Source organism: Nannospalax galili, unplaced genomic scaffold (genome assembly GCF_000622305.1).
Source record: "Nannospalax galili isolate Female #2095 unplaced genomic scaffold, S.galili_v1.0 scaffold803, whole genome shotgun sequence".
Lineage (NCBI taxonomy): Eukaryota > Metazoa > Chordata > Mammalia > Rodentia > Spalacidae > Nannospalax > Nannospalax galili.
The window spans coordinates 152,773-212,070 of NW_008349354.1; the positions used below are offsets into that span (position 1 = coordinate 152,773).

Genomic DNA, 59,298 nt, shown 5'->3' on the forward strand with positions numbered 1-59,298 from the left:
TTGGAATTTGAGACTTGCTTTTAGAAGCCTAGCATATTTACAATTTTGAAAATATTCCATGTCCACTTGAAGAGAACACTTTATTCCATAGTTAGAGATATCACTTGATAGATTATAATTAATTTTTATTTATTAATCTTTATTTGGTTCTTTTACATTTCTACTGATTTTTATATGCTTATTCAATCATTACTGATAAAGAATGTTAAATCTTCCCTCGCAAACATGGATGTCAATTTTTAGTTTTGTTAGATATGCTCTTGCATATTTTTAGTATGATATATTGTCCTTGATTGATAGAAATTTATAAATTTCATATAATTTTGATAGATGGATTGATTTTTTTTCTTCAATAGAAAATATCTCTTTGTCTCTAATGGTAGTTTTGCTTTTCCCTGACTCCATTTTCTTTGGCTGTTGTTTATGTATTTTCCATTCTTTAACTTTCCCCTTCCGTGTCTACCTGAAGTTGTGCATTACATAGTGATGCTTTCTAGTATAAAATCAGGATCAGTCGAATGACGGTAAAGCTTATGGTGTGGAATGTGAGGCATGGTTGAGAATTCATAACGACAGAAGGTAAACCAAACTGGAGAGCGTATGAAGATTTGGGGGAAACGGGAATGATGATAGATTGTAGTGGACTACAATGTGGGCAGCACTGAATGCCAGCACAAGGAGTCTGAATTCTATAGTTGTAAGTTAATACTGGGGCATCTTAAGGGAGGAAGCATTTATTCTGACTTACAGAAGCAACTTGAAGGAGGACAACTGTATTCTAGCTTCCAGTGTGAGGGGATCATTCCACCATGGTGGGTAAGACAGGGCCGCGGCAGGAAGGCACAATGGCAGGAACGGGAGTCTGGAAGGTCACGTTGCATCCACACTTAGGAATCAGAGAGTGACAAACGCCTGTCAGTCCAGGACCCCAACCTATAACAAGGTGCCGCCTACATCAGAATGTGTCTTCTCACCTCATTAACCTAATGTAGAAAATGCCTCCCAGACATGCCCAGAGATTTGTTTCCATGATGATTCTAAATCACATCAAATTGGCAATCGAGATTAATCATTGCACTGAAATATTCACATAACAGAAAACAGTTTCAATTCATTTTCATAACCACTTAAATTCCAGCTGAATTTAAGTCAGAGAGGTGTTCAGGGTAAAACATTTCCAGTGGCTGATACTATTTTAAACAATCTGTACGGGTGTATGCATGTGTGTGTGCATGCCTATGGAGGCCAGAGGTTTGTTTATTGAGACAGGGTCTCTCATTAAACCTAGAGTTCATCAATTTAGCCAGGATGGCTGACCAATGAGCTCCAGGGTTTCACCTGTCTCCACCTCCCCAGTTTTTACATGGATTCACAGGGTCCAAACTCGAATTCTATTCTTATTCAGCAGGTGTTTTATCCACTCTGTTACCCCCACACGCAAGTTTTATATTTTCTAAACAGTACTGCCCACTGCCGTTACTCTTAAATTTCTTCACAAGAGACATGCTTAGTTTGGAATATTGTCACACATAGGTTATATAACAATGTTTCAATCAACCATGGGTGACACAGGAGGACAAAAACAGCAGTAGTCCCATAAGATCATAACGAAGCTGAAAATTCCTACTGTTTAGTAACCTTGGAGGCATCCTAAGGTTGGACCATGATGCATCACTCTGGTATTTGGAGGACACCGGTGCAAGCAAACTCACCGCACTACTGCTTGCATGAAAGATGAACACAATCATGCAAAGAACATAACACTCAATATAAGTGATTCTGTGACTGGTTTATATATTCATTATATGACAGTTTGTGACTGTAAGGTGTACTCCTTCTACTTGTAAAATCAAAAGTTTACCATGAAACAATCTGTTCTCTTATTCTGGCGGCAGCCTCACACATATTGTATTTGCCCATTCTCTTGGTGGGCCATGTTGCAGGATTGGTCTCCCAAGGGTGTCCAACCTTTGACATTGTTACATGACACTGTCATTTATAAGTGGCATCTACAAGTGGGTGGGGCAATATTCAAAGCTATCCTGGGATGTGTGAGGCTCATGGGTCCCTGGTTTGACACACCTGGCCCCACACCATCTAGCTTTGTGTACATAACCCTGTGATGTTTAATCTATGAAGAAGCCACCCAGTGAGGAGTATCTCAGAAGTGTCCTCATCATGAAGTAATGCCTGAGTGCACAGACACAGTTGCCATCCTGAATTGCTTGGGTTCCTATTGTGGCATCAGTTACATGCTTTTTTATGTGAAGAAAATGTTTTTCTGATTATAAAGGTAGTTCCTGTTCACTGGTAGGGACACAAGAAATATCTGTGACTTGACTAAAGGTTATTCTGTTATTATCATTCAGTTTTTTACTCATGTGCGTGCACATGTGTGTGTAAATTGAAATCCTGACCAACATTACAGTCTACTTAAAAAATAGCAATATATGTATATATATTCACATATAAATATGCATATATGCATACATACAGTTTAAGGATATTTTGACAAAACTAGCAGCCATTTTTCAGATAGTAAACACTCAAATATTAGATGATATAATTTGTGGACTTAGAATATTTAAAGATGACTTTTGAGTCAAATGGATTTTTACAAGTCAGATAATGTTTACATTCAAGATTGGCCCATCAAATCAGGCATCGAGTGGGAAACTAATTGCTTGTACTTGATTGTCTCTCTGCCCTTCCCAAGTGAGAACACTGAGGGTTCCAGAGAAAGCCAGGAAACAAACAGCTGGGAAGGCTCACCTGGTAGAAGGTGTCCTAGATAGTACTCTGTGGCTGTGATAAACGCCCAAAGAGCAACTTGGGGAGTAAACGGTTTATCTCAACTTCAACTCACAAGTCACAGTCTACCACTGGGGAAGTCAGGGCAGGAACCTGTGTGTGTGTGGTGTATATCTGCTATGTGTATGTGTGCATATGTGTGAAGGGGGTACGTGTGTATGTGATGTGTCTAGTGAAGGTATATGTGTGGTGTCTGTGATGCCTGTATGTGTCTTACGTGTTTGTGTGGTGTGTGTTTGTGTGGTGCATGTGTGTGTATGGTGTAGGTATATGTGTGGTGTATGTGTGATGAGTATGTGGTGTGTGTGTGTGTGTGTGTGGTGTATGTGTGTGGTGTGTATATGTGGTATGTGTTTGTGTGTGTGTATGTGTGTGTGTGGTGTAGGTATATGTGTGGTGTATGTGTGTATAGTCTGTGTGATGAGTATGTATGTGGTGTGTGTGGTGTGTATGTGTGTGTGTGTGTGTGTGTGTGTGTGTGTGGTTGTTTCACATGAGTGTGTGAGTGCACACACCTGGGCATGCTCATGTGGTCAGCGCAAGCTGTCTGATAGCTTCCTCTATGGTTCCCACTCTGTCTTGGCAGTTTGAGACAAGCTTCTCACTGAATTAGAAGCTCACCATTGATGCTAACCAGCATCCTGAGCTCTGTCCATCTCCTCCCCCAGTGCTGGAGTCACAGGCACCCACAGTCCTGCCCAGCTTTTTATGCAGGTGCTGATGATTCTAACTCAAATTCTCATGCTTGCAGAACAAGTATTTTTACTCACTGAGTCATTGTTTCAGCCCCTGAGATCTCTCTTATGTAGTAAAAGTCACAAGGACAAAAGGGGTATGAACTGCATATTGTTTTAGCTGCAGGTAACATGGGCTAAGAGCACCTGGGTTCAAATGCAGATGTCGCCACGTTGTGAATTCTTAACCATGCCTCACATTTCGCATCACAACTTTCTCTTCACTCCCCGATCCTGCTTTCCTACTAGAAAATATAGCTAATGCTTATCTTCAAGGAAACATGGAAGGGGAAAGAAAAACATGGAAAACACACACACAGGCACCGAAAAAGAGTGACATCATCAGAGAAAAGCAGAAAAAACCAAGAGAGATGCCCCGGGGATCCGGGACACAGTCCTCTAGCCTTTTCTTGTTTGTGAAAATGGAATATCCGGAATGCATTGATGGAAAGAGCAAACGAAAAGCTCCGTGTGAAGCCTCAGCCACTGTCAGATCACACAGGTGTGTTCCGTGTTACTGTCTCACACAACCCACACCACTTGGAGATGCAGAATGAAGTGGTTCTGGAGGAGGAAAAGAATGGTGTGGAAGTATATAAGTAAGCAGGGCACATTAGCATATGACTGGAGCTGATTCCTCTTCACAGGGCACTGATGAGCACACATTTGGGGGCTGGTTTTCCTTCAATAGCCTGAGCCCCATGACTAATCATAATAATTGCATTTGCATCTTTCAGTAATCTCAACCTTCCAAAAACATTTACAGACAGTGCTTTTAATGATGTGCACAGCACAGTAGACAGGTATTACCAAATCTGCTTTAGAGATATGAGACCTGCCAGGGGCTCATCCTGCTTTCAGGTATTTAGCACCCATGTCACCTCACAGATAACGCTAAACTTGAACTGCTGAGGTTTACCACCAAAAAAAAAAAAAAAATGTTTAAAATTTATGCCTCATAAAAGTGAGGGGAAATCTGAAGAGTCAAGGAAAATATCAGATGCATATAAGTGAGCCATAATCTATAGATAATGCAATAAAATGAATGTGAAGAAGTCTTCTTTAATGAAATGGAAATAGTTAAAACACACAAGAAAGGATCAAGTTCAAAATTACCCTCAGGACTGGGAACCTCGTGGTTCTGCCCTCATCGGCCACCAGGGGGCGCCATTGTCCACCCTATCCCGAATTGTTCCTTACATCTGCTGAGCAAAAACTGCTTTACAGAATTGTTGGTCTTGTGACTTTTTTTCTTCCATCAGTGATTGATTTTGCTTTGAGGAGAAGGCTCTTCAAATTCTACACTATGCTTAAACCATTTAATGTCCTGTTGCTTCAGAGCTCACTCTTCATTTTACTTGTCCCTGTAGTTCACATTTTTTTAAACGTGGTTTTTGATTTTGTGTGTGTATGTGTGTGAGTATGTGTGTGCATATGCGCATGCATGTGTGTGGAGGCCAGAGATTGGTGCTGGGTATCTCTCTGTATCTCTCTTCACCTTATTTTTTGAGACAGGGTCTCTCACTGAGCCGAGCACCCAATATTGGCTAGACTGATCAGGGCACTCTGTGGGCATTTGCTTTCCCCAACCCCAGACCCCCAGTGCTGGAGGCACAAATGTACACCACCACATGCCACATAAAAGTGAGATGGTAGGAAATAAGGATCTCTAAGCCTGGCTTATTTCAATTATTGGCATAATGTCTTCCATCCATATAGTTGCAAATGATAGGATTCCCTTCCCCTTTTTAAAGGCAAGTAATGTTGCATTGTGTACCTAGATACCATATTTTTTTATTTACTTATCTTTTGGTAGAAAGTTAGGTGGATTCCGTTTCTTGCCTATTGTGAATGGCAAATGTTGCAACGAAAACAGAAACGTGGGTATTTCTGATATGTATTTCAATATCTTTGGATATGAACCCATGTATGATTTTCCTGGGAGGACATAAACAAATGTGTATCTACCTCAGCGAGAGCACCAGTGGCAGATCAAAGAAAGCACTCCACCCAGTCTGGACTGGTAAACCAGTGAGATTATTGAGGTTACTTATGGGAGCATGGGTGAGGGGCTACCTATAGGAGCATGCATGAGTGAGAGGCAGCTGCATGACTGAACGACCCATCGCAGCACGTGCTGTGACTCACAGAGCTGCTCCACACAGGAGTCTCTCCTCCTTAGCAGTTGTTACTGTCGATCTAGCCTTGGGGAGGAGCCTTGTGAATCTGGCAATCATCTGAGCTTCCTGAGCCTAGTAAGTTTCATGGACTTTCTTGGTCTTATCATTTTTCTTAGCTTCCAGAGTCTTAGGAGCTTCTCTCCTCCCTCTGGGAAGGAGTATTTCAATTTACAAGAAATAGCTTCACAACTCACTTGCAGGATTGGATCATATTCTAGTTCTTTCTTTAAACTTGTGAGGCATCTCCTTATGGCTTTGCCCAATGGCTATGTTAATTTACATTCTATCCAACAGTGCACAAGTGTTCCTTTTTCTCCACATCCTCACTAGCACTTACCTTCTGATTTTTTAATAACACCCACTCTAAGAGGTGTGAAGAAAGAACTCTTACATTTTAAAAAGAAGGGGCTGGAGAGATGGCTCATGGGTTAAAGAGCACAGACTGCTCTCACAGAGAACCTGAGTTCAGTTCCCTGAACCCACATGGCAGCTAACAACTATCCATAACTCCAGTTCCAGAGGATCCGATGCCCTCTTCTGACCTCCACGGGCATCGCCCAACATGGTGAACCTACCCACATGCATACAATATATTCATACACATAAAAATAATTTTAAAATTAAATATTTTAAAAGTGGGGGTACTGGAGAGATGGCTCAGTGGTTTAGAGCACTGGCCGCTCTTACAGAGGACCCAGGTTTGATTCCCAGCACCCACATGGCAGCTAACAACTGTCCTAACTCCAGTTCCGGGGGATCTGGTGCCCTCTTTTGATTTCCATGGGCATTGCATGACACAAAAGGGGTGCACTTACATATATTCAGACAATACACTTATACACATAAAATATTAATAACAAACAAAAACTACAATGACTGTCCTCTTTTCCTTCCTGTTGTGATAAAATACTGTGACAAAAACAACTGCAAGGGAAAAAGGGTTTTTGGATTACAATTCCAAGTTACCCATCCATTGTTGCATGAATGTCAAGGCAAGAACTTGAAGCAGCTAGTCACATCCACAGCCAAAAGCAGAGAAAGGGCCCGGTGTGGTGCCGTGTGCTTCTGAATATTGATTCAGGAGGCAGAGGCAGGCAGATCTCTGTGAGTTTGAGACCATCCTGGTCTACATAATGAGTTCCAGGCCAGTGGCAGCTACAAGGAGATCCTGTATCAAACCAAACCAAACCAAACCAAGACAAAACAAAACAAAGAGCAACAAGGAAAAAGAACAGAGGAAGAACGCATGCGCGCCTATGCTCAGCTTGCTTTCTCCACTCCGATAAGACTGACACCCAAGGGACCCCTGTTTTTAGGCTGGATCTTCCCACATCAATTCACATAATCAAGACAACCCTCCATAAACGTGTCCAAGGCCAACCTGATCTAGACAATCCCCTAACAAGACTGATTCTAGATTATGACAAGCTGGCAATTAAAACTGACCATTATGGTGAAAACCCGTGAAATTCCCACCAGTATGACTAAAATTTAAAAGTGGATAGCGCCAATTATAGGTAAGGGCTGTGCAAGCACCCGAAGTCGTGTACATTGTTGATGGAAATGTAAAATGCTATTACCGCTTCGGGAAAGGACGTGGTGAGGTTTCGAGTGCGGTTCGTTTGAGAGGCAGGGTCTCCTTTGTGAAACCCAGGCTGGCCTCCCACCTTTGAGTCTTTACCTTCAGCCTCCCAAGTGCTGAGAATACAGACATGTGCCGCCACATTCAGCATATTACTAAAATATATTTTATTTATTATGTTTAAAAATATTTTATTATTTTATGTGTATGAGTATATTTCCTGCATTCACATAAGTGCATGTGTCATACAATATGAGAGGAGGTCAGAAGAGGGTGTCGGATCCCCTGGAACTGAAGTCATGGACAGCTTTTAGTAGCCATGTGGTTGTTGGGAACCGAACCCTGGGCCTCTGCAAGAGTAGCCAGTGCTCTTAAGCGCTGAGCCATCTCTCTAGCCATTCAGCATATTAAAAAAAAATATCATATACTTACCCTATGATCTAGCACAAAAACATCAACAGAAGAATGTTCCTGACATGTTAACTCATAATAGTCATAAACTGAAACTAGTCTAAATGTCCACGAACTGGAGAGTTGATTCATGAGTTGTGACATATCTGCACCATGCAATGGTGGCTACTGCTTCTAGACCATAGAATCCTAGCCTAAATTATCTCTTAAGGAATGTGGTCATGAATAAATACGGATAAATGCATGTGTTGTCTTGAGGCAGGCAACCGGACACAAAAGAGTACTTACAGTGTGATTATATTTCTTTTGTATAGGAGGAAATCAAATCTATAATTTTAAACAAGACTTAACAGTGGTTTCCTGGAGACAGATTATTTGGAAGATTCCTGTGTGGCGTTTTCTGATGAAATGTTTTATTTCTCAATAGGACTCCCTGGGTTACAGAGGTGTATGTATTTATCATAGCTCAAGGAATAAAACACTTAAGATATGTCCCCATTTTATTCTTTGCAAACTTTATGTATTCATCTATTTTGTGTATGTGTGTGCTCAATACATGGAGGTGCATGCTCTCCTCCATGCCTGTTACTCTCCTCTTATTTCTTGAGACAGAGTCTCTCACTGAATGTGGAGCTTGCAGTATCAGCTAAACTGGCTGGCCAGGGAGGCCCCTCCCCCATCTGCTTGTCTCCACCCCCTCATTGCTGAGGTTATAGACACACGCCATTCCACTGCCCCTGGCTTTTACGTACGTGCCCAGGTTCCCATGCATGCATGGCAAGCACTTTACCCGCCGAGCCCTCTCCCCTGAGCCTTCTGCTTTTCACTGAAACAGGAAAAGAATACTGGACAACTTCGAGCTCTTGTCGAAGACAGGCTGCAAAATGTTCAGAGGGGAAGAATATTCGTGTCTACCATTGACAAGAAAATTCATCAGGAACTAAGACGAATTGGTGAACAGATAGGTGGATAGACATGGGTAAAACAAATAAAGTAAATGTGTGCTGTGGAATCTAGCAGCTGGGTATGTGAGTGCTCTTAGGGTTTTCTGGATGTTTGAAACTGTTCACAATAAAATGATAAAATAGGAAAAATGACGAACAACAGTGAGGAGACATTTCTGCTGGGCCTTGTCCCCAGCTTGGTGAAGATGACTTCGATGTACGATCCTGCTCACCACCTGTGCAGAAGGAGCAAGACAGGCCTAACGCAGCTGTGGCAAAGGTCTGGAAACATTCATCTACGATGAGCCCTCAGTTACTGGTGAAAGCTATCCACGCACCTCCTGAAAATCGAGATCAACAGGGAAGAGGCTGCCAGCTAACCTGAGTGGCAAAGGGGAAAGGGAGATGCCCTGAAACCCGAACTTCGCTCCTCATGGCCACGATTCACAAGGACCCTAACAAAACATATTGTTGGGTGAGGTTCAACACACATCAATATAACTTACTTAGAAATGCATGAAATCCTTGCTATAACATCTAACTCTGCAGCAGGCTGTGTTATCATTTAGCCCATGATTTCCCTGCTGAGTTCATTTGAAGGTAATCCATTTTCGTTAACTGAATTCAAGTTAAGACTCACAGACATGTCACTCGTTGGATTAATTAGGGCAAACCAGTTGGTTGGGTGGAGGTTCTTCACTGGGGTCAACGTTGGCTTTTTTATTTATTTCATGTGTATGTGTAATTTCATGTGTGTGCCTGAGTGTATGTATGTGCACCATGTGCAGGTGCCTGCAGAGGCCAGAAGGGGTGTCAGATCCCATAGAACTGGAACTACTGGTGGTTGTGAGCTGTCTAATATGGGTGCTGGGAACTGAACCTGGGTTCTCTTCAAGAGTAGCAAGTGCTCGTAACTGCTGAGTCATCTCAGCATAGAAAGTCAGCTTCTTATTAGAACTACCTGGAGTTTTGAAGACACTGTCCATGCAGCCTGCCTTAGGACGAGTGTCTCAACATGGAGGACTGAATAGAAGAGAGGTTTGGGTCTCTGTACTAAAATTACTTCTTGGTGATTTTAATGTTTGTCACACAACTGGGTCTTTAAAATTTCTAAAAAAAAAAAAAAAAAAAAAAAAAAAAAAAAAAAATCTATCTATTGATAAATAGATGAACAAAATGTGACCTGTCCATCCAGTGGACATTATTTAGCCATAAAAAAGAAAAAATTAATTAATTTAAAAAAATTAGAGGAATGGCTAGGCATGGTGGTGCATGCCTTTGATCCCAGCTCTAAGGAGGCAGAGGCAGGCAGATCTCTGTGAATATGAGGCCAGCTTGGTCTCCATAGTGAGATCCAGGCCAGCTGGGGCTACAGGGAGACCCTGTCTCAAAAAGACCAGAAAAAAAAATAGCAATCTTCAAACAAAATATAACTTTACTTTTCAAATGTGGTTTAGACAAACTTTCTGTTTATTCCAGTTCTAAGGATTCTTATCAAAGTGTGATAGATTAATACATTCATATTAAAATCTAACAAAGTTCAGGGACTAGAGAAGTGGTAAAGTCATTAACAGCACAAACATGCTGTTCTTGCAGAGGACTTGGATTTGATTGTCTGCACCCAAGTGGGGCAGCTCACAATAGCACTAGGGGATCCCACCCCTCTGGCCTCCATGGGCACCCACAGTCAAGTGCATATACTCCCATGCACACATAATTACAATTTTAAAAATTAAAAAAAAAAACTTCGGTTTTAAATTCTCAGGAATGATAAGCTCTCATTGGTAGAAGTTATTCTAATCTTATAATTACTTCTGAAATTCTGACATTGTGTATATCCAGCCAGTGTTCCCAGCTTACCCTGTAGGCCTGCTAAGTGTGTGCTGAGGGCAGATGCCGATTGCTTTTGGAAACAGCTTCATGTATGACATCTGAGAAGCAGCACTGAAGGAGTCATTATGGTATAAAAACAAATCAGAATGCTGTGAGCATTCCTCTGCTCATTCAGCCATGGGAGGAGTCACGGCCTTTACCAAAGGTCTCAGCAACCTGGTCAGAGACTGCAAGGTGATCTGTTTTATACTCTCTCTCCCCTGCCCAGCTCCCAGGTGTCAGCACCGAGATGATTAAGAAGTCAAAGTATGGGAGGACCCAGAGGGAGCCTGTGCCTGGCCCAGAGGGTTACACACTGTGGATTTGATTGAGAACAATTGCTGATTGTTCTTTGTTTGTTGAGCGGGTCTAGTGCCAGAGCTGAGCTGCCCGGCTCTAAAGAACTTCCAGAGTCTAGTGCGTAGGTAAGCATGGGGCACCAGCAACTAGCTGCTCTTCTTCCTCACTGCCTGGGTCAGGTGTAGGGAAAGGCAAAGAATGTACATACAAGATGGTTAGAAATGTCACAAACTTACCAGGCAGGTATACTGCAAGATTTGGATTTTAGAATTTTACATTATTAGAGAAAGGGACAGAAAATGGCTAGAAGTCAGGCTAGGAGCAACCAAAACACAAACTCAGAAAGAAAGTAGAGTTTATATGACAACAGATTTTCAATTTGTTTCCATCTCGGGTGGTGGGGGATGGGGGTGGGGGTCGTGAGCAGAAAGTACACGTACTGTTGTAGTGTTCCCAGAGCTTTGGTGCAACAGTTCTAGCTGTTGTAGTTTCCTACAGTCAGGAGTGGCAGAGGCTCAGGAAGGTGAACCAGGAAGGCAGAAGTTTCTGAGGAGGTAAACATTCCCCTATGTGATGACCGTGAGATGTTATATGAGTATTGGTTTCCTAGTGTAGTCATACAGAGAGGGACACTTTTAGCAACACACACACACACACACAGACTTGTCACGAACAGTATATCTGAGTGTGGAAGGAGATTGTGGGAGAATTTTACTTTCTTTTTTTGTATATTTCCAGATCGTACATGTCTTTATAACCTGGGGAAAGATGAATTGTGGGTGTCTGTGTGGATCCATTGGCCTTGGAGCCAGAGTTTACTGGGTATTCTCACTCTGGAGAGGGAAGGGAAATTACTGTCCTGAACATTTCCTTATTGACATGGCTGCCAGAATAGGGAGCATTCTGATAATACTTTGCCTTCAGAGCCCTTGCAAGGCGAGAAGGGGAGATTTTTATCTTAAGAGAATCCAGTGCTTTTCTGTGGTTAAAACAGCCATCAAACTGAAGGCTGAGTCCTCTCTCCTCCCACGCTGATGAATTCTAGCTAGTGTTCTCCCCCTGGAAATGTTGTTATTTAGGTCATGATTTTAGTTCTGCAATGATGCCAGGCAGATGTAGGTCATGACAATGTGCTTCAGTGTGCTGGCTTGTTCCATTTGGCTCTACAGGTCCATTATCTACCCTGAACCACTTATCTATTTTCAATTTTAATTTTAGTATTTTTAAATTAATAAACATTTTTAATATTCATTTTTATTTTTAATTATGTGTATATTTGTATGTCTGTGTGGGCATGTGCACATGAATACAGGTGCCTATGGAGGCCAGAAAAGGGTGTCAGATTCCCTGGAGTTGGAGTTACAGGTGGTTGTGAGCTTCTTGATGTGGGTTCCTGGGAACCTTACCTGAGTTCTCTGCAAGAGCAGAAAGCACTTAACTGCTGAGCCATTTCTCCAGCAGACCCTTTACCTTCTTTCAGTCTTCAACCACTAGGCCAGATCAGCAGTGTGTTTTCACCTGAGACGGATATCCTTGTCCTGTTTCTCATTTTAACGTGGAAGAAACTGGTGCATGGTAATGGAATTTTCCCTGAGTTGTGGTTCTCCCCAATTCTGCCCTAGGACTGCGTGTGCATGGTGGTGCCAAGAGGGTGGATGATGACACTCTGTGTATTGACTCAGACTGCAGGAGCCATTCTGCCCGTGTGCAGGTTTATACCCACCCTCCCATTTGACCTGCCAATCCTCAGTCTTATTGCCAAGGACAAGAGCAGCAATTTATTGGAGACTCTCAATATACTTTTTATTCTAAATTATATAAGACAGAGGCCAAAGCTGTAGCTCAGCAATAAAGCATTTGCCTAGCATGCATGAAGCCCTGGATTCTGTCCTCAGCATCACATATACCCAACCCCAAATTGTGTGCATGTATTTAGGAAATACAAATAATATGAAAGAATATAAAATTTCCCTTTGACAGCCAAGCATGGTGATGCATACCATTAGTCCCAGGACTTGGGAGGCAGAGACAGGGGGATGGATCTCTGTGAGATCAAGCAAGTCCAGCCTGGTCTACAAAGCAAGTTCCGGTCCAGCTGGGACTACAGGGGGACCCTGTGGCAAAAAGACCAAAAACAAACAAACAATAAAAAAACCAAACCAAACCAAACAAAAACAAAACAGAACAAAACGAAACAAAACAAGTCTTCCCATGGCACTTATCTCTTTCCTCAAGGAACGTGCTCTTTCTCATTTCTCTGGGAGTAACTGCCAAGATCAAAACAGTCATCAAAACTGCTGCTATGGACCAGTGACTGCTATATATAACCTCCTGCTCTTCTAGTTCTTTCCAGTTTAATATTTCATAAACACATGAGCATAGTTTCAGGGCCTGGATTACATTAGCTCATAAGGATGGTAATGACAATTCAGGGGCAGGGGAGAGGAAAAATAACTGATCATTGGTAGTGGCAGAGGCAATGGCCTATTTTTGGGATAGGCCTTACCCAGGTCCAGGTGTCTCTATTTAGCATTCACTCATCTTCCATCTCTCATCTTTCTTTTACCATAGGTGGGCCTCTTTCTTATTGCCTAGAAACAAATCTGGAAATAAGAAGGAAAAGTGGGAGCTAGAAAGATGGCTCAGCAGTTAGGAGAGTATATTGCTCCTACAGAGGCCCTAAGTTGGGTTCCCAGTGCCCAGGTCAGATAGCTCACAACCACCTGTAACTCCAGCTCTGAGGATCCGATGCACTCTTCTGGCCTCTGTGGGCACCTGTACTCATATACACATACCCACACATATACACATGTGCATAATTAAAATAAAAAATTAAAGGAAAATGGTTTTTCACTTTTTTTTCTTTAGTTTTTAGCTTTTTTTTGAGAAAGGGCCTCACTCTATTGCTGAGTCTGATTAGGATTGCTCAATTTTCTGTCTCCTGAGCACTGGGACTGCAGGCATGTACCACCATACCTGGCAAAAAAAAAAAAGAAGGTTTTGAAAACTCTTTTCTAGCATTTTATATCTTAGAGGCAAGTCGGTCTTGTTTTTGGTCTAGTTGCTTTTTCACAGTGGATCTTCAGGGTCAAATCCTAATTTTATATCCTTGATCTAAGATCCATCCCCTGTCACTGTCCTGGCAAAATGCCTAGTACATCAGATCTTCTCAACCTGGTGTCTTGTCTTGGCTCTCAGAAGTCTTCTGGCCTTGTAGCCCAGTCTGAGTTCTAAAACCTAATTTGCCTGTGAGAAACCTCCACAGCCTAGGGCTCCGTGGTGCAGGATCAGCTTCCTCCTGGTATCTGATACATCCTGGTATTTAGCACTCCTTCCCCATCATGAACAGGCCCAGTTAGCTAGCTATGTCTTTGACATGGCCAGTCACAGAGTAGGAGGGAACTGTGTGACAAAGATATATGTTGTCAGGTACCTTTGCGCTCCAGTTGGTATCATGGGCAGGTATGCTAAAGGACCGTAGCCCAGAACACAGGCATGAGGGCTGGGAAAGAAATTAAGGGCACTAGCAACCTCTTGACTCTCTCTGTGCACATTCTCTACTACCTTGGGGTACCAGCCACAGAGGGAGTACCGGCCAACCACCATGTTTCTGGTGGTATTTTCTTCTCCATCTATCAACCTGAATACTGTGGTTCATATACACTACTGAACCACAACTGAGGAATGGTACCCTAGGACTAGTGAGACGGGAAGCAACTTTAGAGAGCTCCCTTTGTAAGTATGAATGTCTTACAGTGAATAAAACAAGGAAATGTGCCCTATACTCTCCAAGGCTGCTTTGATTTCTGGCAAGTTGCCCTTAAAGTCCGGCCTCTGGCTTGTAGCATTAGATATTTCACACACTTGCTGCAGAGCTCTCAACTGTTTTAGAAGCAGAGGTAGATGTGTGGAAATGAAGGAAGCTCAGGGCTTCCGTGGAAACCAGGAAGAGACCCCAGGTCTGACAGTCACAGCACGATATTGAGCATGCCAGTCTGTATGCTCACATGCTCATCTCTGCATGATGGCCTGCCAAACTTTCCAAGGTACTTTCTAGTCTTAACATTTGATAAGTCTGTGTGTTCTTCCCCCATTGAAACAAGCAAAACAAGGAACTTTCATTTTTCACGCAAGCCACGCTGTGGTATATTAAGAGCAGGTAATGGTTTGCTTATATGCTTCATCAAGATATGCATCTGATCACACTGTCCAGGTGCGTCTCTGTAATAGCCTCCTGCATTTTAAATGAATACCTGGATGACAAGGGCCTAGAGAGAGCCCTTCTGTTCCTTTTACCTAAGTTAGCAGAGTCAAACACACAGTAGCTCCTCAATAATGTAATGAATGAAAAGCTTGAGACATCCAACTTTTGTTCACTTCATCTCGCATGGATCACAGAATGCATTGCGAAAGCTTCCGAGATTGGAAATGCATGTTATAGAAGAAATAAAAATCTGTGCTGAACCAAATGAATGTGAGCCTGGATGGAGCCTGTGCCAACCCACTAAGTGATCAGCAGTATATGCTCAAATGCTCTGACAGAAGATACTGATTGTATGATTGCTGCTCCACTGTTCACACAGTTTCTGAAGCATCAAGAAGCATGCAGACATGTCTTAGTCATTCAACAGAGTCCCACATAACTCAGAAGCTTCATAGCCTCATCATGGAAAGAGTAGGTAACCAAAACATGCTACTTAGAAACTAAGAAGTTAATGAAAGTTTCTTCTATGTAAAATGCACGGTGGAGTTCAATAATCTCTGAGGTCCTTCTTGAATACTTTTTAGTCACTCATGAACCTAATGTTCTTAGAAATAACCATTGCTTAGATTTTCCAATTCTTAGTGAAGAAGTAGTTTTAAGTTTCTTCTGGGTGCATCCTAGATATTTCAAAAACTCCAAAAGAAAACAAAACATGTATGGTGGGGGGAGGGAGTAGAGTATGCGGTGGCAGGAAGGCAAAGTTACATTGTAGATTACTTTACTGTTTTCTGTTTCCTATGTACAAATTGACTCCAGCTAATTCCGGGTTGAAAAGACAGTTAGTAAAATATACATTATAGAATTCAAAGTACAGTCGAATTCCTAAGATAGCTTTTCAACCATGAGCGCAGTATATGAAGAATGTTCACTTTGTTGAACTGTATTTATCTGAAGCCACTTTATTGAAGAAGGGACTTAGTTGACATACATAGTAAAAAATCAAAGGCAAAAAATGAAGATGCCATGTAATGAATCAACAACAATGGTTACCCATCTCTGCTTTGTGAAGATACATATTCAAATCTAGCAGGAAAATGTGTTATTCTATGGGGTATCAAATTTCTCTCCTTTGAGTTTCTCAAATATTCTCTCATTTGAGCATGCTTAATGTGTCCCACAACTTTTGAGAAAGGCAAACATGAATGTTTCTGTTTTCTAAGGCAACTAATAGAAACTTAAAAGGTTAGTTTGCCTATGGTCGCATAACTAGTTTTGGCAGGATCCATAGTTAAGATCCTTAAACAAAAATGGGGCTTCTGAAAATTATCTGTAGTTTTTACTGAAGGCCTTTAGGAAATAAATAGCTATCTAGGCCTGCCTTACATGTACTTCTTTCTGAAAAGAACAGTAATTACTACAAATTGTATCCCTGTGTATCAGTTACTTTTCTGTTGCTGTGATAAAACATTGACTGGGAACAACTTGAATGAAGAAAAGCTTTATCTCCCCTTATCCAAGGCACAATTCATCACTGATGGAAGTCAAGGCAGAAACTCAAGGCAGGAAGCTGGAGGCAAGAGTTGAAGCAGAGACCATGGAGGAACATTGCTCACTGGCTTGATATCCTTGACCTGTGCTCAACTTCCTTTTGAACTCACAGAGATCCGCCTGCCTCTGCCTCCCGAGTGCTGGGATTAAAGGCGTGTGCCACCATGCCTGGCTAACTTCCTTTTTTATACAACCATGACAACCTGACCAAGAGTGGCACTACCCACAGTGGGCTGAGCCCTCCCACATCACTCATCAGCAAAGGTCACACAGACATGCCTGTGGACCAATCTAATGGAGGAAATTCCTCAGTTGAGGTTCCCTTCTGCCAGGCATCTTTCATTTGTGTCAAGTTGACAAAAACCAACCAGCACATCCTAAAATTTTGTTGCTTTTTCCAAGATTAATTTATTTTTATTGTTTGATCGTCTGCATGTCTGTATGTGCACTGCATGCGTGCAGTGCCTGTGGAGGCCAGAAGAGGGTGTTGGATCCCTGGAACTGGAGTTGAAGGCAGTTGTAAACCACCATATTGGTGCTGGACATTGAACTTAGGAGCAGCAAGTTCTCCTAACCACTAAGCCATCAGTCTAGCCCTGTGATTTTGGTTTTTAAAAAACTGAAAATTACAATTGTCAAAACATTTGAAATTCTTAACAATTTACCAAGAAGTTTTAAGTAGACATTGAATGAATATGGTGAGAGAGACCTACAAAGTTTCATACGAAGGGTGATTCAGCCATGGGATGAGAGCAAAGTTTCTGAAGGAGAAATGAGCTCCACAGTTTTGGGGACTAAGGAGGAAGCCAGTTTGTTAAGGATGACCTGTTAAGGCACTGAGTTGAAAGGAACAAAAACTCAGAGCAGATGACCTGGGGCATCAGCCATATAGGCAAAAAAGAGGTCTCAAAACCACCAGGAAACTCTCCCTGATGGCTAGCTTTCACAATGCTAGAAGGTTCTGTGCAGGCGGCTTGGGGAAGAAAGTCACCAATGGTGGCAAGAATGTTGAGTGCTGAAGATAAATCATGTGGGGTGGAAAAGAGAAGATAGAAGTTTGGGAGCTAATTTGGTATTGCAACTGAAGTCCCAGAAGCTGGCATAGCAGGTGTTCTTAAAGAATGATAACATTTCATGTTTGAAAAGTGTGGCTTGTAAAAAATAGAACTTCTCAGGCACCACACAAGACTTCCTGTTTGCAGATCTTTAGGGGAAAGGTTTGGGATACTCTTTAATAGAAGCCACAGGGTTTTATGGTTCATCAAATTTGGAAAACAGAAAATTAAAGCATGAAAATATGTTAGTTAAGTAGTATATTAATCTATGTGAACGTAAACCAATTAAAACCTACATAGATCTCAAGAGGATATATTAGAAATTTAAGGTAGGGCCAGGGGAGGATTTATGGGTTAAATAGAATTCCTTTGATTATACTTTTAGGAAAAATATTTATTGCAGTTCCATACTTTAAGGGAGACATGAATACCCTTGCTGAAAAAAACTCTAGAGTAAGCGAATGATCATAAGACATAATAAAACATTAAGTTACATAAATTAATTTTTAAAAAGTCCCCAAACGGGCCACTTTATCAAAAGCCTTTAAATTTGAAAACAGGTATTATTTTATTCACAGATTCTAAAATGAACAATTTTTTCACATTTTGATAGCTCTGAAATTAGAGTGGTTTATAGCTGATGGCCAACAAATTTATTTAATGGTACATAAAATACATGTAATGGGGTTTCTTCATACAGTGTCTTGGACTCAAGGAATTGCTTAGGAAAGCATAAGATAGTGACAGTTTCCTCCATTTTTTTACATGTAAAAAATGGCACAGGTCTGCCTCTACCTGGGTGCCAGTCAGGCCTCCCCAGGGTGCAATCCAGCCCATCTCATGTGTGTAACATGTCCTGATCCTCAAAGCTGAGGGGATGTGTCCCTTCTTTGGAGAGTTTTTATTGTCTGTAGCACATATTTTCTGTTTCTCCATATAAGCATTTTTGATGCTCTTCTGAGACTAATTAATTAAATTTTATGCTATCTTATCACCTTTTAAACATCACTGGAGATTTCACTGGTGTAGCTTTCCTTAGATATTAATAATGACAAAACCAGTTGACATGTCAAGGTGGATGGGGTGGGGGAAATGTCATGGGGACCCACATCAAGATAAAGAGCTACAGGCTATCAATGGATGCTGAGGGACAGAGAATCACTTTTCTTCAGGGACCAGCTTCCTGAGAGATTATCTAATCCCAAGTGGGCAGCCCTAAGCACAGGTATAAATGGACTCAGCGTAATAATAATAATAATAATGTTGCTTGAGTCACTGAGTTTGTGGTAATTTCTTACAGCAGCCAAAGGAAGCTACTATACCACCTGACCATCTGCAAGAATTACACACCAGCTTATCCTAGGTCCACTTCCTGATTCCTGCAGCTGGATGTAACCTCTTCCTCTCTTGGGCCTCTCTTAGAGCATTTACCTCATTTGATGGCATAGGATAAGCATTAGGTTCAGATTTTCACATCCCCTTTTTAGATATTAGCAATAGGAACTCAATTCTAACTCGTTTAAGCAAAATGAATTAAAGGCTGGTGATATAGTTCAGTGGGTAAAGCGCTTACCAAACAAGTGTGAGGATCTGAGTTCGAATCCCCAGAACCCAGGTAAATCCAAACGTGGTCAAAAAGATCTGGTAATGTTAGTTGACTCTGTAGTGAGACGGGAGATAGAGCCAGGAAAATTCATAGGCCAGCAAGCCTGGCAAGTGCAGTGCAGCTCCAAACTGTCATCTGATCTCTTTATACGTGCTGTGGAACACACACACACACACACACACACACAATGATAATAAAATATAATTTACTGAGTCATGCAAATTGAGGTCAGAATGCAGCTTCAGGAAAACTTGGACCTAAGGGCTCAGTGTACTCAACTTTGGGCTTCACCTCTTGGCTCTGCTGTTTGTTGCCTTGGCTTATTTCCCAGAAGACGTTCTGTGTCAAGGTTAGCCACAGTCAGCTCCAAGCTTACAGTCTACCAGTTTAGCAATTGTATTGAAATACTGACTTTCCTAATTATTTCAACAATGATTTCAAGATTATACTGTTCTGTCCTGTTCTGGAGCATGCCCCCACAAATTCTTCTGGCTAGTGGAATGGAATTGGCTCCACTAGGCCAGGCTTGAGTCAGAGTTATCAGACTAACTCGCTTCAATTTGCTTATTACTTTCCTTGCTTTACATTAAAAAATATCCCACACCCCAGGAAAATACTCAGTAGGAAATAAGACAGCTGGTACCTTAGGAATCCACTCTGCAGATGAGGGAAGTTGCTAGATCTCGCCTTACTGAACTCCCTTAGGCTGAAAAAAATGAAAGTGGGCGGCTCTTTTAGAATTTTGCAACGGCTAGGAAAAGGCCAAAGGAATGCCAGGCAGGCACAGCAGCAGGCACACTCCCTGAATTGGAGGTCCTATGAAGGTAGGCACTAAATAGTAATCATTTCCAGTTTTTTAAAAAAACTTTGCTATTCGCATAGAAATGCCTCAAAAGAATTTGTGTTGTTTCTTCCAGTTTATAAATATTTAGGGAAAAACAGAATGAAGATACTCATGGTGGTTTACACAGAATCATCTTCAGCATTGAAGTGTAGTGGAATCTCAATTTTACCTGAGATTATTCAACTGTAATATCCCTTAAAATGGAATAGGTGGAACATTTTAATTAAGTGTACTTTCAAAATCACTAGAGTGCTAGGGTTCATAAGGTTCTTTTATCTCATAGTTACAATAAAACCCGAGTCGTGTTTTCTTTACATAATCATTAATATGTATTAGAAAACTGAACCTTAAAATATTCTCCCGAGATTTGATTCTACACAAGAAAATATTCTACATGAGCTTAGATTCACTAGTTTCTTTTCCGTAGTTGTTAAATTAGAATTGAACAGTTGACAGGAATTGTTTTTCTCTGGCCAGGGTGTGGCTTTTGCACTGAAACCTTTTTCCTGTAACTTCTGACCTAACTCCTGCCAACAATGAATTAGGCATTTAAAAATGGCATTAAAAAAAAGAGAAACTAAGACAATCACATAAAGTGTCTTTAACTTTGAAAACAGTAAGATTTTAAAAAATATTTTGAGTTAATGAATAAATGGGAAATCTTGGGTTCAGTTCATGGAAGTACAAGAAACTGCTTCTAACATGTTGCTTTTGAATTTGACATTGCCCACGGAGACAAAGATTTTAGTTTGTGTCAATTCAGTCAGGTCAGTTCTTCCTAGCACGTGCATCATCCATCTGTAAACACCAAGTTCCAACTATTGCCTAATTACAGTCTCTAACACAAAAATGAGTTTAAAGGCTCTGAATAGAAAATTCTTTGTTCAAAAGCTGAGATGAAAGAATAGTATAAGTGGATGTTATTCTTTGGCCTACCTAAATAAAACAACATTTATGTCAAAAATTGCATTAGAAATGAGGAATTTATATTACTATTGCATTTTCTTTTAGTTAAATTCCTAGAATAAAACCATAGTGAACATTTGGTGAACTTTCCAGCATTCATTCCATCTCATTCTTACTGAGGAAAACAAACAGTTTGGGAAAAACAATTTGTGTCCACTGCTTAAGTGTGGATTGCATAATTGGTAATTACACATTCTTTGTGGACTTGTAATTGGACATGTGACACAAGAACTAGTCTAGCTAAAGTAAAGGAGATGGTGCTACTGAGTCAAAACAAAACAAAACAAAACTCTGCAAGTCACTCTATCACACAGTGACCATGAACATTTTTTTACAAAAGGTCAAAAAGTTCCTGTAGTTATCTTTACCAGTCAAGAAACTAGATGCCTAGTCTATTAAACAGCCAAGTAGAAAGTTAGGAAGAGCACATGAGTGACATTCCTGAGTTGCTAATTCAACCAGTTCTGAAGTGTGCCTCTCCCTCTGGTTCTCGTTCCACAAGAAAATAAATAACCCTTGTCATTTATGTTTATTTGACACAGAACTTCAATTATGGTTGACATAGCAAATATTTGGTGGATAACATTAGTCTAGTGTCAAAAGGACCTTTATGTGTCATTTTGTCCCTTTGTTCTTGACCACTTTATCTTACACAGATCTGCCTGCCTCTGCCTCCTGAGTGCTGGGATTAAAAGTGTGTGCCACAACACCCCACATACTACCTACATAACTCTCAATTTTGTCTGCATTTTAACAGAAGGGGACAATAAATCTGGAACCCCTTAAAGATCTCATTAAGTCCAACAACAACGGAGTATTTCAATTCAGGGAACACCCCACATACTACCTACATAACTCTCAATTTTGTCTGCATTTTAACAGAAGGGGACAATAAATCTGGAACCCCTTAAAGATCTCATTAAGTCCAACAACAACGGAGTATTTCAATTCAGGGTCAGCTTTTGGCATTTCAGATACAAAAAGAAAATGATACTATCCTTTCTGTCTACCATGCCCAGGCAACAACGCAAATATTAAATAAGCACATCTCTGGTAACTCAGCTAGTAAGTTTAAAGTTGCAATATACAACTGTCTGACTAAAATTTGAAGGAAAATCAGCCTGATAAATGGCCAAACAAACTGACGATCTGCCCACCCTGCCTCCCCACTCCAGGAGGCATCTATCTAAGAAAACAGGGCCTCTAGCCTAGACATCTGGCTTCTTATCAGCCTCTTTGCAGGTCTGGTTCCTTACCAAGCACCTTGCAGAAGATACCTGGTTGTCCTATCAGAATGCCCCATTTCTTCTTCCCAGATTCTGGGAAGGGGCAGGACCCACCTTCTGGGATTCTGGGAAGGTACAACCCCTTTCTGGGATTTTCTGGGCCGATTTCATCTATAAATCCGCAACCCCCACCCCACCTCCATTCCAACTGGAATGTTGCTTGTCCCTTGTGGCTAATAAAGCTATCTGCAATTGTTGAGGTCAGTTTCTACTTCTTTATTACGTTGCCTTTTAAATCCTGAATTCTAAAAATTCCTATTAAAGGCAGGAGCACAGTTTCACATACATAAGTGTCAAAAGACGAAATTACAACAAATTTCATGTGAAGATTCTGACTTTTCTTTGGGATTGTAGAATCAGGTAAGCCCTCATTCTAAGCAGAATGAATGTCTAGATGAGCTGATTAGAAGAGGGTGGTTGGTTTTATAAACAGAAATGGGCTCGAGAACGCAGAAACAAGACTACAAAATGGTGAATTTAATTATTTCAAAGCTTCTTTCTTTGTAAAGTAGAAAGCAGAAGGAACTTCCTTGTCTGGCGGCCAAAAACTGGGCGCCACTACTAGGATGATTTAAAAAAAACACGGTGGGAGAAGGAGGAGCAAACCTTTTCCCCAGCTCCAATTCAACTCCACCTGTCTCCAAGTGTGATATGAGCCTAGCCAATCAGAAAGGGCGTTACATTTCCAGTTGGCTACCGCATCCAATCCCGGTGCTCGTCTCAGCCTCCGCCGCGGGGCCGCAGTCGCTGCGCAAACTCTGAGCGCCCCCAGCAGCTGGAGTCTGGGGCCTACGAACCCCTGCGGAGGGGGCGTCGGCTACTGCGCAGGCGCCGCAGGAAGCGAACTGTAGAGTCGCTCTCCCACGGGTACCCCCTTGCCCGCAAGGACCCCGGAACTCGCGGTTCCGCTAGCGCCAAGTTCCGCGCGTCGGAGCGAAGCGGCAGCGGCGGCGGGTGAGTCTGAGTTGGTGCGCCCACGGATCTGGAGGGAGATGACAGTCCCTTCCTCTGTCCGCTAAGTGTTGAAAATACGGAGACCGTCTAGCTCCACGCACACGGACACACGCTCCCGGGTCCGCCGGGGGTGGGGACGCCCGTGGGGGGACCGGGGGAGGCAGGGTGATAGCAGGAGGGGGAGGTGAATGAAGCTCCAGCAGGTGGGTGTGAAATCGGGAGGGCAGCGTGATGTCAGGGTGAAGCGAGAAGTTGGGGATTGGGGTTCAGGGGGGAAGGCGTGTGGGCGGGGATGCACAACCTCCTGAATGTCTGGTCCCAGATCTTCTTATTCCTAGATGGCTCTCTGATACCATTCCTGTCCTACAAAACAAGCCATCCAAACAGCCAAAGATGCTGGAGACAGTGTCAAGCGCTTTGCGAACAAGCGCTTGCTTTGCTGGTCCCAATGCTGTGAGATAAAAGCGTCCTGTTCTGACCGACCCTGAAAGCCTGGTGCAGAGCAGAGAAAGGACTTCTCCAAGACCATACAGCTAGTGATGAGAACATTCACTAGCTCAGGACCCGAGACTTGAACACTTGCCAAGAATTACAGGAAATCAGTATTATGGTTTCCTTTTCTAACCATTTTTCCAGATTGTCTCTGTTTTAAGGAAACAGGGAGCTTTCGATCTCTCTGCAAGATTTTTAATTAGCTCTACACAATATAATTTGAAAATTTTTTTTTTGGAAATACAGAGAATACTTAAAAGGGCATTTTATACGTAGTAAGATAAGTGTAACTGTCTTGGAGATGCCTTAGAAAATTAAAGAATATTTAGAATCCTAGAATCTTTAAGACTGAGAACGTTTTCCAGGGAGTTTATATTTACTAATCAAAATCAACAAGAACCACCTAAGTTATCTGTGTACACAGATAGTAATGGATAATGCAATTTTACATAAGTGTTTCATTGTATTACAGAGCAGATGGCAAGCGACTTGCACCATATCCTTTTCCAACCCAACTGTAAATCACCCAGGAATGAGAGTTCACTGATAGGATTTCTATCTGGGCAAGATAGTCAACCCAGAGGAGACAGGAGGTGTTTTGTCTGTTGAACTGGGGACTACATCATAGAGATACTTGGTTGCAGCTCAGATGTGCCTGTTTTTTAATTCCCTTCCTGGTTGTTTTAAAAAAATATTTTTATTAATGTGCATGAGGGTTTGTCCTGAATGTATGTAGCTGTACCTGTGTTTCTGCAATACCCACAGAGGCCAGAGGAAGGAGAAAGGGTTGGATCCCCTGGAACAGGAGTTCAGGATGGCTGTTAGCCGACTTGTGGGTGCTGGTAACCAAACCTGAGTCCTCTAGAAGAGCAGCCAGAGCTCTTAACTGCTGAGCCAGCTGTCCACCCCCTCCTTTCTCTTTGTTTTTGCTGTTTGTTGGTATGAAAATTACAGAATTTCTATCGGTATTTTATAGTTTCATTCCTTGGAACCATGGCTTTTTCATCCCATGAAAATAGTTTGAGAACTTTTTTTTAATGGTGTTTTGTATACAGCTTAAGACTCATCATTAGAGGAGCTGGAGAGATGGCTCAGTGGTTAAGAGCACTGGATGTTCTTGCAGAGGACCTGGGTTCGATTCCCAGCACCCACATGGCAGCTAACTCCAGTTCCAGGGGATTCTGACGCCCTCTTCTGACCTCCCCTGGCATTGCACATCACAGGTGCAGTTAACATACATTGCACTTACATACATGCAGGCAATAGACAGACATAAAATAAAAATAAGAAATAAAATTTAAAAAAGACTCATCATTAGAATGAAACAGTGTGGTAGATGTGGACTCCTATACTGCTAATGAAAGATGTGACAGGTCAAGTTCTGTTAGTATTGTGGAGATTGTTGCCAGACTTGTTAACTCAGAAATATACTGCTGCACTTGTTAAGTACATGAAGTTAGAGTGTGATAAAGCTGCTAATTACCTTCTGAGCTCAATATTCAGTGGACTTCAGTGTCATTGTATGTAAACAGAGATTAAGACTATTGAATTTTTCCTAATTGATCACAAAATCTGCATCTGCATACTGACTGCCTCTTTCATTTACTGTAACACTTCAAGGCTTATCCAAGTCATAGCACATTTCCATACTTTATTCCTAATTATTGACAAATATCTCATTATCTATATATACCACATTTTATCTATTTATAGATTGATTGATATTCGGGTTGCTTCTACTTTTTGGCCTCTTAATAATAATCCTGCTGTGAATATGCATATGCAGGTTTGTGTGGATATGTCTTCATTTCTCTTGAGCATATACCTGCTAGAATTTCTGGGTCTTATGGTGACTATATTTAGCCTTGTGAAGAATTGCCTGATTTTTTTTTTCAAATTCACTGTACCATTTTACATCCTAGTATTAGTAACTTTTCTGTTACTGTGAGAAAACACCATGACCAAGGCAGCTTATAGAAGGAAGAGTTTATTTGGCTTATGGTTCCAGAGGGGAAGAGTCCATCATGGCGGGAGGCATGGGTGGAGGCAGCCGAAGAGGAAGCTGAGGGCTCATATCTTCAGTAAGGCACAGGAAGCAGAGAGACAGAGACTAGAAATGGGTATGGCTATGAATTCTCAAAGCCCCCCAAGATGTGCTTTCTCCAGTAAGGCCTCATCTCCTAAAACCTCCGAGAATAGTGCCACAAACTGGGGACAAAGTGTTCAGATACTTGGAACCTATGGGGGACATTTTTCATTCAAACCATTACACATCCTCATTAGCAATTTATAAAAATTTTGCTTTCTCTTTGTATACTTTCCAACAGTTGTTATAGTCATCTTGTTTTATTTAACCACCAATAGGTGAAGTGCTTTTTCAGTAGTTTGATTTGCATTTCTTTAAAGACTAATGATGTTTAACATTTTTTACATATTTATTTATCATCTATATCTTCCTTTTAGATCTTTTGCTTATTTTAATTGGATTCTGTTTGGTTTTATATTATTGAATATTATTTAGTTGTAACAGTTCTTTATATATTACTCATCCGATTCATGGTTTGAAAATATTTTCTTCCCAGTTCTGTGGTTGTCTTTTCACTTGCCTGATGTTGTTGTTTGAAGTACACAACTTTAAAAACATTTGATTAGGTCCATTTTTCTTATCCTACCCCTCATCTGTCAGTTTGTCGTCTATATTGTGGGCACAGCATTTGCCATAATCAGTTGTTAAAATTCACTGCCATATTTTCCTCCAAGAACTCCCCAACTTTAGCACTTCCCTTAAGTCTATGATCATTTTTAAGTTAATTTTTCCATGTCGTAGAAGTTGAGGCCCCATATTAATTCTTCGGCATGTGACTATCCTGTTGTCCTTGTACCATTGGTTGAATTCCTTTACGTCTTAGAGGTGACTACTGGAAATTTTTAGACACATTATAATATTCCATTTGTGAGAGTTCTTCTGAGGGCTTACTTTTACAAAACTTTTTTTTTATGGTGTATTAATCTCAAGGACAGTGTTACAGAGAAGTCGTGTTGTAAAACAGACTTAATCTAGGTTTAAAGCCTGTCTTTCTTTTTCCAAGATGACATCATGGTTCATTATTTTGGTTATTAATGCTCCTGTTTTGAATATGACCTATTTAAATATAAAGCCTTCCTTACCTGGTACATGATGCATGCATATATTTTTGTGTTATGGGCTTAGTAGATATATATTAAATGAGGTTTTTAAAATAATTGAAAATACTTTTATTGATTCTTTGAGAATTTCATACAGTGCATTTTGGCCCGACTCTGCAAGCAAGATCATCTGAATGATTTTTATTTGCTTTTGTTTTTTTTTGAGACACGGTCTCCCTGTAGCCCTAGCTGACCTGGAACTCGCTATGTAGACCAAGCTGGACTTGAACTCACAGAGATCCTGCCTCTGCTTCTTTATAGTGCTGCGATTAAAGGCATGCACCACCAGGCCAGACTTAGATTTTTGTTTGATTTTCCTTTTTAAGACAGGGTCTCAGTACATAGCCATAGCTAACCTGGAACTAGCTGTGCAGACCAAGCTGGCATTGATATCACAGCGATCTGCCTGCTTCTACCTCTGGAGTACTGGGATTAAAGGTGTGTGCCACCATGCCTAGCTTTGAATGACATTTTTAAAAGTGGCTTAAAAGAGCATCTGAACAAAACTTCAGAAGAAAGTATGTAGAAGACGAAACTTTAGGATGTTCTGGAAACACAAACGACTTTTAAAATTTATTTTAATTTTATGTGTATGAGTGTTTTGCTTGCATGTACATCCACCTGTGTTGTGCAAAGCCCACAGAGACTAGAAGAGGGTATTGAATCCCTTGGAACTGGAGTTAGCTGCCATGTAGGAGCTAGGAATTGAACCAGAGTCCTCAGGAAGAACAATCAGTACTCTTAACCACTGAGCCATCTCTCCAGCCCTGGAAACTATAACTGAAGTGCTATTGTGATAACTGTCACCAATATGAGTGTTTATCCTCCACACGTCACTGTTAATAGAGCTCAGACATGTGACAGTGAAGGATGGTGAAAATTTCAGAATGGAAATTGTTTCTGTGCCCACTTGACAGTAATTTACAGTAGTTTGGACCTGGATACTAGAGGGGCTTGGGTGCCAAATAAGATGTTTGGAACTTTTTAAAAATGACCCTTTGAGTATTTCTTAAGGGAAGTGTCATGAATAGAGCCTCCCGGGAAGATTAAGTTGGCAGCAGATGCTGACTACAAAGTGGGTGAGCTAGGAGACCCAAGTGCTCCAACCAGAGGGATCAAAGACTTCCAGGAAGATAGCATCAATGGAGATGGGAAAGAGGACAGCCTCCTTTAACCCTCGGGCTTCCATGCTGGTAGCTGACCAGCCTTTGCCTACTCTAGCCCTCTCCTCTTACAGCGGAAGAGGCATCCTGCCCATGTACTGTAAAACTCATTCTGCCTACATCACATACCTTACTTAGACCAAGGAAGGTGGAGAGGGAAGACAGGAATACTTAGGTGAAAGTGATTTCTGTAACCAATGAATTTTTTTATTTATTATTTTTATTTTATGTGAGTATTGCCTGCATGTATGTAAGTGCACCCCTGTCGTGTAATGCACATGGAGGTCAGAAGAGGGTGTCAGATCACCTGGAACTGGAGTTATAATGGTTAACTGCCATGTGGGTACTGGGAACCGAACCCAGATCCTCTGCAAGAGCAGCAGCTCTTAACCACTGAGCCATCTCTCCAGCCCCCAATGGATTTTTTTTAAAGTGATTAGGAATATCTCTGAACCTAGTCCACTTGGAAAAGTAGTCACGCTTTTGACAATAAAATGGAAGTTAAAGGGGGTATAGTGATGAAATTGATTTCAGTAAGTATTGAGATTTTTCAGAAGTTACTGTGGTATCCAAGTCTCCATAAGCTTTGTCTGTTAGTCAACTTCATGTGAAATTAGAGCAAGTGCCAGTTAAATTGAGATCGTTTTCAGCATTTATGTTTTCAGTCACCTGCTTTATATCAGTATTTCTAAACTCAAGTTGGTAATGATCCAGTGTGGTAGAATGTCCACTGACTGTTTATATAGACGAAAAACTGCTGGTAGGTAGTAGACCAGTGAAAGGGCCTCTGAAAACTTGGAATTATTTGTATTTTGAACAAAAGAATCATTTTTATGTCTTCATCTGTTCTTAAGCTTTTAGAGTAGTTTCTGTTGCTTTAGATGCTACAGACAGGAGTATTTATGGAGACAAAAGAATGGCCCATTTTCCCTTCAGAGCTTGACAGATGGACCGTACATGTATCGATAGGAAACTGGATATGTAAAGGAATTTTTCTGTATTTCAACTCTTATTTTTAAAGTAATGCTGAATTTTTAAGTTAGTATAGGTAAAGCTGACATGTAAAAGATTTGTAAATATTAATTATCTTGAGATGTAAATCCAAATCAAATAGCATTACAGTTTTATGAATTGTGGTTGTATATTTTAGGAGCCCTGACTGCTGTATTCAGCATCTTCATTATGAAGTTGTTAGTGATACTTTTGTTTCCGGGACTCATCACTAGTTGTGGAGGTGACTCTTCCTATGGTTTGCCGCCCAAGTTACTACTGGTGTCTTTTGATGGCTTTAGAGCTGACTATCTGAAGAATTATGACTTTCCTCATCTCCAGAATTTTATCAAAGAAGGTGTCTTGGTGGAGCACATTAAAAATGTTTTTATCACAAAAACATTTCCAAACCACTATAGCATTGTGACAGGCTTATATGAGGAAAGCCATGGCATTGTGGCCAATTCCATGTATGATGAAGCCACTAAGAAACATTTTTCTGAATCTAATGATAAGGATCCTTTTTGGTGGAATGGGGCAGTGCCAATTTGGGTGACTAATGAACTTCAGGAAAACAGGTCAAGTGCTGCCGCTATGTGGCCCGGTACTGACGTGTCCATTCACAATACCACGCCTTCCTATTTTATGAATTATAGCCACTCAGTGTCATTTGAGGAGCGACTCAGTAATATTACCGCATGGCTCAGCAAGTCCAACCCACCAGTCACCTTTGCAACACTCTATTGGGAAGAACCAGATGCAAGTGGCCACAAGTATGGACCCGAAGATAAAGAAAACATGAGCAGGGTGTTGAAAGAAATAGATGACCTTATTGGTGACCTAGTCCAAAAACTCAAGATGTTGGGACTCTGGGAAAATCTTAATGTGATCATTACAAGTGATCATGGAATGACTCAGTGTTCTGAGAAGCGACTGATAAAGTTGGATCCCTGCATCGACCATTCAAACTACAGTGTCATAGATTTAAGCCCCGTTGCTGCGATTCTTCCTAAAATAAGTAAGTAGATGTTTAACTAAGGGATGCTTTTATTTGAATTGGGCAGTTGATTGAGGGAGGGAGGGTGTGTGAAACAATGCAGCTCTGGATTCATGTGGTTCAGGGTCGATACTCAAATTCAGAATGAGTGTTTTCTCGCTCTAATATACAAGTTTTGAGCAACTGGCATATGGGTTAGCTTTAAAGCAATTTTTCCTCTGCTTTTTGGATATATTCCTTAATTTACACTAAAATAGAAAAGATTTTTTTTTTGTCTTTTGGTAACAGGGTTTCCCTATAGCTCTAGCTGGCCTGAACTTGCTATGGAGACCAGGCTGGCCTTGAACTCACAGGGCTCTGCCTGCCTCTGCCTCCTGAGTGCTGCAATTAAAGGCCTCTGTGTGCCACCACATCAGGCCTTAGAAAAGAAAATTTTATCCTTAAAGACAGCTTGAATTTTACTGTGAGATACATACATTTCTTTTACTGACCATGGACTTGGTAATTAGTAGTAAGACATAGTTTATGTTTACTTAGGAAACTCAATGTGAAAATTGTCCCTTTTCTGAGTCAACTAGGATTATCCACAAAATGAGGAGAGATGTGAATTATTGAAAGGTTGAAAGTGTAAATGCACGCGTGTGTGCCTATGTCCATCTCTCAAACTGTCACACAATTATTCTTTGTTATTTTAAGAATTAAAAGCAATAGTAGGTAATACTGTACAGTTTTTAGTAGGTAGCATTGTATAATTTTTTATCCATTTCTGCTAGTTAGATGTATTTTTGCTTGTAAGTCATCTATGACATTCCCCTTTGGTATTCCCTTGCCTTTTTACAGATGTAACAGAGGCTTATGACAGACTGAAAAACTGCAGCCCTCACATGCATGTTTATCTCAAAGAAGATATTCCTAACAGATTTTATTACCAACATAATAATCGAATTCAGCCTATTATTTTGGTTGCTGAAGAAGGCTGGACGATTGTACTAAATGCATCATCATCAAAATGTAAGTATTTATTTAGGACATTTCTGTTGTAGTCAAAGGATTCAGCACACATTGTGACCATGTTCTACTCTGTGGGTGCTTTGATTTATATAAGGTCAATAAGTATCACCAGTTCAGCTTCCAAAAGATGATTGTTTTCATTTAATAGCAGTTTATAATAGCCACGGTTTCACTTTTAGATTCAGGGGTTGTGTAACCTTAATGGTGAAGCTATAGTCTGTCTGTCTTTCTTTTTTTTCTGGTCTTTTTGAGACAGGGTCTCCCTGTAGCCCCAGCTGGCCAGGAACTTACTATGTAGACCAGACTGGCCTCAAACTCATAGAGATCCTCCTGCCTCTGCCTCCCAAGTGGTGGGATTAAAAGCCTGTGCTACCATGACTGGCCAAGTTTCACTTTCCTAACAAAACTGTAGTTACTGTCAGTAATTTTCAAGATTGGGTCTCCTAATATTTAGGAAATAAAAGGGAAGTAAAGAAGTAAAGGGGACCAGATGAGCCAGCTCACATCCCTTTTCCTTGCCTATGTTTAAAAACATTTGTCTGAATAACCCCAGTGTCCCCTTAATGATGAAATCACTTCCTTGAATGCTGAGGTTATTTGGAACATTGGGCAAGAAGTGAAAGTAAACAAATCAAACAATTCACCAAGTTAGCAAAATAGATGCATTAAAATTTTTCCTCGAAGGTTGGAGAGATGGCACAGTGGTTAAGAGCACTGGCTGCTCCTACAGAGGACCTGGGTTCAGTTTCTAGCACCTACATGGCAGCTAACAGCCTTCTGTAACTCCAGTTCCAGGGGATCCAATGCCCTCTCTGACCTCTGCAGGCATTGCATGACACAGCTGCACTTACATGTAGGCAAGACATTCATACACATAAAATAAAAATAATAAATAAAATGCTTAAAAAATTTCCTCAGGGGGCTGGAGAGATGGTTCAGTAGTTAAGAACACTGGTTATTCTTACAGAAGAACTGGGTTCATATTCCAGCACCCACATGGCAGCTAACAACTGTCCGTTACTCCAGTCCCAGGGGATCCAACAGCCTCTTCTGACCTCCACAGGCATTGCATGACATAGGTGCACTTACCTACGTGCAGGCAATATACGCATACACATAAAATAAATAAATAAATAAAAATTTTTAAAATTTCCTCAAACATAAAATGTATAGGAGGTGAGTTACAGGTCTTGCCTCAAGTGAAGTTTATTTATCTATATTTTGTGTTTAATTTTAGTACTTAAAAAATACTTTTAAATACCTGGTAAGATGATAGAAATTTTCAGCTTTGTGAACCAAAGCTTGGCCTCAGCTCCTCACCTCAACTCTGTTTTCACATGTGGAAGCAGCTGTGGACAGTTGGTGAGCACACTGACGTGCTGTACGCTTTACTGAAAGCGGACTTACAGAACCAGGTGGGCACCAGATTCAGTTGTAGGCTATCATAGCAGATCCCTGATGTCTAGAAATTTAGAAGTATCAGGGAAGGATGGGGCAGACTCAGCATCAGTAAGTTTGTGTATTATTTATATTTATGTTATTTTATGTACTCATTTTTGTAAACTTTGAAAATATAGAAAAGACAAAAACTACCCATAATACCTCAATACAGAATGATAGACAAATGTTAATTGTGGGAATTTCCCCTTCTAATATTTTTCCATTAATGGATGTATGTATTTGAATTTTAATAGTATTGACCTCCTAATAGATTAATTCTTTTTGTCATTTTGATCCCATTTCATTTTGTTCTGAAAAATTTCAAATGTACAAAGAATTTCATAACCAACATCAGTATACTTTGTCAGCTAAAGTGGAAATTTATTAAATGCATGTGAAGACTAGGTATCCGGTTCATATCAGGCATCATGTTTTCCTTTGAGTCAGACTTTTACTGAAGTTACAAGTTGCAGTTAAGTGGTTCTATTTCACATTCAATACAAGAATGCTTTCTGTAAAATTCTTACTTGTCTGACCCTCCTTATTTTTGAGGTGTTTATTAACTGTTAGTAATCCAGTAATACATTATACTATGGTTTTGTGGGTTTGTTGGGTTTTATTGTTTGTTGTTTGTTTTTTGAGATAGGCCCTCTCTATGTAGCCCTAACTGGCCTGAAACTTACTATGTAGACCAGACTGGCCTCAAACTCAGACACCTGCCTCTGCCTCCCCAGAGCTGGGATTAAAGGCGTGTGCCACCACCCACCATACCAGGCAACATTTTATTTCTTGTTTTGTTTTGTTTTGTTTTGTTTTGTTTTGGGAGAGCGAGGCTCTGCTTATTGCCCCAGCTGGCCTGGAATTCACTGTGTATACGAGGCTGGCCTCATCTCACAAAGATCCACCTGCCCCAACCTCCTGAGTGGGATTAAAGGCGTGTTTTTGTTTTGGGAGAGCCAGGCTCTGCTTATTGCCCCAGCTGGCCTGGAATTCACTGTGTATACAAGGCTGGCCTCGATCTCACAAAGATCCACCTGCCCCAACCTCCTGAGTGGGATTAAAGGCGTGTGCCATTACACCAGGCACCATAGTATTTCTTACAAAAGCAACTGAGGTGCTTGTCTGAAGACCCTTTTCTTCCTTGTTCCATTCAGTGGTCTTCTGCTCTCCTTAGTTGTATAGGACCTTTGGCACTTGACAACTTTTTTTGTTTTTAAAACCACTGGTGCTGTTCGTAGTGAGCTTTTGCAACTAACACTGGAGATTGACAGGTAAAGTAAGTGGGATAGGGCTGAAAAATCAGCACATAAGAAGTTGTGTTACAGTCTAAAGCCATGGCCCCTTGAGCAAAGATGTGCATGCATGTGAAGTAAGGGTCATGGCTAAGCTGACGGAAACACAGGTTTTCCTTGCTGGCTTCTGTTTGGTCAGCCAACGAGAATCCTAATGAATGGGGAAGTGGCTGGCAAAAGTTGGTGGGTTTATAGTAGCACGCTGTTTGAATAGAAAAGCTGATCCTATTTAATAACAAACTCTTGTTCTTTTTCAGTAGGTGACCATGGTTATGACAATTCCTTGCCTAGTATGCATCCATTTCTGGCTGCCCACGGTCCTGCGTTTCACAAAGGCTACAAGCATAGCACCATTAGCATTGTGGATATTTACCCAATGATGTGCCACATCCTGGGATTAAAACCACATCCCAATAATGGAACCTTTGGCCATACCAAGTGCTTGTTAGTGGACCAGTGGTGCCTTAAACTCCCAGAAGCCATTGGAATTGTTGTTGGTTCGCTACTGGCATTAACCATTCTAACGGGTCTTATAATAATTATGCAGAACAGACTGTCTACAACCCGTCCATTTTCCAGACTTCAGCTTCAGGACGATGATGATGATCCTTTAATAGGGTAATGTCCTGGGGTTTATTCACATATCCTGATTACTTTCAAAACTAAGGATCCACACACAGAATGGTGTTACAAGAATAATATAGACTATTTCAAAAGACAACTTAAACCAAACATGCTAAAATTCTTTGGTTTTTCTTTGTGTTTTGTTTTGGTGTGTTACCTTATACAAATAACCCAGACAGTAGTAGAATTGCTGATAAATCAGTTAAAATCATATATTTCACTAGCTAGAAATAGCTTTTGAGAAAAATACTTCATCTGTCCTTTTTTTTTTTTGCAGTGAAGATACATCTTATAAATGAAAACTCACCAGAATTTAATAGGCATGCATTTCTTAAAAAATTATATATTTGTAAATGACACAAAAGAAATATTTATCTAATTTGTGAATTTTGTGTATCTCAGAGAAAGTTGACTATATTTTTATATTTACCTTTAATTAGTTTGGATTCCAAGTAAACCCTTGATGTAGAAATTCTCTGATGGTTGATAGAATTGATTGACCACATAGCAGAACTGTGGCATATAAAGAAATCGTCTTAAGCAAAGCTGCTATAAACAAAACAAAACCAACTAAGACTATGTGATGCAAAGCCCGAATTTGTTGAGACCTTTAAGCTGTTGAAGAATCAAGTTTTATCTTTTAAGTTGGGCATGTTGGGGCACACCTGCAATCCTGGTCTTTTGAAGGATGGACAAGATCTGGAATTTGAGACCAGCCTGGGCTATGTAGCAAGACCTTGTTCAGGAAGGAAAAAAGAAAAAAAAGAAAACTTCAGAGATTATTGCTAATAAGAAATTCAGAAGAAAATAGAGAAAAGTGTTTCGTTCCTATTTGTGTAAGGTGTATGTGGGAGTGTGTGTCTGCCTGTGGAAGTGTGCAGGTATTACTTGAGTTAGAGAGGAGGAAGTCAGGTATGTGACTTAGAGAGGATGCTGTCGGGACTGGACTGTGGCTGAGCTTCCATTCTCCCCATGACACAGATGTCAGGAAAAGTGCAGCTTGCAGGAAAGGTGATGTTTTATACTTCTTATTTTTTCCTTTCTCCGAATCACTTGTTAATATTATAATGAAAAACTCATTTATTTCTGTTACAATTTCAACTCTCAAATTTATTGGAAGTACTAAAATGTAGAAAAATTTATGACCTGAATATAAACCTGACTTGGCCAGAATTTTTATATTTGCCTTTGGAACTTTTTAATTACTCTTTAGATGGTAGAGTATTAAGAAATTTAAAATGGAATTTAGTATATTTTAGTCTTTGTACTAGTCATATGCTAAATGGCAGAATAGCTTAAGCCTCCCAACTGTTTTATTGAGTATTTGGATCATGAAATTGTTACCCTGCCCATCTTTTAACATACTTGTTCAGAACCAAAGAGTTGTTGTGAAAGGCTGCCATGATACCTGTGCTAGGTCGTTCCTCATAATCAAAATCATAATGGACAAAGAGTGTGGCAGCCTGGTTGATATCCATTAGGGAAAAGACCTGAGACAGTAGTGTGAAAGTTTTGACAATATAAAAAACTTGGGTCCTGCTCTTCAGATACATGTCTGATCTACAGTAAGCATGTAGCTTACTTATCTGTGCTTATGTTGTTTATCTGTGATGGCAAACAACACCTTGTCAGTCATGAACAGAGTGCATTTGCACTGAGTAACTGCTAATTTCCTAACGTTTGGTATTTGGTGCCTATTGCTGGGTTTTGAGAGGCATTCCTGTACCGCATTCATAATCTCTGCTATTCATTATAAACTGGCTATTTTTTTTTTGTTTTTTTTTTTGGTCTTTCTGAGACAGGGTCTCCCTTTAGCCCCAGCTGTCCTGGAACCCACTATGTAGACTAGGCTGGCCTTGAACTCCCAGAGATCTGCCTGCCTCTGCCTACTGAGTGCTGAGATTAAAGGCATGCACCACCACGCCTGGCTCATAAACTGGCTATTTTAAGAGCAGAACAGGACTGATTTTGTTTGGTCATAAATTTTGTGATTTTTTTTTGGGGGGGTCACACAGAATAGTCACACTGAACATTGAATAAATAAAATAATAGGAAATTCCTGTCTACTTCAGCTTCCATTTAAAAAATATCAAAAGAACTGAGAGCTTGGTTTTCACAGTGGCTGGCATTCACTAGGCTGGGGTTAAGCATGGTATCCGGCCCATGACCAGATTTCATAAAGGATGGGATAGGAAGAGGTGCCCTGTCAGTTTCTTAGCCCTTTCAACATGTTTTTACCCACTTATTTTGTCTTTTACTCCATTTTCAAATTACTAAAATTAGGTAATTTATTTTTAAAGTCTCTGTTCATGAGACAAGAACAGTGTTTATTTAATCAAGAGAAGTTTTTTTTATAATTATATTAAACTTTGTGTTAATTCATTTATAGCTTGAAAAAAATTTTTTTTCATCACTGTCAAAACCAGTGACTTCTGTGCCGGGCATGATGGCACATGCCTTCAATCCCAGCACTCGGGAGATGGAGGCAGACGAATCTCTGTGAGATCTCCGCCAGCCTGGTCTACATAGTAAGTTCCAGGCTGGCTGGGACTAGGGAGACACTGTCAAAAATGAAAAATAAGAGGAAAAAAAACTGAAGAAAAACAAAAAAAAAGAAAACCAGAAGAAAACAAAACAAAACCCAGTGACTCCCATAGTACCCAGAAAGTCTTCTGAGTAAAACTGGCCTTTTACATTACAGTTTTAGTGTGTCTTTTGTTAGATGATTAGGTAACATGCTGTTCTGCCTTCTTTATCCTAGAAAGTATTTGGCTTCAGGAAATACTTAGCTGTTCTTGACAGTACTCAAAGGTAACAGGAGGATGTTTGGCTCTGTATGTTTGTTACTTCCATGGGTTAATTCAGAACTAAGTACATTTACTTATATTCAAGGAATTTGTGTTGCTGTTGTCAATGTATGACACACGGTTTTCTGCTAAACAGCAGTAAAATGCAGCAAAGCGTTAGCAGTTATATTGTCCTGGTCCGATTCCTTTAGGAATTTACAGATACATTTTTGGACTGTCAAAGGACTAACATGCCTTTACATTATTGTTGGGTGCCTCCCTCTCTTACCCATCTTGTAAGCTTTAAGGATGAGTTGAATTCCTTTTATTTAGAGGGTTTTATTTCATTGTTAATATGTAAAGTTATAAATGCTATAAAGTGTGTATTTTATATTCTTTAAATAGAGCATAAATAAAATGAGTTTGTTTCAAGGAAATCTGTATGTAGTGCCTTATGTTTAATATATGTTTTTTGAGTATATTGTTTGAATTCATAACTAATATCTTTGCTTATGATTAAACTTTATGTAAATAAAATCTGCCAACATTCCTAGTGTACTTATTACAGTATAAAGTGCAATACCAGTAACCTTCCAGAATGAACACACTGTGATAGATATCATGACTTGACTAATTTTGTAAAAACTTCATAGAAATAAATTCCAGATCTGTTTTTAGGCCAGGATTAAAGGTACATAACAACCAAATTTTTAAAATATATATAATATACAATGTAGTGTGAGAACATCATTGGCAAGAAAGCCAGAATAAATCTGCAGAGCCTGCACAACCAAGATTCAGTGGTCCGGAATAAAGGGAAGATGCTTAATAGACTGATTACAGAACACTGGGGTGTGGTTATGTCTATTCATGGTTTAACCCTTGGTGCTGAGTTCCTTGGACAGAATCATTTTCTAGGCTTCTGTTTCCTAAAGTTTGGATGTCAGTTTTGCCTCTGTCCTCACCTGTAGCATTCTTGGGTATCGTCACACTGTTTGTCTTCCAACACCATTGCTTGAGAGAATACGCGAGAATCTAGGAGATCTAGTCGGGTTCTGTGGTGCTGTCACACACGATGCCAGCTTGTACTTGGACGTCGGTAAGTGGAGAGTGCCTTAGTTGAAACTGCTTTTCCATTGATTCATGTCCCAAACTCAGAACTGCTTGGTAGGAAAATGCTAGACTGCTCAGGCTTTCTATGTATCTTCAATCTCTTTGACCTCTGAAACCTGCTTTCTACCATCAGTGCTGTTCTAGTTTGTTTCTCCATTGCTATAATAAAATACTCTGACCAATATCAACTTGGGGAGGAAAGGGATTATTTAGCTTATATCTCCCAGGTCACAGTTAATCACCTAGAGAGCCCAAGGTAGGAACTCAGGGCAGGAACCTGGAGGCAGGAGCTGAGGCACAGGCCATAGAGGAATGCTGCTTACTGGCTTGCTCTTCAGGCCCCTGCTCAGCCTGCTTTCTTATACAACACAGGCCCATCTGCCCATTGGTTACTCTCCCACATCATTCAGTAATCAAGAAGATGCCCCACAGACATGACCACAGGCCATTCAATGGAGGCACTTCCTCAGTTGAGGCTCCCTCTACCCAGGTGTGTCAAGTTGACACCTAAAGCTGTCCAGGAAAGCACATCAAATCTAGTGAGCTATCTCACTTCCAGGGTGGTGATGGTGACATGTAGCTATATACAGGTCTCCAGTCCAGACCTTCCTCCAGTCCAGTCCAGGGAATGTTCCCTGGTCAGTATCTTTCCATGTCCATCCTGCTTAGCCTCACTTGCCTGGAGTCAGGGATGGTGAAAGGGATCATGGAAATTTACTGCACACTAGAACTCCCCACTATACACACACATTTTGGAGGTTCATACAGGTCAAACAGTGCTCCTGATTTAGACACTGCTTGAATTTTCCACTGGAGAAAATGAATGTGGTTTTTTTCCATTTAAAGTTTCCGTGAAGGTCCCCCCCACATCCCCACATCTCACTTGCTTCCTTTTTTGACTCTTAAAAGGACATGTAGGAATTTTATTCTCATAATGGCAGACCGTGTGATTCAAACAGTCTTCTTGCCAGTGAGCAGAAAAGACGGAAGAATAGAGGGTTGGCGCTCAGGTATTGAAGAACTTCAGCGAAAGAGAAGAGTCAAGAGGCCAAGATTGAAAAGCTGAGTCTCATAAATGAGCGAGCCCAGTGGCATCCGTGCACCCTGGCAAATGCAGCTCAGGGCCAAGGACCTGCCTGGCCTGAACAAAGGGCCTGGAGAAGGAGGGGAAACAGGAGAGGTTTCCTTTTTTTTTTTTTTTTGAGTGTTTGTTTTGTTTTGAGACAGGGTCTCCTTGAACCCCAGCTGGCTTGGAACTTGTTATGTAGACCAGGCTGGCCTTGATCTCACAGAGATCTGCATGTCCCTGCCTCCTGAGTACTGGGATTAGAAATATGAGCCACACACTCTGAATCATTTTCTTTTTCATTGTAAGAGCCTACTACATATGCTTTGGCACCACTAAATTTGGAAATATAAATAAAATGAATAATTTAATTGGAAATTATTAAATAAAACTGACTCCCATAGAGAAAGCAAACAAAAATGGAACAGTTTACTTGCTAATTATTTTTAAAGTGAATTTTATTGCACATACATACAGCATGATGTCATGGTAAATACAGATATTAAAACGGTGACCATAGCAAAGCATATTAAACTACACCTGCCTCATAGGTACCCATAGCATTTTCAATATTTTATAAAGATTCAGAAAGTTACACACTATTGTACAAAACAAGTGTCAAGCTCCAAAGACAGTCCTTAGTGCTTTGAAAAAAAATCTATGTTACATTTGCCACTGCCATAAGAAAGTTTTAGACCTAGAAACATTAGTTTTTACTAATAAAAGCTTGATTATCAAATCTGATAGAGAACAACAACAAAAACCCATACACTCATCTTGAATGAGAAATTAGCAAAATGGAAAATTAATCCAACCATGCCAGTGGTTAGATGTAAGGGGACAGAACATTTGAAAGTTCAGAGATTGTTCTAAATTCGTTGGAAAAGCAGTATCCATAAATGCTCTACAAGAAAGCTGCAAATTGGAAGTTAAAGGATAGAAAATGTTAGGAAAACTATTAGGAGGCTGGAATAGTTATGTATCAAAAGTCCTCAGGCATTTCAGCAGTTGGAGAGGAACACTGCTTATGGTCAAAGGACCCATATGCAAGAGAGAGAGGCAGCATTACAGTGTTCATGCTCCAAACCACCTCACCATGAATGAAAAACGGATGGTACAGTGGCTGGAGAGATGGCTTGGGTTAAGAACCCTCTTAGGAAGAACACTTCAGAATCAGCAATTTAAGCTGCTTTCAGAAGCTAGCGACAAAACAAAGATACAGTGAAAATCAAGGAAATAGAAGAGACAAGAAGTTAATAAAACCAAATTTTATTTTATAAACATATTAGTAAAATGGACTCAGCCCCTAGTAAAATAACACAAATTAGAATAAAAAGAGAGTAGTCAGTACAGATCTTATATATATCAAAAAAGGATGACAATGACTTTGACAATCTAAATAAAATTGACAGATTACTTGAAAAAATATGACTTGCTCAAAAAACACAAAATTAAATAGAAAAGCTTAACCTCTAACACAGAAATGATCAAAAACATTCCTACAAAGAAAAATGTCAAGTCTAGATAGTTCCATTCATTAATTGTATCAAATAATATGAGATTTTTACACAAATTTATAGAAAATGGAGGAAGGAATGCAAAAGAAAAATACCAGCAAAAAAAATTGATCTCTATTCCTATGAATAAAATTTCTTAACAAGGGGCTGGAGAGATGGCTCAGTAGTTAAGAGCCCTGGTTGCTCTTGCAGAAAAATCAGATTGGATTCTCAGCACTCACTGGCAGCTAACAACTGTCTTAACTCCAGTTCCAGGGAATCAAATGCCCTCTTCTGGCTTTTGCACCATTGTATGCACAGGTACACTTACATATATGCAGGCAAAACATTTAAACACATAAAATTTCCTTGAGAAATACTGATCGAATTCAGTATTTCAAAAAGATAAAGCACTTAATAAGTGTTTGCCATAGGACTAAAACATTTTGATCATGTAAAAATCAATTTGTTGGGCTGGAAATATAGCTCAGTAGTTAAGAGCCCTTGCTGTTCTTGTGGAGGATCTGAATTCAGTTCCCAGCACCCACATTGGATAGCTCAGAACCACCTGTAACACCAGCTCCAGGGTATCTTGATGCCCTTTTCTGGTCTCCCTGGGTGGTTGCACTCATGTGCACATACACAGAGATAGGCATGCATACACATTTTAAAAACTCTGCTACCTTCTATATTAACAGAGCAAAAAAGAAAACATGGGGAAACATTTGGCAAAACAACACTCAAACAAAATGACTAAACTGGGAATAAAGAGGAATTTCCTTAATCTGGTAAGTAGCATGAATAAAATAAAAAAGGTTAAAGGGAACATCCTGAATGCTGAAGTTCTGAATATCTTTCTTCTAAGTGCAGGAACAACTAGTGTCCACTCTCCAGTCTTACATTCAGCACTATAGGTCCTTGCAAGCGTAAGTTAATTGTAAGATAAGCCATTTTCTGAATGCCATCTCAGCAGCTGCCTAGTCTTAAATCCATTACTGAATTTCTATATTGGCGTCCTTATGTATAAAATGGGGTAAAATTAGTAGCAATTCATGTGGTTATTGCAAGCATTAAATATTTATACATACTGTTGGGAAATTGCACGTTCTGATAAATGTTAGATCTTGTCATTAATATTCTTTATCCCTAACAATGAATCAGGAAACTTCTGTTTATAGTAATGGCAGAATTATTCAGATCAGAAAGTCCACAAAAAGTAAATAAGAGGGCCAACTAAGTATTTTTCAGATCTTTTCATAATTGAAAGAAAAAGCCCCTGAAATTATGGTAAATTTACATGAGGTTGGAAGAAGTAATAGCCCTTGTTCACTGATAATTTTCTCATTTTGAAAATTGTGGTTTATTATTATAACCAGATACTGACATTGGTATAATTTGCTAATATTATTTTCTAGGTTATCACTAATATTATTTTCATGTTAGTGGGAGCATTGGTCTGAACCCTTATGCTGCTGTTATTGGAAGCATTAGTTCCTTGATGTATTAAGTACAGAAAGTGTAACGACACAGGCCAGCAGTTCCTGGGAGCTTGCGGTTTTCCATCCACTTGCCAAATGTAGTAACTCTTTAATGTTCACAATAACCACATGAAATACAATTTGTCTGCTCATTGAAAAATCAATTTGCGTCCCTCAAAATTTGTATCTTGAGGCCCTACCCTGCTATGAGATATATTGAAAAGTAAATTTCCATAAGGCCATGAGATGGAAGACCTACTATGGGATGAATGTCTTTAGAAGAGAGAGGGCTGAGAGCATCTTCCCCCTCCAACCCATCTCCCTGTTTATGGGCATAAGGTGGCTATCTGCAGGCCACAAAGAGAGAACTCACCAGAAACTGGGCTGGGACTTCACACCTCTAGAATTTTAAGAAATGTACTTTCTCTGGCCATCTGGAACTGACTGTAATATGAAATACTTGCAATACCAAAAATATTCTTTGCATTGCCTTTTCAGACTCACCCTTCATTCCTAAGATGATGTTATTTCAAAAGTGTTATATGAACGAAACTTTACAGTATGTAACTTTGGGGCATTTTTCTTCCAGTCAGCATAATTCCCTGAGATTCATACAAGTTGTCATAAATATCAATAAATAGTTTTTTCTATTGCTACTTTTCCATGCTCTATTTAAAGCACTGTTTGTTTATCCAATGATTTGAGGGTTGCCTGATTCCAGTGTTTGTATTAACAGTGTGTAGTTTTGTTTGGGTGAATAATTTTCATTTCTTTGGGATAAATGGCCAAAAGCGTAAACGTTAGGACAAGTTTGGTTTTATGAGAAACTGTAGAGCTGTTTTCCACAGTGTGTGTTTGATTTTACATTCCCAGGAACATGGGGGTCATCTAGTTTCTATGGCATCCTGATAGCACTTGATTGTAGCACTATTTAAAAATGAAAAGCAATCCTGGTAGGTTGGATGTTGAGTGTTTTTTTTCCTCTGTGGTTTTAATTGCATTTCCCAATGACTAATGATGTTGAACATTTTTCATGATCAAATTTGTTCTATTTTATCTTTGCTGAAGTCTGTTCCTGTCTTTGCTTACTTTTAAATTCACTGGAATTCTACATGCTAAGTCCTTGGTTAGGTGGATGTGTGGTTCCCTGGGACTTTTCTCCTACTCTGTGTAATTTATTTGTTCTCTTAATGTGGATTTCCACAGCACACAAAAAGGCTAATTTTGATAAGGATCATTCTCATTCCCCACCCCCTCCTCCTGTACTGGGGATGAAACCTTGGCCTCTTGCAGGCCAGGCAAGCACTCTACCACTGAGCTACATTCTCAGCACTTAGTTTTTCATTTTATGAATTGTACTTTTGCTGACAAGTCGAAGAACTCTGCCTTATTCTAGATTATGAAGTTTTTCTGTTTTTTTCCCCCTAAATTTTAGTTTGATTTAAATCTGTGAACCATTTTGAGCTATTGTTTATGCAAGGCATGTGTTTATTTGCCTGTGGGTGATTAAATGCCTCAGCATCCTCCTTGTAAATTCTGCTCTTCCCCCATTCAATTGTTTTTGAACTTTTGCCAGTGACTTGAGAGTACTGATGTGAGTATACTTTTGATTCTCTAGTGTTCTTTTAAACTATGTGTCTGTCAATACTACGCTGCCTTGATTATCACAGCTAGACAGTAGCCTTTAATATCAGATAGGATTATTCTTACATATTTCTTCTTTTTCAAGTAGGTTTAACTATTCTAGGGTCTTTGCCTTGCCACATTAATTTTAGAATAAGCTGCCTATGTCTATAAGAAAGCCTTGCAATCAATCTTTAGATCAGTTAAGGAGACTTGATGTTTTCATTATGTTCAAACTTTCAATCTATGAACTTGTATCTTTTTACTTATTGAAGTTTTCCTTTGATGTCTTTCATCCTTATTCGAGTTTTCAGGATACATATCCTCTATATTTTGTTACATTTTTACCCAAACATTTCAGTTTTTGAAGTGATTGTAAACGGCATTACATTTTAAACTAGTTTCCACATACTGTTAATATACAGAAATATGACTAGTCTTGGTGTGTGTATCTTTTATGTTGTAATTTACTATAAACTAATCCTAAGACTTATGTACTTTTTTGTTATTTCTATAGACAAGGTCATGTTACCTACAAGTAGGAACCATTTTCCTCTTTCAAATGTGTGCCTTTTTATTTATTTTTCTTACCTTATTGCAGGGCCTAGAACCTCCCTTTAAATTTATCTTAGGAAGTCACCATATGTAGGGTTAGCATGCATATGTTAAGCCTTCTTTCATAAGCCAATGTCAGCTTAATTTCATAGCTTTGGTGTTACATGTATTGAGATTCCTACTGTTTTGTTTTCTTTTCTCCTGTTTCCCAGTCCTGTTTTAGGGAGACAGAAGGGTTTTCCCCAGGCTAGCAGCCAGTGTCACTTGGGGGCAGAGTGACAGGTAATTCTATTCTTCCCTAAAAACACATCCATGGTATTTCCAGGCAGAAGAGTCATGTGAGGAAGTGAGGACAAAGGCTTCCTAGATCAAGATATGTTCTGTAACTTGCTCCCATTTTTAGGTGTGGACTGCTCACCCTGATGGCTCTAAGTGGGGAAGTCTCAAACCTGTGGAAACATACAGGCTATCCAAACTATTGTGGCTGGGCCTGTTACAGATCCTGTTTACCACATCTGTAGTTTTCAGTAGAAAAGCCTGTCTTGAGGTAGAGGAAGGAAAATATTTCTCTTGGCTGTGATAATCTTACCTGATACTGAGAGGCTCCTCTTCAGTCCAGGGAGGAATAAACCTACTTGGGCTGTCATTCTGCCAGGTGGGGCTTTGGGAATAGTCCCATCCATCACCTTTTCTTGGATGGAGAATATGTGAAGCTGGACATCCACCTTGCCACCCTATCGGAGTCTTCCACTTGGGGTAAGAAAACTCAGGGCTGTTCTATCTTGTTCTGACCATGTGTGCATGCGTGTTCATGTATTCAGAGCACGTGTGTGTAGGTGCATGTGTCCTATGCATACATGATGAGGCCAAAGCACAATCTCAAGTGTTGCTCCTCGGTGCTGGGAATCTAATTCAGGTCCCCTTGCTTACTCAGCAAACACCCTAATGACCGAGCCATCTCTCCAGCCAAGGTTTATTATTAAATGTTGTAAAAGCATCAAATTGCTCACAAGGTAGTGAGAGTTAGCTGAGTGAAACTCAGGGAAGACTGGTAAATGAGCACAGCACACAGGATTTTTATCCTATAGCACTGGCCAGTTTGGAAGGAAGCTAAAAATCTCGCATAGGTGGAGGTCAAAAGTGGTAGCACGGAGCCTGCCCAACATAGAAGCCTTGGGTAGCCACTTCTTGCTTGGCATGGAATTCCAAAGGGCTACCTTCTAGGAAGAACCAGGAGTCCACTGACCTAGGCTTGATTATAAACTAAGTCAGGAAACCAGTCTGCTTGTAGCTCTGGCACTAATGTCACTCAAGTTACTGTTCATAACAAGGGCAAAGGCCCTTGATGAATTGAGTGGTTGAGTAATTCCTTAGAGCCTTCCTCTTAATGAATGTCTGGGAAAAAAGGACAACCAGAAGAGCTAGGCCTTTCTTTCTTCCTGGAAAAGTTAAATGTTTTATTGTCCTTCACTAAAGCCTCCTGCTGCTATTTTTGTAGGTACATAGGTATCTGTAAACAAGGCAGTCAGTGATCAAACCTCCCTATCAAAATTGTAATGCTCGCTTTCAGTGTTACAGAATGTACTTCTATGGTAACAGCACCTTCAAAATTGAATTGAACATAACAGCATAAATGTACACATGGCATTTGAGTAGCAAGGCTTTGAAATGGACTAAATTTCATATCAAGTCAGTACTGTGGATAAGTTCAAAATTACAAGGTCAGCCAACACACATGCTCACACACTCCATAATGTATGACCTACAGTTTAGACATGTGACGTGTTTTTTTACCTGCTTTCTGACTTCTCGGTGTCCTTTCGGATAGTGGCCATTTGCATTTATTCTGTTCTATTAAGAAATTTTTACTAAAATAAAATTACATACTAATATTCTTTACATTGGGGGAGGGAGTATAATCATTTATAAGTAATTCATCAAATCTTAGGAAACACTTAAACTTAGTTAAAATGTTAACTATGTCAGTTTTGTTTTTCATCTTTCTGAAATGATGCCATTTTAGTTATTAGCCAACTGGTGCATGAATATGCAAAAAAAGTCACACTTATCTATGGGCGACATCTACTGTGAGTCTGCTAAAGCTTTGGAAAGCTTCTCTTTGCATGTCCTCTGGTGTCTCACCCCAGCTTCTTCATTACTCAGACATCTAAAGCTTGGCTTTAGGCTGTTGTAAGGAGAGTGGCAGAGATGACCAGGCAGCTAGAAACTGGGTGGTAGGAAACATATGAAGAAGAACTCTACTTCCTTCAACTCAAGTGAGCACCTGGTAGGTGGGTATTCATGTATTTCCGGAAACAGAGCTAAGTAAACTGTTTGGTATTCCTCTACCTGTTATCCCAAGAGACCATCCCCTCTCCCCATTAAGTGTTGACCATGAGGTACCTTTTGCTACTATGCTGAGAAAGGGAATGGCACGAATGTGCTTTTGTTTGTTTTCTGGGGTCTACGAAGCTCTTTTCAAGGATCGAGCAGCCTATATTTTACCTAATATGCTTCGAACTCTTTTTGAAAGTCTGCGTCTTCAAAGACTCAAATCTAAATGATGTTTGTACCCTGTTGCTTCACACTCAAACAACAAACAACAAAACCAAGCACTTTTTTTTTAATCTCACTTGATTTTTAATGTGATTAATAGTGATTTCATTTTCAAAGAAGCAAATAATTACAGGCAAGAGAAAACACTGCAGATACTGCCTGGTCTGTGCGCTTCGGCCACTGCTGCACTACACAGAAAAGAACTCTAGAAGCACAGTATCCTCATTACTGTGAGGTCAGAGGACTAGGGCTCATCAGCAAAGAGCAATAATTAACTATGCATTTAGAAACAATATGTTTAGAATGAACCTGTTGGTATTTGAATCTACTTGGAGGAAAAAGTAAGTGAAAATCTGTGTCCTTGGTGAAGAAACCTAGCTTGCAATGCCCACAGATACAAACTGCTGCTTGGAAGGCATCTCCCCAAATTCAGGGTACAAAGTTTATGCCACTGAGTTTCACCAGCTTTTACTTTCTTATTCTTCTATTTAAGGAGATCGATTTCTATGTTATTCAAGAATTATTAGAAACTTCCCTCAGTTTTGTGCATGAAACGCCAGTATTCGGTGACACTGATACAAAAGGTTGACATTTGCACCCAAGGTATTAGAAGTGACTATAAAGTACATTTCAGAGAAAAGTACCAATTGGGATAGCAAAGTGCAATGCAGAAGGTACTTTAAACAGTGCAAAGTTGTGAAATATACACATTATATATGCCAGCTCCAAAGAGAGCAAGATCTTACCTACCCACTGAGCTAGAGAAAACAGGAGAAATACTCTCACGTCTTTTGATCTTTGTCAGGGACAAATGTTTCGCTCTCTCTGTGCATATGTATGTATGTACGTGTGATTGTGCTTAAGTATGGATTAACTGCTTGATGGCCTATGCAGATGTCTGAAACTGGTTTCCCAGAATTCGAAATGTTTGCCTTTGACATAATTAGGCAAGCTCCACTTCAATATGCAATTCCATTTGGAAGAAGCATTAAGCTTGTAGTAATGGTTGGGCAATTTCAACCTGCATATATTGTAAAGCAGGCACTTGGCTGTGAATTAAATGTTTAATGAAAACTACAGAAAATACAATCACTATGATGCTACCAAGAGAGATCCCTATGAAATACGGGTATGACTCCTCTTGTTCACACTCTCCTGGCTTCTCACTACTGAGGAGGGGTGTGGTACTCTGTGTGTAAGGAATTGCTTTGGGAGTTGCTGAATTGAGCAGATCCTGGACATTCCTGAATGATCCATTGTGGGGCATAGCGGTGATATTGAGGAGGTGGCAGAGCAGTGGGTACAGATCTGTGGAGTTCATGGCTTCTTTTGTGACATTCTTTCTGAAGGCAGGACCGTGGGCTAAAAATATTGGATGCATTTCTGCTAATGCATTATCATAACCATGGTTGCCTACTGTAAAGAGAAAACGTATGAATAAGTTAGCCAACCAAATGGCATTAAAACGGAAATCACTGTTGTAGGGTCAAGTTCTGAACTTAGGTGCAAATTTTATCTAATTTGACTTTAAAAAAATGAAATCATCTCTTATCATCTCCACTGTTGTCAAGCCCACAATTCACCTCAAGAAATAAAAGATCAAATGATTGCAAATCTTTCTTGCGGGCCAACACTACCTTAAACAGCAGAGAAGGGACGGGGAGAGCAAAGATAAGCCAAGTCATTAGAAAATGAGGGAAGATTGTTTCATCTTGTTTTGAGGCTGACCAACTGATATTCAGCAAACATTTACTGGGTAGCTACCATGTCAGATCTCTGTTCTAAAGTGGTATTGTTATCAGTCACAGAAGACAAGCTCATGCTCACCAAAAGAAAGGGAAAAGAAATACATAAAAACAAGACAGCACAGAAGTCAAATCTTTAGTTACAGCTACAGTTCACACTAAAAAAACGTCAGGACTTGTAGACAGAGTGGAAAAGTCTTGACTTTGGTGGCTCAGATTAAGATCCAGCTTAGCATTCAGTGCTTTATTATAGCCACAAAGAACCACCTAAAAGGTCTTCTGACATGAGTATCCACTGATTACACTAAAATATGAAGGATGCACACTGCATAATAAAAGCTGAACACATTCCTGACACGGTATCAGAGGCCAAGATGTGGCAGCGGCTGTCAGCAGCTCCAGACAACTGATAGGCTTCCTTTTAAAGGTGGTGATGAAAAGGACTCATGACTCAAATTCTAATACCTATCTTCCCTACAAAGAAAGTCACAACAGCATTCAAATGAAGGGAAAGAACACGCCAAGTCAATTTTTCTGAAAGTCACGAACTGATCCATCATCTCAAAAGTAATTTGAAATCTGCCTGTCAAATCCAATCCATCTAGAGAAGTCGCTCTAAATGCCAGGATTCTTTTAGGTTTAATCAAGTAGGAATAATGCTGGATTTATGAACCAATAGCAAATATCAGGTAATCTGTTTGATTGATGATAATGTCGAGAAATATACCATTCTATAATCAGTAATTGATTTAATGGCTTTTGTGTTCATTAGAAGTTGGGACCTAGACATTATGTCACATGAAGAAGCAGAGATAATTCTCTCATATAACGCCTAGAAAATCAGATTCAAAAGGAAGTCATTAAGACTCAAAGTCCTTTCTGTGAACAGGGACCTTGCTTTTATAGTGGTAGCTCTTTCCAGAAATGTTTGATTTGGGAGACAATATTTAACGATGAGTGCCTAAGAGCCGCTGTTTTCAAATTCACTGTGTCCGAGGCTTCTGAGGGGTATGTAAAAACAGAGGATGGGGCCCTAGCCTCACAGTTTCTATTTCGGTATGTCTAGACTGGGCCCAAGTGTGCCTTTTTAACTCACTGCCAAACGATTGCTGGGCCAGGGAACACACTTTGAGTGAGAACTATTGCCTTTGGAGTCTAGGACTTATTGATTCTTAGAACACTGACTGAAAAGGCCCAAAGTGGTCAAGCTTTAAATATTTATTGCATAAATGAGCATAATATAATAGAGACAGAATCAATGAGGTTTTGCTATCAAAAATAAATGGGACCAACTTATTGTGTAATTGCAGCTCACAAAACCAAAAGCCCTAGATTGCCTCCTTAAATTATGGCAGCCAGTAAATGCAAATTGCAAAGATGGCAGTCCTTTTTTTTTCCAGCAGTTTCTCTATCTGCACAATTAAACCAAATATATGAAGGTGGAAATTAGTCTCATGGCAAGAATATGGTCTTCATGGTTTGCCTGGTATAAATAGTGATTTACACATCATCATTTGTGTGTACAAACTGTTAGGAACCAGAAAGCAAGTTCTTGTACATATGTACTATTAGGAGTCACAAACACACTACAAACGCATTTTCATGCAACTGCTTTTAGTCAGTGAACAGGATAGGATAAAAACTCAATTCTAACTAAGAGACATTTTTATACATTCTGTTTTTCCAGTGCTGGGGCTCAAACCCAGTGCCTTACATGGGCTAGCCAAGCCTGTGTGTCACCAAGTTATACCCTCAGCCCTGTGTGTTTCTTTTGTATATATAGCAAGGACCAATATCCTAAGAAACATTTCTAGATAGCGTAGTATTGATACAACATAGTTCCTTCCACATTCAAGTAACAGAGTAGAAACATCAGTAAGTAAACTGCTGTATTATCCACAGCCTCCATGTTAGCAAAAAACGATGCAGAATGGGAAGAAATACTATAACATACTCACACAGAAAGTCATCTGACTTATTCTGCAAAATATACCACCCTTCGTCAGCCACTGCTACGATTGGTTGAATCCGATCGTTGTACTTGTAATGCCATTTTTCTGGAATCTCCTCTTTTTTGTAAACGGTTAGATTAGGATGAGCCTCAGCCAGCGCCTCATAGACTTCATCAAATTTACCTAAAGACAAAGGGAAAAAAGATCTCAGAGCAAGACTCACATTCCTACAAATAGCCAGGGTGGGTAACGGACTCCTGGTAGAGGAAAAATACCAGGAGCACTAGGAAAAATAGCCAAGCAGGTTAAAACTCTACCCCTTAAGAGAAAATAATCTTGAGGGGCAAAAAAAAATAGCTACTCTTCTGTCATAAGTAAATTCTCTTACAGAGAGGGCATTTTATAGAGCCAGTAATCCACTCTTTAAAGACTTAAACATGCACACACATGCATCTGTATTAATGACACTAAGTAAATAACAAGGTATTGATTATGAAGCCCAAACAATGGAATATTTCTTGTGGGGACAGAGACAGAATCTCTACCTAAGAAAACATCGTATGTAGAGGTCAAGGGTAGGGAGAGGATGACCAGAGGCACAAAGCAGCTTTAGAAATGGAAATGCCCTCAGTACACTGGAGGTGTTAAAGAATTTTCCAGGAATGCAAATACAGCATATATCACCAATGTCTTTTCATTCTTTTTTTAAAGATTTATTATATTTTTTACTTATGTATATATGGGGATGCCTATGCCAGTTTGTGCACCATATGCCTGAAGGATCCCACAGGGGTAGGAACGGAGCCTGGGATCCCCTGGACCTGGAGTTACAAGTGGTTGTGAGCTGCCGTGTGGGTGCTGGGAACAGAACCTGGGTTTTCTGTAAGTGCTCTTAACTGCTGAGTCATCTTTTTAGCCCTTATCTTTAATTCTTGTTCCTTAAATCCATTTTGGGGCGGGGAGTCTTTGTCTCCACTCCCCACCCCCCACAAGAGAACATCACTCCAACTGCCTAAGGGAAACTGATGGTTTAATGTGATTTACCAGTTGACAACTGTGTGTAGGCAAAGGTGCATACGTGGGCATTCATCACTTAATAGAATTCCTGTTGGTTCCTCTGAGGCCACAATTCCCCGGCCTGTGCTATTCCAGCTTTTTAAAATCTGTTCTCTCCCTTGATAACTAAAACGCTACAGTATCATGCAGAAAAGCAAATCTCATGCGTTGCCTTGCACATTTTTTGGCCTCTAGCTGTTAAACCTTTGCCTATGTTTAAAATGTAGTCAATGCTGCTGGGTATGGTGGTGCAGGCCTTTAATCCCAGCACTTGGGAGGCAGAGGTAGGCAGACCTCTGTGAATTCCAGGCCAGCTAGGGATACAGGGAGGCCCTGACTCCAACACCGAGGCAGGTGTGAGGATTCTAGTAGGTTCAAGGCACTGTGAAACTTCTTGACCTCAATGAAACTAAGTTTCAGATGGACAAGCACTCTATCTCCTTCACATACTTTATGCTTTGCTATTAAACAGTCTTGATTAAGGGTCTGTTGAAGGTCTTAGCGCTTCCAAGAAATCACTTTAATTGAATTCAAATGTTGTATGTACTTATCCATCTCACTTTTTCTGAGAAGGGAGGTTGTTAATTTATAATATTATGTGATTCCAAAATGCTTAAAACCTACAGCCTAGGTTTAAATATTTTAGGGGGAAAAAATCAAAAAGGAGATTTTTGTTTTCAAAGTCTAAGGACTAAATCTTAGCATATTCCCAGGGCACAAGCAAGTGTATTCTAAAGACATAGAAACTGACATACTGTCCTAGCCTCAGATCAGCATGAGGTCAGACTTACCTTCTTTTGGCAGGATGGCAGCTACAGGTGATTGGTCAATCAGAGTATAGTGGTCTTTATCCACATACTGGTCAAGTTCTATCACCCTTTCCTTAGAACACTGGGTCATCCCATGATCACTTGTGATGATTAGGTTAACATTATTCCACAACTTGGCCTTTTTCAGCATCTTTATCAGATATCCTAACTTGTGGTCAATATCTGAAATGACAGGCCCCATGAGAGGGCTGTCAGGTCCCACACTGTGGCCCGTGTCATCAGGTTCTTCCCAGTAGAGAAGACCAAAATTTATGGGGTCTTTTGATGTAAACCATTCAATGATTTTGGCAACTCTATCTTCAAAGGAAACAGACTGATTGTAAGGCAGATAGTACGTAGGGAAACTGTCATGTATCTTTACATCTGTTCCAGGCCACATGGCTGCTCCACTAGTGTGTCCTGCCCTCTGGTTTGTGATCCATATGGGTGTTGCTTCTTCCCAAAACTCAGAATCATAAATATTCATGTGATCCAAGGAGAAAGATTTGTTCAGAATAGGATCGAACATGTCATTTGCAACAATCCCATGATTTTCAGCAAAGAGGCCAGTGACCAAACTGTAATGGTTAGGGTAGGTCTTTGTGATAAAAACATTAGTGACTTGCTTCACATGAGCACCGTACTTCAGGACATGATGAAAATGGGGTGTTGGAACTTTATATAAGTAATCCCAACGGAATCCATCAAATGAAACCAGCAGAACCTTTTGTTGGTCTGGCTGGAGACAAAATGTAGTTGAAAGAGTTAGGGCAGCCAGAGCGAAAGACACCATGAAAGGCTTTGGAGTCATTTTCAAAGTTCTGGATCAGCTCAGTGTAAGATAATCTGTGGAATAAACAAATAAACATAAAGAAGTTAACAGCAACAAGTCTGACTCGTAGACTTTCTTCCAAACAGAGTGGTGGTGCTTTTTTATCCCAGTTACATCGTAAGTCACAGCCTGGAAATGTGTTGCAGAACTCCATCTTAAGATACTAAGCTGAAAACTTTTAGTTGCGTTCATTTTCTTTTTCTTTTTTTTTACATTCAAATAACTCATCAAACTATATACCTCAAAGGAATTATTTAAAGGTTTTCCCAATTGCATTTTAAACTATAATTTGCATGTAACTATCAAAAACATTTTCTGGATCACTCTGATTTCTTTAAACACATTTTTTATTGGGGCTGGAGAGATTGCTCAGTGGTTAAGAGCACTAGCTGTTCTTGCAGAGGGCCCAAATTCAATTCCCAGCACCACATGGTGGCTAACAACCATCTGCAACTCCAGTTTCAGGGGAATCTGACACCCTCTTCTGACCTCTGTAGGCATTGCATGACAAGGGTGCACTTGCATGCAGGAAATACACTCATACACATAAGATAAAAATAATAAAATATTTTTAAGTTTTTCTGCATTTTTATTGTGTGTGTACATGCAATAGCACATGTGGAAGTTAGAGGACAAATTTGGACAGCTGGTTTTCTCCTTCCACCATGCGAGTACCTAGGACCGAAGTCTAGTTTCCAGGCTTGTCTGTAAGTGCCCTTACCTGCAGAGCATCATTCCTGCTCAACACAGAATTTTGACCACAAATTTTTATATAGTCAAATGTCCGTGTCAACATTTACTGTAACTGGAATACGTACAGAAACTTGGCAGCAGGAAATACTTATTAGCATATTCAATAATGGTTCTTAAATATATACATGTATATATATGTATATATGACATATAGACATACTTATGTTTTCATAACCAACTCCTTATATTTTCATATGTTTGATTCTTTATGATAAGGTGCTAATAGAGGGAGGAATGTAGACAAACTTGGACTCTTGAAATAAAATTTTTAGCTTTCAAATATATTTGTGAAATGTAATCTGTATCCATTTATTAGCAACCAAATCTTAGGCTTCTGTACACTGAGCAAAAAGTATAAATAGAAACATAATTCTCTAATTTGATTTTCCTAATGTTACAGTTAGCTAGCACTTAATCTTATTTATGTGTTTAAAAAAAAGCATTTACCAGATTAAATTTTAAATCCAGGTTTGTTTTTCCTTTAAATCTGCATATATTTCTAAAAAACTTCTCTTGTATTAAAAACCAAGGCAAATAGGAAACACGGATAAACAATCCTATGTAAAGCTTACCAAGCTCTCATCAAATTTTCAATACTCAAGGATCTTGTGTTTTTCTGTGTTCTGTCCATCTTACAGGAAGGTATTTATCAGCCCACTAAAACATGGCTCTAACCATACTTTATGCAAAGAAATCTCTTGAATTCAGGTTTTGACATCTTCCTAATTTGAACACCCTGAATACATTCTTATAACTCAAAAATAGATCCTGTCTTGTCTTGTTATATTATAGAAAGCGGTAAATGTAACCTTAATTGACATCCTTGCTTTGTTGAGAGAAGCACAAACAATATGTAAACAATATGTAAACAATATGTAAGGAAAGAAGTGGTTTTTTTTAACTGTAGCCTTACTGGAACTAGAAATTACTTAAACCAAAAGTATTTCAGATATTGGTTCCAAACTTAAATTTAATACTGCACTATAAATGCCACTTTTCCCTCCAATTAAGGAAACAACTTTAAAAATAGTTGCAACAGGGGGCTATGTGCAAGGAAATGCAAATATATTTACTAACATTTGTGGCTGAGGATCATGGTCCGCCCCCCCCCCTTCTTCCCCGATTTACTCAAGGGGAAGCTATTATCAACCAGATAGAATTTAATGCTAAGAAGGAATCAATCGCATGCAACATCTGATTTTCATCTATTTTTAGAAAATTCAGTCAATTGCAATAGATAGACGACAACTGTTTTTTTTCCTAGGGCAAGCAGATTAAGGAAAGATTAAAGATTGCGGGCTAGCTAAAGCAAAAGCATAGGCATGTTTGGCTGTAAGAACCAACCAAACACAGATGACATAAGGCAGTAAACACAGATCCGGGCGGAGATGAAAGGGACGACGAATTTCTTTCTTTTCCATGCACAAACGATGCAGGAAGCTCTGAAAATCTCTAGATATGGATCCAGATTTCCCAGGCCGTTCCAGCCCTTCCCCCACAACCTGGGCAATCTGGAGGGAAGGGGCACCACCAATCAAAGGGCAGAAGAGGGGAGGAGGAGGAGGAGGAGTGGGCTTATAAAACAGGTGTTTAGCAAGGGGAGGGGGATGCATCAACTCTTCACTATCTGGATTACTTCCCGTTACCCAGAAAGGTCTCAGAATAAGGTACTTTCTTGCTCCCAGGCCTCCCGCCCACCGAGGCAGGCGAGAACCCGGGGGTGGCGTTTTTATTTTGGGGGGGGGTGCAACGGCTACGCGGGGTGATGGTGCTTTGGGAGCTGTCGAGAGGCAAGCTGCCCATCGCCCCCGGACTCACCCACTAAGATCCAGTCGGTCCGCAAAGGTCTGGGTCAGGGAAGCGAGGTCAGGCCTAGTCCCCCAGGGAGGGGGGCCGAGAGACGGGCGCCTGCGGATCCCACAGCGGCTCACCTGCACGCAGCCCCAGCGCAGAGCACCTGACCCGTGTCGCCGCCCTCCCCGCTGCTCTACTACCATTGGCTACTGCGGGATTGTCGCCTCTACCGGGTTGCCAGGCGAAAAACCCGCCCCTAAGAGTAGCTGTGCCTCCTGTCAATCCGCGGGAGCGGGGGCGGGCACTGAGTGGGTTTGGAAGATGGAGAGGGAGAAAGAGGAGGGTGAAGATGGGCATGCACGATATCTTAGAGAGAATGTGCAGGTGGCTGGGCGCTCCAGGAGGGCCTGTCCGGGGCAGGCCACTCACAGAACCTTTTTGCAGCCTGTCTGTGCTACAAGGCCTGTCAGTGATGCTGAGGGACGGTAATGAGCTATCCCAGTGGCTGATGATCTGAAACTCATCTTTATCACAAGCCACTTTTGTACTCTACTCTCAGGTTTCTTGAGGTTCCCCTTCCCCTTTTATTACAGATTGACATCACTCCGAAGCCTTTTCACGGAGGAGGGACAACAAAATACCCAAGGATTCTTTGAGATGGCGTTTATTATTTTTTGAAACGGTTTCATTTAGCTCAGGCTGGTCTCTGACTCTGTATGTAGCCTAGGTTGACCTTGAACTTGAGAGCTTCCTGGCTCAAGATCCTAAAGGCCTGGGGTTATAGGCATGCACCACCACCCCAGGTTCTGCATAGCAGAGGAGCACTTCATGGAGTGAACTATATCCCTACCCCTCACTAGTTCTTTTCTTCATTAATAGCTGGTGTCATGTGCTTTGCCTCCCAAAGGCTTTGCAAATCTAGTCAGCTCTGTAGTCCAAAGTTTGACTTCCTGGTATTTGCAATTTAGGTGTCTGACAGAGCTACAGTATCTAAGCAGGAACAGCTGAAAACACTCCACTTCAACCTAGCCAGGCTCAGGGTTAGATTAATTTTCAGGAGTAAGTAAGCCCAACAGATGACCGGACAGTTGCATCTAGTCTGATGTCCACATATACATTAAAGCTTTAAACTCCGGGCCTGATTTTGATCTCAGGAAGTAGTCCCCATTTCTGGTTTGCTAGTGATCTAGTTTCATCTTGAACCACAGTGAATTCATTGTAACATTTTTTTGTAATTAATATTTCCGGGCCTGAAGGAGTACAGTCAGGTACCTGATTTACCTATTTGAGTCCAGTTGTATTTACTGTAAATAATCACTGAGGCACCTGGATACTTCAAGAGACTTTGTCTATCAGTTCCCCAGCCTGATTCTGATCTAATTGCATAAAGTTCTAATTCTGTCTGTAATAGGCAGTAGTATGTTCTCGATTGCCACAACTTAAGTTTCAACATCTAATTGACTGGTAAACTGGCAGTATTCACAGTAATTATGTTAACTTCTTTTTAGAGATCATGACTCCTGTTTGGTATGCTGGAGCTATGAAGTACATAACCATCTTTGGCTGTTTAGTAAATGAGGGGTCATAGCCTTTGGTCTATTTCCAATGAAGGGACAGTCCCAAATCCAACCAACGCTACCTGCTAAATTGGGCCACACCATCACTGAAGGGCATTTGGGCACACTGCCATGGCTTTTATTTATAATGATTTTAGAGTTCTCAACACATGGGATTAAGAAGGGATGTTGTTTTCTAGTTTCAGCCAGACCCAAGATAATGAAGTTGTACAAGTTGTTCCAAATCACAAAGCCTTGTCCTTTGAAATTGCTCAAAGTTGGAACGAGGTGGTCCAGTCTCATAAGTCCTTGCTTCCTCCCAAACCCCAATAAGCCAATTCTGTGTTCTGTCAAAGAACAACTTATGCTCATCACAGAGCAGGAGTGAGAACGGGTCTGGCTTTTATGCGAGTCATTGAATACTGCAGGACTCTGCTCAAATGGCAATCTGCCTTGCTTTGCAAACTTATGGAAATTGTGATCATTTTCACCAGCTATTCTTGGGAAGTAGGTATAGTACAGTTGTTAACCATGGTTCATAACACAGAGCACTACCCACAAGGGACTCAGAGAGCTCAGATACCACTCCTAGATCACCATATAATGAAGTCTAGGGATAACTGGTAGGCTTGAAATATAACTTATGTTGTTAATGGGGGGAAATCTTGCTTAGGCAGCACAGAGGGATGGATGAGCATAAAGTCTGGGATTTTAGCTTACACATATGTACTTTGCCATTGTCTGAATTTCTATCCAGTTGCAGTGGCTGTTCAAGTTATGACAGCATAATCCACTGCCTGTAACTGACTATAATCATTTGTTTCATATTGCATTGATTACTAGAATCATAATTGAGCTACTAATATGAAAATGGAGTAACAGAAGCTTTGTTTTGCAGCCTTGGGGGTACAGTGGGGAGGTCTACAGAAAACTAATGGGGGTTGAGGGATGAATCATCATCATCTTCCTCAGGGGCTAAAAGAATGTCGTGCTAACATAGGAAAAAGAGCTGTACTTTATAAAATAGCCCAAATGGGCTCTCGCACAGAATTCTTGGGTTTTGTTGTTGTTTACTTGTTTTACAGTTGGATTTCATGAAAATTTGTTCAAGAAATGAACAAATTATTTTATAATTTAAAAAAGTGTGAGGTTAGAGAGATGGCTCAATGGTTAAGAGCACTTACTGCTCTTTTAAAGGACCTGAGTTTGGTTCCTAGCCCCCATGTCTGGAGACTCACAACTGCCTGTAACTCCAGATCCAGGGGATTCGACACCATCTCTGGCCTCTGCAGGCACCCACATGAATACATGTATCTTATGCATCACATTTTATAAAAATAAATCCTTTAAAAAATCATTAAGATTACATTCAAGTACACTTACAATAAAGAACTTCAGAGATGGTCCATCTCCTAACCACTAGAATTTTCTTCAAAGTGTGGATCTCGACAATTCAGTACTTGTAGGTGATGCCCACTAGGACTCTGGTCCTGAACTAATCAGCATTCCCTAGTTTGGATTCAGCATATCACCATATATACACACATATACATATATACACATGTATATACGTATATACATATATGTATATATACACATATACACTTTAGAGGTAGATTTGTGCTTAGTAGAACTA

The 59,298-nt window shown here is 40.3% G+C and overlaps 2 protein-coding genes across 3 annotated transcripts; one reads left to right on the forward strand and one right to left on the reverse strand.

Moving 5' to 3' along the window:
• Window positions 1–22,632: 22,632 nt before the first annotated feature.
• Window positions 22,633–36,884, forward strand: Enpp4 (ectonucleotide pyrophosphatase/phosphodiesterase 4). 2 transcript variants are annotated; one of them, XM_017801580.2, is made up of 4 exons: window positions 22,633–22,703; window positions 29,289–30,146; window positions 30,966–31,136; window positions 34,126–36,884. In XM_017801580.2, exons 2-4 carry the CDS (start codon window positions 29,321–29,323, stop codon window positions 34,488–34,490), a joined length of 1,362 nt encoding a protein of 453 aa, XP_017657069.1. In that variant the 5' UTR covers window positions 22,633–22,703; window positions 29,289–29,320; the 3' UTR covers window positions 34,491–36,884. The 2 variants fall into 2 exon arrangements, with proteins under 2 accessions (XP_017657069.1, XP_008844938.1); XM_008846716.3 differs by lacking the exon at window positions 22,633–22,703 and adding an exon at window positions 23,120–23,297.
• A 10,341-nt stretch (window positions 36,885–47,225) lies between these two features.
• On the reverse strand, window positions 47,226–56,359 carry Enpp5 (ectonucleotide pyrophosphatase/phosphodiesterase family member 5). Its single transcript, XM_008846717.3, has 4 exons — window positions 56,131–56,359; window positions 52,710–53,573; window positions 50,869–51,045; window positions 47,226–48,581 (listed from the first exon to the last, which is right to left on the reverse strand). The coding sequence occupies exons 2-4, from the start codon at window positions 53,536–53,538 to the stop codon at window positions 48,154–48,156; spliced, it is 1,434 nt and encodes a 477-aa protein (XP_008844939.1). The 5' UTR covers window positions 53,539–53,573; window positions 56,131–56,359; the 3' UTR covers window positions 47,226–48,153.
• Between the last annotated feature and the right edge of the window lie 2,939 nt (window positions 56,360–59,298).

Excerpts from the sequence above, each read along its gene's own strand:
- Enpp4 (XM_017801580.2), top strand. The coding sequence starts at position 29,321 with ATGAAGTTGTTAGTGATACTTTTGTTTCCGGGACTCATCACTAGTTGT. Across the intron at positions 30,147-30,965 it reads TGCGATTCTTCCTAAAATAA|ATGTAACAGAGGCTTATGAC; the intron begins GTAAGTAGATGT and ends GCCTTTTTACAG. Across the intron at positions 31,137-34,125 it reads AAATGCATCATCATCAAAAT|TAGGTGACCATGGTTATGAC; the intron begins GTAAGTATTTAT and ends GTTCTTTTTCAG.
- Enpp5 (XM_008846717.3), bottom strand. The coding sequence starts at position 53,538 with ATGACTCCAAAGCCTTTCATGGTGTCTTTCGCTCTGGCTGCCCTAACT. Across the intron at positions 51,046-52,709 it reads TGCCATCCTGCCAAAAGAAG|GTAAATTTGATGAAGTCTAT; the intron begins GTAAGTCTGACC and ends CTTTGTCTTTAG. Across the intron at positions 48,582-50,868 it reads TAAGTCAGATGACTTTCTGT|TAGGCAACCATGGTTATGAT; the intron begins GTGAGTATGTTA and ends TTCTCTTTACAG.